The sequence below is a fragment of the Nuphar pumila genome, chromosome 6 (genome assembly GCF_984573655.1).
Source record: "Nuphar pumila chromosome 6, dmNupPumi1.hap1.1, whole genome shotgun sequence".
Lineage (NCBI taxonomy): Eukaryota > Viridiplantae > Streptophyta > Magnoliopsida > Nymphaeales > Nymphaeaceae > Nuphar > Nuphar pumila.
The window spans coordinates 81,898,836-81,960,295 of record NC_143254.1 but is presented as its reverse complement, the minus strand read 5'-3'; the positions used below and the strand labels follow the sequence as shown (position 1 = coordinate 81,960,295).

At 39.8% G+C, this 61,460-nt stretch overlaps 1 protein-coding gene and 1 pseudogene across 2 annotated transcripts; both read right to left on the bottom strand.

The window, feature by feature from the left end:
* Positions 1 to 13,495: 13,495 nt before the first annotated feature.
* On the bottom strand, positions 13,496 to 14,434 carry LOC149834955 (F-box protein GID2 pseudogene; annotated as a pseudogene). The gene has a single exon (XR_016432804.1). The product of XR_016432804.1 is annotated as an F-box protein GID2 pseudogene (transcript).
* Positions 14,435 to 23,278: 8,844 nt separating this feature from the next.
* Positions 23,279 to 23,881, bottom strand: LOC149834954 (uncharacterized). The gene has a single exon (XM_090009491.1). The coding sequence runs from the start codon at positions 23,879 to 23,881 to the stop codon at positions 23,279 to 23,281; it is 603 nt and encodes a 200-aa protein (XP_089865617.1).
* Between the last annotated feature and the right edge of the window lie 37,579 nt (positions 23,882 to 61,460).

The window sequence follows — 61,460 nt, the reverse complement described above, 5'->3', positions numbered from 1 at the left end:
TTGATATACCTGGATTCCGCGAAGAACTGTGCAAAAAATTGACGGCCTTTCTAATTGCGGAGGAGAAACTAACGCAGCCGCCACGAGGATCTAAAAGGCAACGAACAGCGGTGCCCGCCACGCTAGAGTAATTTCACATTCGTCTATTTCAAGTAGATTTTAGAGACGGTACAACCAACTTGTGTGTAATCAATCCTATTTCGACGAAAATATTAGAAGTCGTTGTTGATCGCATGAATCGCAATCCTATTTCACGGTTTGCATTTAAAGTGTCTCGGCAAAAGAGCGATTTTTTATCAGCAAATGTATCTTACCACTTTTGACCTTTATCATGAGCGCATATCTTACAACAAACATGATTTATGCATGCTCTAAAAAAACATGTATATGTTCGCCCTAAAATAATAACACTCAACAGCGATAAGGAACGTTTGTTGTTCTGAAATCGCAATATTCTTCGCTGTCATTTAATGCAAATCGCAAGGAAAATATGCGATTTATACGGTCAGCATGCGCAAGTAATGAAATCTTTTAATTGGAAAAAGATGTGTGCTCAACCCGCATGATTGACAATCGCCAAATTAGATTGCGATGTATGCAATCAACCAAGGCTTCTAATGTTCGAAATGATAATGGTCAACATCGATAGGAAATGCTTGATGTTTACACATCGCTTTATTTCTCACACTCACAGAATGAAAATCTTAAAAGAGATTCGCGATGAATGTGGTCAACAAGAGCCATTAATGTCGCTTTCGTAATTAGAAATAGTACACAACGATAAGACATGTTTGTTGTTCAGAAATCATGGTCTAACATCATCTTGACTGCTACTACCATGAAATCTTATGTAATAATTTGATTTTTTTTGGACTGTGAAACAACGTTTCCTTTAATTATGAGTTTGCGGACATCTGAAATAAGTCTAGACGGCTACCTTAATTGCGATGGAGCCGGTTATACACTCGATTCAAGAACAAGTCATTTATGCAGGAATTGTTGGTTTGTCGGTTCCTTATTCACGAAGCAAAGTGAAAGACATCCTTAACCTGTATGATGTGTCATTCATATATAAATGAAACGTCCTATCACCCTCCGCCAGTTTTCGAATAAATAGGACAGTTTTAAAAAACACCGAGCAAATCTCAAATAAAATACACTCCGCATTAATGAAATTAAACAATGTCATTTCATACAGCTGTATACAAAAGTAATCAATGTGATTGGACATAGTAGTTCAAATCACGGTAGCACGTATCGTGTGGGTTTGATTTTAGAAATATTTTTTGGTCTTATATAAATCCACAACTTCATCCACCCTCGTCCCAACAAATCGCCTTAGGTGTAGATTATGGATTTACACCTCGACAATGGGTCGACCCGAGTCACCCTCCCAACTAATCCCTTCACAGAAAATGAGACATTGTTCAGACTGGTTCACCATTTGCGATTTTAATTCAATGACATTGAGCAATAGAACGATTTCTAAGCATCAAGCATCTCTTCTAGCTATACACTATTTTCGTTCATGATGGGGCATATATATTATGATTTTTATTCTCGTAAGTTCAACAATACAACGATTTCTGAGGAACAAACTTTTCTTATCGATAATTACTTCGTCATTTGTTAAGGGCGAACATTACGTGACTTTGTGGACCACATAAAGCGAAAATCTATTTCCGCAATTTTCGTTCACAGAGTGTGAGTTATACAAAGATTTCGGAACAGCGACAAAATATCTTTCGTTGTGCAGTATTTTTAATTACTGAAGAGCAACATTACTAGCATTGGTTCATCGCATACATCACAAAATTATTTTTCGTTATGATTTAATTTTTGTAGTTGAAGCAGTATAACGATTTACAAGCGAGTTTAGTAAAGTTAAAATTATATTTCAACCGAGACAGATTTACAAAATTTGTAGTCTTACAAAATTTGCCTACGGAAATTGGTGTAGACAGACTCCAAAATCTGTTAGAAATCTATTTACATCCTTTTAAACCTTTCTGGATCGTACCGTTCGTTTCCTTTGTAAGTAGTCTTGTTGACTGATTATTTATGTCTGCCGACTTTTTAAACTCAATCGAATTTCGGCATAGTTCGTCGCGTACTTCCGGTATATCTTCCTGCAACAAAATATGTAATGTGAAACCAATATATAAAAGGATTCCCCAATAACAGCGAATACAAAGCTCATACAGCGTCGAAACAAGGTTCTTCTCCATTGTATATTGCTTCAATATGCTTCATTACGAATATGCCACAATCGACCATATTAATTTGTAAAGGAGCATCATCAGCACAGAGCACCATCCACTCGGCAATGTCGACACCCAAAAGATCGTTTAGGAATCCCACCTGTGATAAATGGAGAATATAGTAAAATCCGGTCCACCGCAAATAGCTACGATTCACCTATGGACAGAAGCTTACCAAATGCATAACGTCACGTTCTACACCACTATGGCAGTCCAATGAGTTGTAGCACCATAGTTATTTTTTCCGTAAATTCATCTCGTATAAGGCCTAATGTTCGGGATTTTGCCAGAGTGTAGGAAGTAAAATCTGCGAATCGATACAATATTTTATAAATCCATAGACATATCATGATGGAGATGTTATGACTAAACCTAGAAGAAGAGGTTTGTTCACTTACCTTTTCAAAAGTCGAAAAGTCTATGCAGTGATCATCGGTATTCCAACAAGGTAGTGCATCTACGAATCCACTGGTGTATGGCTTTCGCCGGACATACGTTTGTTGCACAAAATAGTAAGGTTTAACCACTAAGAAACATGAGTAAGTCATAAAAGCAAATAAAACAATAGCAGAACAGACATACCATGAAATAAGGGGTGATGATGTGTACAGTATTGCTTGTTGCGTTGCTTTGAATATAATTGATGAAATCACACATTGTCTGGTTGCAAAAATTTACGAACTTCAAAACATACTAAACGATGACCTAGAAAATGATAGTGGTTACATACGTACAAAATTACTGATAGTGTTCCCGTCTGCAAATTCATCTTGCATCTGATTGATGTTCTCTTCGAACTCTTTAGGGCGTTGTCGCCCACCCTTGTCTGTGGATGTTGCACTGAGTGCACCACGAGCATAGTATTCAGAATTCGACATTGAAATTATTTTCTACAGTAAACAACACAAATTGAATATACGACATAAAAAGGCAAATGTTGCCTAAACCGGTCACGAGGTTCAAAAAATATATGCCTTAAGCGCTAGTGCTAGTCCTGTAGATGTGGTTGTCTTCTTCTTCGTCGACGCTGACTGTCTATCTGACGTTGTCTTCCTCGGTGCCATGCCTGGTCATATTGCTCCCATCATCCTCTTCTTCGGCGTCATGCCTGGATGAAGATATCGATGACCCCTTTGCAACGCAGCTACGGAATCGACAACGTCAGTCAAATATAAAGGAAACGTTGTTTCACATACCGCCCTTTTTCAAAAACCGCCTGCAAATTAATTGATTGTGTTTTAAATAAATAAAAAAATGTCGTTTCGACTGCATATTATAACAATAGTTGAGTGGGAGATTGACCCGACCCGACCAAACCCGGTGTCCAGGTATGTATAATCTTTGATGATTAATGTATTGATTATCATATATGGATACATCGATATATTCATGCCACATACTTTTCTTATCGGTTTTTTAACAACAAACGTTCATTATCGCTTTAGACTATTATCATTTAACACCGGCAAAATTGTTTCGTCTTGTTGTCCACATACATCGCAAATCGATGTTGACTTACACCGTTTATAAAGGGTGATTATTACAAGCCATTGGCGGTTGCATGAATCGCTAACCTATTACTCGGCCAAACATTAGTAACCTTTGTTAATTGCATATAATTGAAATTAACATGTACAACGATTGTTGACAATATATGTCGCATTCAAGGAGGTTGAGCTAATGGATCCATTTTTGGCTCCATTAATCGCGTATGAGTTTTGCGGTTTTTATTCATTGGCGACGAGGAAAATTGTGATTTCTAAACAACAGACGTTCTATTTCCTACATGGCCAGCCTATTGATGACCTATATCCCTTTCCAATTAGTGTACTCTAGAACATGTGAGGCATGTCAGTAGTACGACGATTGGATGAGAATGCCTTATGACCTCGGTTAATGCTTTGTCCACGTTGTTCAGCAATACAGTCATTTGCGATCAACAAAATCTTCTTACCGATGATTTCATTTACGAAAGCCGAATATTATAAGGCGTTGTTGACCTCATGAATTGCAATCCTATTTCGCGGTTTGCATTTAAGGTGTCCCTGCAAATGAGCGATTTCTGAGCAGGAACCATATCGTACCGCTTTTGGTCGGCAACCTATTGCGCGATTTGAATTTACTAATGACCATCAATAGCGATTTCTGAGCATTAAACTTTTCTTATCGCTGTTGACTGTTATCATTTACGACGTCAGAACTTGTTCAATTATTGTTCACGGCATACATCGCAAATCCTTTTTGTGATTTTCTAGCAAGACGAAAACAAATATAGCTTTTGCTGAACAGAAATTATCTATTATATCAATGTTGACCTTAATCATTTCCTAACGGTGATTATGGGACCTTGTTGACCGCATAAATCGCATGTGTTCTGCGATTTTCATTCAAAAATGACGAGTTATATTGTGATTTGTAGACAATATTACTCGTGCCAATCAGACATCTATTACGATTTTCATTGTGATTTTCATTTAAAAATGACAAGTTATATTGCGATTCTCATTCAATCAAGGAGGTCAGGCAATGTCATGATTTCTGAACAACAGACATCTATTTTCGATTACAGTTTATTTATTTACGAGATTCATAGACGAAACATGTTTGTTAGATGTAATAAAAAAGAATTAAACAATAAAAGAATGTTATGTTATGACAATTACTTATAGAATTACAACAAATAACTATCGTGATAAAAAAGAATAGCTCGGGTTTATTCTGTGGTACTTGATGAATAAGATGCAATATGATAGAGAACTTGTCTCTTTCTTTTTCTTGGTGGACTGTCTATCCTCGGTGTCCTCTTGGTTGCGTCCATCTGATTAAAAAAACTGGTCATCATATCTACCACTGAGTTCAATTGTCTTCCCATATTGCTTACATCCATCCTTAAATTCTTATTCTCTTTTTTCATCAGTTCGAACCTTACGGCGGAGACGATGTTATCTTTTGTAACAAGTGTTCGCTCTTCATCGCGATTTGTTACTGAGGGAATCGTTGTTGTAATCGGAGGGGGACGACGGACGGGTTGTAGATGCTGGGATGCAACAAGAAAGGGGGCAGTTGGAAGGCCTGGGTTCTCAATTTTCTCAATCGCTAGATTTCGCCGCATAGGTTCCCAATACCTTTGGAAATAGAAGGGATCAAATTGTCATCCTTTATAATCATACGATACGGCACGGACACCACCTGTGTTCCAAATTAATAATTCATCCCTGTAGCGTTCACGCCAATTCACGTTCATGCCCCTACCACTATTCATCTTCCTTCTTACTTCTAAAGGCTTATTTAGGATAGACTCCCCCAAGCCACATTGTAGGAGAACTCGACTGCCATGCTGCAACTCGGATTCATAATTGCAAAACAACCACAAATCGCTGTCAGACAATCTAGCAGCCTCTGCAACAACGTCTTGGTCATCGTCCTCCCCATCTCCATACGATCTCCACAAAACCTGTACATTGGTAATTTTTTTAAATAACGAGTGACAAATGTATTACAATTTACTTAAGAATGATATGACGACAACGATATATACTAAGGAAGACAAAATCCTGCAGCGATGATTACTTAAGAATGCTAAACATTACAACGATTTATAATACTGAATGATAAATGCTGAACCGATTATAAATAATTTTAGAACATTTACCTCATTTAGTTTCAGCCCATCTAAAATGGACTTAGCATTATGAATTGTGACGTTTATTCTAGCTCAGCGACCAATCTTTGGAAAACCACAAATCGCAGGGCCACAATGTGGACGCAATGGGATAATATGTTCACACGCCCAAGCCTAACAAAAACAATATATTAGTAACACTACAACCTTCAATGAGCTTAGTCTACAATTACTAAGTATGTAATAACCAAATAGTTGAACAAATGGCCAAAATCCCCCAACTATTTTCGCACCCTTACTCGCACGGTAGAGTTGATTGTACAAGTGTACGAGCATAGCGGCACCCCATGTATAGTTGTTGACTTCGTCTAAGTCTTCCAGGTACTGCAGCCACATGTAACTTATTCTCGAACCAGAACAATAGGAAAATAAAGTAAGACCAAAAAAATAAAGAAGGAAGTCGCGCAACTCTTGGTCAGCTATTTCATATGCACAAGTAGCAGAGCGACCTTCTCATTTATTACGAAAAGATGAGACATTCATTGATGTGGAATTGATTTCACCAGAAATACATTGACTCCATTTGTCCATCGACATTCTTAGAAGGGTCGTGCATTTTTCCATTGCTATCGCACTTAAGGCCAGTGATCCTCGCTACATCTTCTAGAGTCATGGTGATCTCAAAAGAATCAAACTGGAATGTGTTTGTCTTATCATTCCACTTATTTACCATGTGGGTCATGGTCTTCCAGCAAGTTTCAAAATATTGCTAGTCCAAAAGGCCATCGAAGTGCATATTTCATAATTGGTCCTTCTGATATGCACTCAGCTGACCATACCACGACAGAACTACAGGCCACTGACACCGACCTCTGAGCTTTTCACCTGGTGCTCTACTTCTTCTCTGACCTTCCTGTAACACACAATAACATATTATTCCTACCAATTGTAAATTAGTATCATTTGTACTTATAAATAATATTCTACTAATCGCTATAAATAATATTGGTTGCACACACACTATCACAGTAATCGCTATACATATTAATACCTAACACAGTAATCGTTATACAAAAATCGCTAAACATATTATTAAATCTTCATAGACAGGATGAATTTATTTACCTTCGTCGCACTTTTCTTTTGTTCAACCAATCCCTCCAACCTAGGCCTTTTTCGGTTGGTCCATTGCCTCCCACTTCCTTTCCCTTTCCTTCTCTTCCTCCTCCACCTTCTCCTTCCTTTCTCTTTCCTTCTTTTTCTCATCCTCCTTCTCCTTCTGCCGCCTTTCTTTCTCTTCCTCATGTTGTTTCCTTCTTTCCTCCACTTCCTCCTCCTGCTTCTTCCTTTCTTTTTCCTTTTCTTCTTCCTCCTCCTTCTCCTTCTCATTCTCCTTCCTTTCTCTTTCCTTATTTTCCTCATCCTCCTTCTCCTTCCTTTGCCTTTGCTTCCCTTCCTCAAACTCCTTCTCCTTCATTTGCCTTTTCTTTTCTTCCTCAAACTCCTTCTCCCTCCTTCGCCTTTCCTTTTCTTTCTCATCTTGAAGCTTATTATGTTCCTTTTCTTTCTCAAACTCCTTCTCCCTCCTTCGCCTTTCCTTTTCTTCCTCATCTTGAAGCTTATTTCGTTCCTTCTCTTCTTCCTCCTTATTCAATTGCCTTCGCCTCTCCTCCGCCTCCTTCAATAGCTTTACCTTATTTCGCATTGCTATATGCTCCAACAATAGCTTTCGCGTTTCCATCTTAGCATCCTCCTTTAGATTGTTCAATTTCATTTCCCTCTCCTCCTCATTCTTTTTTTGCCTTTCCCTCTCCTCTGCCTTCTTCCTTTGCCTTTTCTTTTTATTCTTCTCCTTATTTCTTTGCTTTGCCTTCTCTTGGTCATCCTTCTTCTGCATCTTTAGTTCTTCAGCATTCTTTCTTTGGTCTGCAGCCTCGATATCTGACAGATAATCCTCCGCATAATATAATTCCAGCGCTTTTTCCCTGTCTTTATCATTCTCAATCTTAAGTATATTTTGGTACCTTTCAAAAAACTGAGATAGATGGGACTGACGGATCACTTCTCTAATACACAACCTATAGAACGATGAGGTATCTCTTCTCTAATGAGCTGCAGACATTGCTAACCTGCACAACACATTAAATGATCATCATGATTACAAATCGTCGGAAACTTATGTACAAATCGAGGTATCTTAATAAACACACATCGCTATTGCTTTGAATATATAAATCATCGTCGATTCAAACTTACAAATCGTTGTATAAATCGCAACCTTCAGATTGCATAACGAAACCTTACACGAAACTCACCGAAATGATAGGATTTTCGGTATTCCAATTGTAGTAAGAAACAGTCAACGTATACGCAACAGATGGTGGCAACGATGTTGCGACTGCATGTAACACGGAAACGGATGCTTTGGCGGTAGCAGCGCAAAGGGAAGGATGCTTCGACGGCAACAGAAGAAGGCAACGGATGATCCGACGACAACAGATGATCTGGCGACAACAAATGAAGGCAAAGTATGCTCCGGTAGACTTTTCTGCTTAGAGCGAAAATGGATTGTTTTTGAACTATTTAAATTCTACAACATAAAGCTTGCTTGCTACATATGCAAACTTTGCTGAAAATTTTGGTGCGATCACGATGCAGGGCAGTTTTGTCCTTTTCACGAACCGCCATTTTCGTTTTCTAGATGGAGGGCATTTAGGTCCGTTCGAGGAAGAGTAAGATAATGCCGGTAAAGGGTAATTAAGTCTTTGCGATGACACCAAATTACGATGTTATGTGATGCAGGCAAACATGGGGATACTAGCCGGTCTGCATCTTATACGTGACGCTCATTGAGACCCCCCAAACATGAGATGTAGCTACCGGCCCTGTTTGGTGGGGTAACATATAACTTGCTCCGATCCCGAGGTGGATGGATGAACTAACCCGTTGGACCTACAAACCTTGTAGACCGCGAGGCGAGCGTGGATTGTTGTCCCGCTTGCATACCTGTGACCAATGCGGCCTCGTGGTGACACCAGCTCCACCAGCTACTGCCATGCCACCCAACGCAGTCAGGTACCCACCCAAGTGGCTTGTAGTTTCGGAATGGCCACATGTTGGCATCGTCGAAACTCTTCGGCTAGGCGACATTGTAGAGCGCTTCTGTAGTAATGCCTCCAACTGCCAGTTGCCTGTGGCGGCCGGTCTGAAATGTCGCTGGCAACACGCATCTCGATGTCGGTGATGACCTGTACCCAGATGGAAGCGTTTTGTGTTGGTCCACGACCTTCGACGACCAGCTATAGACAACCACAACCCACTGCCAGTTTCGATGTAAGGTGGATCCGGATGGGGTTGACCCCCTCCCACCTAAAACAAAAACAATGACAACCACCCGACGCCGGTCTGTTTGGGCGATGGGGGATTTCGGCGAGTGCCGCAAACACGCCGGCACACACACACACGTAACTGAATGCATGGAGTGGGCCCATAATCCAATATAGGTGTTCTTCAAAACAAAATCAGAATGTGAAAATAATAATACATATAGGAAGAAAATGATGTACGAGTGCTTGGTGTTCTCCTCAACCTATCGACGCTCACAACGAGCCCAGGCCATCAAGTCAATGGTGAGCAGAACCCTAAACCCAAATGAGAAAGAAGAAAACACCCATTGATTGTTCTCACCTCTACTTAAGGCTTCTAAGAGGGGCTTGTAGTGGGAAGATACCACTACTAGTGGTTTGTATAAATCTCAAGAGTCATGCTCTACCTCACGTTAAACCAGGTCCTATCAGGTTAAATCCGATTCATACTCCAACAGATACTACTAAGATTGGAGTTAGAATATGACAATAATTTATGATGCTCCTTAACAAGCTCAAGACCAACCGTAGTGGTGCTTGCAAGCTCAAAGCAAAGCGGTGTCAATTGTCCTACTACAGTAGGAGATTAAGCTAATCCAACTGAAGTTTGCATGTACTAGGCTGTGTCTCAAAGGGTAAGAGAAAGTTAACAGTGAAACTATTCATATTTGAGATGTGTTTTTTTTTGCTAGTCCAAGGGAACCCATGTCCAAATCGCCAATTAACTACACGCATTGTCCGACTTTTGATTGGTAAAACCTTTGAAGTCTTCTTTTACCCCATAAGGGATCTTGCAGCAAAGGACACCACTCATAAATTCCACCAATGATAGGTAACAAATCATGGTCTTCCCTAATCAGAAAGCAGAGCTCTCGTGGACCCCTTCGAGATGGGTTAATATTTGGTGTTATCGAAGGTACTAAGTTATATAAATTATATGAAACTATTGAGTTGAAAATCATAAGTTTTAGATTTCTTTTGTAGATTAAATCCTGTGAATGTGATTTACAAAGTGAAAAATGAGATTTGAATCATATGATTGAAATACATAAGCAAGTTTTTTAAGGGCTTCAAAAATTAATGGTCTACAAATTTCATGACTCTAAAAATTAGATTTTTTGGATTGAAATAATACGTTCCATGATTTGATCTTTAGCAAACAAACCATCTTGAACATATCTATGTAGTCAAACTGAGTAAACAATGCTTCAACATATAATTTTCAGCTCAATAGTTTCATATAGCACCAAATATTAAACCCTTTAAAATCCCTGTTACTACATTTGGGACTTGATAACAAGGAGTGTTGTAGCTAACAAGGGCTTCACCCATAGGACAAGGGTGCTTTTTCAACATCACCAAATTGACGAGAAGTCACGAGTTCTAAACCCATATGAGGTATCCATCTCCTTTGTAGGGATGGCAGTGGATCAGGGTGGAGGAAGGGGACAAGATCTCTACTCTCGCTCTGCCTCAAAATTCTGCCCTCCTTCTTCGCCTTCATCCCTACACGGTTTTTGATTTTAACCTCCATCTCCGCCTCCATCCTCGGTCCAAACAAGGCATGGCAGAGCATGGCCCCATTTCTTCGTGGTCCACTGTCATCCCTAAAGGTAACAGAATTGGATGGGGCGGGAAAAAGCTTAAGTCAATTCCCGCTTTCATCTCCGCAAGGGTTTTGATTTTAACCTTCATCTCCACCATATTTCATGTCCTCTGTCCTCAGTCTAAATGGGACGAGGCAGGGTGGAGCTCCATTTTCCCCTCCACTGCCATTCATTTTTCTTTTTCTTTTTCTTTTCCGTAAGGTCAAAGCTGGGTCTACTTTTCTGTGGAAACCTCAAGGGTTTTACCACCAGGAATCCAGATGGGACTTTTTCTTTTAGCCTGACCCAAAAATAAATAAAACAAAAGTGTTGCAGGAATAATATTGAGAATTTACAACATAATAATAACACCATTGGGTAAGACTGGCTGCTTGATTTTGGTCTCTTAAATTCACTTTCATGATCACGTCTAATAAATGAGCCTTTCTAATTTGAATGTTGGATCAAACACGCCTTTTGTGATATCAACATCGGTTTACTATTTCAGAAAAAGAAGCCTCTTTGTTCTTTTCGATATGACAAATTCTCGTGAATAATTTGACAAGCCATCCCGACAGAACATGTTGGCAAATGACAACCCATTATCCAATGTGATTTTGCAAATTTTTTTATTAGGTTATATTCTTGTTTGGCAGGGTAAACTCCGCACCTGATAATTATTTGAAAATTCTGTCAAGTGTGGAACAACCGAAAGGTTGTGTTAGTTACTAAACAAATGCTCATGAAAACAGTACTAGTAACATGCTTTACTTTCTAATAAAGCTTTCACATGATTAGATCTGACTCTCTCCTTTTCATAAAGTTATGTCAATGATTTCAGAACCCATCATTTCACATTTTTTATTAAGTATATTAAACAAATCACAAGAGGCTAAAAATAGCATTATATGGCCTCTGTCAACTTTGAAATAAGGCCAATACAAACAATTAGAAGAATATTTGTACTATCCTATTGCAGAATTATGCTAGTGATCTCTCAGAAACAAAGAGTTCACTTTATTTAAAAACCTATCTTGACATCCAAACTGATTTGTCACACCTCAAGTATTTGAACAAACAAGCAAACGTTACATGGGCTAGGTCCCCGTTGGAGGTCACTGCAATGGGATACGACAAGAAGGCAGCCCTTGATATGAAATTTTGTCATATTATGATTTTCTCCACCTCCACATATAAAGAATATTTTCATATGAAATCCCTAGTGTGAAAAACTTCCTCTTCTTTGAAACATTTGAAAAAGCTGACACTTTTTCTTTTCTACCCACAATTTCCTCATCTTCTTCTCATTTCCAAACCCATCCTAAAATATTCCTAGATCAAAAAGCACATACAATTAGGGATGGCAGTGGGGCGGGGCGGGTCTCCACCCCCGCCCCGCCTCAAAATTGTATCCTCCACCCCCGCCCCACCTCCGCGGCGGGGATGGATTTTATCCTCCACCCCCGCCTTCATCCCCGTTTCAGATCCTCCATCCCCGGTTCAAACGGGGATGGGGCGGGGACGGGGCGGGGCGGCGAAAAGTGCACGTCCATCCCCGCCTCCACCCCTGGACGGGGATGGATTTTAACCTTCGTCCCCGCCTCCATCCCCAGTCCAAACGGGGCGGGGCCCCGCTTTCCCCCAGTCCACTGCCATCCCTACATACAATAATAGTGACAAAAGTTTAAAAAAATGGCAAAATATCAGCAGCCAAAAACTCATGAGAAATTGATTTTTTTTTAATCATGCATTTTTTAGCAAATTGTTGGCAATAAAAAACAAATAAAAATATAAAATTAATTTTTATAAGGAAATAAAAATAAAAATATTTAAAAATAAAAACCACAGTTTTTTCATGATAAATAGCCGATAAAAACATAAATATCGTGTTTAAAATGTGATATTTATGTTTTTGACAAAAAAAACACAAAAAAATAAAAATATCACTAGAAATTACCGTTTTTAACTTTCAGATAATTTTCCAGGGCAAGATTTGTCACTATGCATGCCATCATGCCTGCCACAAACTACTGTTAGGACACAGTAATAAACAAAAGTGAGCCATGTAGACTTGAAGTAGAAGCCAGCTGGCCTGTAAATGAAAATTTGTTGGGAATTTATTCTCAAGAATAGGGCCAACCTATTCTAATGAGCTGATGGCCTGCCTGATCAGGCAGCTGTGCCAATTATGTGATTTAGAAGGGCCATTTCTAATTGGGGATGGGAATCCAGGATTTCCAAGAACATGGGCATGGACCATATTTTGGGATTAGCTTGACCAATATGGTTTGCATGTGAGTATGACAAGAGAACAAAATAGTAGGCAAAGCCCAAAGGGGAGAGGGGTGATGGTGTCCAAATGGCTCACATACTCCAAGGGGATTCGAACACCAATACCATCAAAACGGCCAACAAGAAAAGAAATGTAAGAAAGTAAAAAAGGGGGGTGGGCACAACGAGCCAAATCACTTTTTTGGCACACATGCAAACAAGACGAACAGTGTGAGTGGGAAAGAAATGGGAAAATGGAGAGAGTGGGGCCCTTCCCCAAGGTGTTAATAGTAACTCTATCTTTACTTCTGTCAGTTTCCCTTTGAACCGAATGATGCATCCCGATCTGCCCGGCCTCTCTCTCTCTCTCTCTCTACCAATAAGAAACTTCCACAAAGAGATGCATCAACATAAATGCAGAAGCACATCCATTGTTACAAACATATGCAACATCTCATCATGACAACCAAAAAAAACAAACAACGCCCATCATCACAACAAATAGCAAAAGAAGCATCCAAAGCAATCAACAAACTCCAACACCCAACAAACCAGAAGAAGCAAAATCAGACACTTCCTTTCACTCTCTCCGACTCTTTTATGTCTTAACAAACACATAAACAGACGGTATTAATACACAGTATATACCGATCACCATTTATGCGTTGGGGGGTAAGGGGTCAGGTTGAATCCTCGAGAAATTGACGCTTCGGGGTCTGCAGAACGACGCCAGAGGGGAGATGAGGACGATGTGGGGCGTTCAGATTCATCTTCTCGTAGTAACGGATGGAGAGGAGCGACAAGGAGAGGTGGACCTCGTCCTTTCCCAAACGACCCGAGGTGGGGATGAGTCTGTTGAGAGAGGGAGGCCGAGAAGATGATGATGATGTTGGTAGAGAGTTGGAATAATAAGAAAAAGAGCAAGAAGAAGAGGAGGATGGTGGTGGTGGGTTGAGAAGGGGCCAGAGGTAGAGGGAGTGGAGGCGGCGGAAGCCGCCGAGGGCGAGGACGACGGAGCGGAGCTGAAGGGTGGAGCCGCAGCCGGTGTTGGCCCAGTGGCGGGTGCAGATGATCTCCCAGAGGCGCTCGTCCTGCGCCGTCCGGTGCCACTGCTGGCTGACGCACGCAGCCCTCCCCAGCGACCTCCCGTCCATGCGCTTGAACACCTCGAACAGCAGATCATCGTCCAGCCTGAACTCCTCCATCTCCTCCTCCTTCCTCTTCTTGTTTCCGCCTTCCACCACCGTCTCCAACGACCTCTTCATCTATAGAAAGAGACTTGACACTTTCTCTCTCTCTCTCATCTATATCAACTTTCACAATGCATTCTTGTTTGCTACCTTTTTCACCCCTTTTTCATGAGGGGGGGGGGAGGTTGCGGTTAATTACTTAAAGGGTAAAAGGATTTTACCAAAATTTCCTTGGTATTGAGGGGTTCTTACCAGGGTGGATGGGAACAGAGACGTGACGTGATGATGACGACGATGAATTAATGACGTGGTTTTTCTTGTTTGGGAATATTGGTTAATCTTTTATTGAAAGGAAGAGACGTGATTGTCTCTATGTTTGCACTTTTGGGAGGAAAGACGATTAGGTCCATGGTTTTATCAATAGGACCACAGAGTCCTTTTAAGAAAGTCCACTTTGGACCTTAGTATCATATGTGTGAAAATGAGAGGGTGGTGTATGTTCGCCTATGATGATTCACTGAATCCCACGTATATGTTCGGGGGTCTAAATGAGCACCACGTATACAAGCACATGGGGCTCGTATTCTTGTGTATGTTGACATCACTTAGCATTGGAGTGTGGTGCGGTTGCAAAGACTTAATTTCCCTTGTTATTCTTCTCATAAAGCGATGGTTTGAGAAAATAACAAAAATGCCCTTCATTAAAAAAAAAATAGTTCAAAAAAAGGATAAACATGTCCTCCATCCAGAAAGCCAAGGATGATGTTGACTCTTCAAAGTCTATCCAGCGAAACGAACCTTAATCGTTTGAGAAAATGACAAAAATGCCCTTCATTCAAAAAAGAAAAAACAATAGTTCAAAACAAGGACAAACATGTCCTTCATCCAGAAAGTCAAGGATGATGTTGACTCTTCAAAGTCTACCCAGCGAAACGAACCTTAATCGTTTCGCCGATGGTAATCCGGCGAAACGATGGTGAGCCGACGATCCGATGGTGAGTCGGCGATCCGATGGTCATCCGATGAAACAAACCTGAGCCATCAAAAATGTCTGTTTGAACTTTTCATCGTCATCTTCTTCTTCTTTCTTCTCCGTAAAACACTGTAAAATCCTCTCTCTCTCTAGAGAAGAAATCAAGGGAGGTAAAGAGTTCCCCCTGGAGAAGGCCATGAACATCAACTCTCTCACTCTCTCTCCATTCTCTCTCTACTTCTGTGCCTGATTTAGAGTTTTTGCCCTTACAGAAGGGGGGTCCGGGGGCTCCCCCCGGCGCGGATCCCGTTGTGCGGTCAGCGGGCGGGGGTCCAGGGGGGGCCGCCCCTGACAGGGGGGGCTCGGGGGGCATCGCCCTCCGGACCAAATTTTTTTGGGGCCTTCCAACAACGATTTGTAGTATTATCGGGCTTTCCTACAACAATTTGTAGTATTTTCGGGTCTCCAACGAAACACTATAGTGATTTGCGAAAGACACTACAAATCGCAAATCGCTATAGCGATTTGTAGTGTCTTTCGTAAATCACTATAGCGATTTATAGTGTCTTCCGCAAATCGCTATAGCGATTTGTAGTGTCTTTCGCAAATCGCTATAGTGATTTGTAGATTCTTCCGCAAATCGCTATAGCGATTTGTAGTGTCTTCCGCAAATCATTATAGAGATTTGTAGTGTTATTCAGTAAGCAAATCGTTGTAAATCGCTACCCGAATTAGGACCAACTTGTCAGGGCCATATCTCCCTAACCGGAGATTATATTCCAAATTCGTAAAAAGCGGTGTCTTCGTTATTAAGTCTAGTTTATTTCTGTAAATTTTCAGCGATTTCTATTGTCATTTCATTCCTCATTTTAACTAAAAACCATACCCCTATTATTTTATGTTATTTGAGTTGCACAACACCATTCTCGCTTGACATCCACATCTTGATTTTGACATGCTCCTTGTTGGATTTTCCATTGATTTCTTCCAATCTTGCTTGGAACAAAAATATGTCTTTCTCACCACGATACCCTATGCATTTTTTGACCACGACACCCGGGAACCGTGTTGGCGGGAGCCCCCGGACCCCCCTCCTGTAAGGGCAAAAACTCTAAATCAGGCTCCACAACGAATCAAGTTGAACGATGTTACCCACACTGGGAGGAGCCCCCAAACCCTCCTCCTATAAGGGCAAAAACTCTAAATCAAGCTCCACAATGAATCAAGTTGAACGATGCTATCCACGCTGGGAGGAGCCCCCAAACCCTCCTCCTATAACGGCAAAAACTCTGAATCGGACAACACAACTCATCAAGTTGAATGATGCTACCCACACTGGGAGGAGCCCTCAGACCCCCCTTTCTGTAAGGGTAAAAACTCTGAATCAGACTCCACAACTCTTCAAGTTGAATGATGCTACCCACATTGGGAGGAGCCCCCAGACCCCACTCCTATAAGGGTAAAAACTCTGAATCAGGATCTACAACTCATTTTATTGAATGATGCTACCCACGCTGGGAGGAGCCCCCAAACCCTCCTCCTGTAAGGGTAAAAACTCTGAATCAGGCTCCACAACAGACAATGTGCAGGTCAGTCGGTGCTTGATGGAGCAATGTAGGATCTTCTGCTGGATGTGCACAGAAGCAAAAAGAGAAGAGAGAGAGAGAGGGTTGATGTTCATGGCCTCCTCCAGGGGAGATTTCTTTCTCGGATAATCCTGCAGTGCAGAGACTGGGTCTTAAATAATCATCTTCGGGGCACTTAAGTCTTTACAACCACTTCTTTTCAAGAATCGTCATTTTTTTTTGCACCAATGGAATAGAGGGTACTTAAGTCTTTGCAATCGCATCAAACTCCAATGTTAATTAATGCTGACAAACATGGAGATACGAGACACACATGCTTACATACGTGGTGCTCTTTGGGACCCCCGAACATGAGATGTAGCTAACTCCCCTGTTCAGGGGGTGGACATATAACCTGCTTTGTGTGAAAATACTAGGTTTTGCTTAAAATCAGGTAGGGGTGTCAGCGGTTTATCCGGACTAAACCCTGTATGGTGACAACTAAGAATACACGATTAATGAGCTAGAAATCATGTTATAGGTTGTATTTACTCAATCTAACTATATAGATGTGTAAGGATAAAGTCTTGGAACATGTTTTTCTGTTGTAAAAATGTTATATCGTGGGCCATTGATTTTTTTATTCTTTTGAACTACTAAACAAGTTTCCTACTAAACAAACCATGTGCATCCCATCCTATAACACGATTTAAAAACTAAAATACAATTTTTTTTTAAGAAAAATACTAAATTTTACTCATTAGCTCCTTACCTTCATTAGTAACCAATATTTACTATATATATATATATATATATATATATATATATATATATAGGAAAATAAAAACTTATCCATTAGAAAACCTACCAAACCTATCTACTGAAAAACATTTTATCAGTTTTTCAATATTTTTTACAATTCTGACCTTACATATGTGATCTATGTGCTTATTTTTATAGGAATCAGTTTTTGGAGTATTTGATTCCGATGCAGATAAATTTTTGTAAGGTTTAAAAAGATTGACCTATAATTTTCATAAATTTTTGAAGCTCCAAATACTATTTTTTCATAAAAAAATGTATGAACAAAGTGTCAATTTCTAGTAAATCAATCACATCAGAATTTTGAAAAAATATCAAAAATCTGACAAAATATTTTTTAGTGAGTAGGTTTGGTAGGTTTTTTAGTGGGTAGGTCTTTATTTCCCTGTATATAGTCACTATAATCTGAGAACTAGAAATATGCGCAGTTTCAACACTTTTTTTGCCAAATTCAACCTTGAATGTACTCGGTATAGTGATGTTGCTAGTAATCAACCATTGGATCGTGGAGCAAGAGAGAGAGATAGAGTTTGGACCCACGAGTCACTGAAACTGATGCAAATGACTTCGAAGTTCTTCTCGCGTGCCCTCGTAATAAAGGTCAAGCGATGAGTCGAGGGGTTCTTCCGCGACGCTCAAGGTGTGGCCCACGCTCCCTTCCTCTCTCTCTCTCTCTCTCTCTCCCTTTGTGTGTGTGTGTGTGTGGACGCTTACGTCTCTTTTGTCGCTATCTCTAACGACAGATCTCCCCACCTTGTGTAATGGCCTGACCTCCAAAACCCCCAACCCCCAAGCAGGACCCCTTCCCCACACCACCAACACATTGCCATTTTTCTTAGGCTGATCCAACGATGAAACCATGTGCTCATCATCATGCCATCGTCAACGGTTCAGATTTACCCCCATGTAAAGACTTAACCGGTATCCAATCAATAGGTCCAACACGGCATTCTGGATTTGGTGTTTGAGGCCAATACAGGCCCGCAGTTTTGCTGACTTGGTTCGGGGTTATTGGCTCATACTAATTAGTTTGGGTTGGATCTTAAGCCTGAAGGGTTCCAGCCTGTCTGCGTGTGGTCAGTTTGGGCTTTGAAGCACAATGAAAGATCCTACTACCCTCAAAAGCGAACATAATGAACCCTGCCTGGTTTAATGTTACACCAGTGCTTCTCTCCCTCCGTGACAGCGACAGTAGTCGGATCAGGAGGTTCACCTGAAGAGAGACCCATCGTCGCTTTCACTTCACTTGGAAGAGAAACCATGCATGTTACACCATTGAAAATGCATATTTTATACTAGAAGTTTTGTTGCCACAAAGGTGTTTGGCATAGCGGGATGAGACCTAAAGTCGCTAGCCAGATTGTCTAGGTCCAAATTTTATGGGTATCAAAGGGTAGTGATTCCTTGAGGGCAACAAGTAAGCTTGTGAGTTTTATGTTGATAGGACAGTGACGATACTAAAATTTTGTGATTAAAAATCTTCTTTTTTTTTCTTTAAAAAAAAACACATCAAATGTACCATCCTATGTTCATTTAATTAAACATTTGAAAAAAAAACAACTTGCAACAAAAATATGTCAGCAGTTTATTCAGGGTTCTAAACTCAATGGTGGCAACTAAACACAAGGGTTGCGCTCATTACGGTACTTAACCCAACACCTTATGACACGAGCTGACAACAGTCATGCACCACCTGTCTTTGTGTTCCCAAAGGCACCCCTCTCTTTCAAAAAGATTTGTGGCATATCAAGCCTTGGTAAGGTTGAATCAATAGTTGCTTTCTTACGACTCCTTGAACTTTGAGACCCATTTATAGATAATATGTGTGCTTAGGAGCTCTTGATGATTGAATAAACTAAGATCTTACCATGATTGCAATTTTAGAGAGACAAGAAAGCACAAGCCTATGGGGTCACTTCTGCAACTGGATTACTGTCACAGGCACAATTTTTCTTCCAACCCGTGTAGCCTAAATCTTTTCCGACACTCAGTGGGGAGGTTTAGCAGCCTTTTGTTAGCCAGCGTACCCAAGGTAATGGCCTCAAAGAAACCCTTTTTCCTTTTTATTGCTCACAGGAACTTTACACTTAGCCAATTACACAACTTAGACCTTTGTCTACGTTTTGCACCACTCTCTCTCCATGCAGAGTCCTACACAAGCCAAGCTATTTATAGTCGGCACCCTGCAGTTACATGGAATTTCTCCCTTTACATGGGTGGGTGTCGAACTCAACGCCCCCACCCCCACCATCCCCTGATGGTCGCCTCAATGTGCATCCTTAGCAACGTGGCCCAAGCTCGTGGCCACGTTGTATAACCGTTTCTGCTTGTTGTGCTGAAGTCCGCTTCTTCGGTCATGGGCCTGCCCACATCGGATTGTTGCAACCGTCATCCGCACGACTGCCTTGATGCCTCCCTCGTGGGCTACGTGGCCGCCCCCTCTCGGCCACGATGTTTTGTTGTTGCTTCCCACGCAACTGCCTCAATGCCTACCTCGTGGGATACGTGACTGCCCTCTCTCAGACACGATGTTCTGTTGTTGTTTCCTGCGCAACTGCATGCTTGAAGGGTCGTTCCAACCTCTCTCGCCTTTCACGCTGTCGAACCCTGGCTGCATACATAGGGGACCTTCCTGACTGCGTCCAGCCGACGTGACCCTAAGGGTTGCAGTCGACTATTAGGAGAAGGCCCTCCTATATAGGTGCTTTAGGCGTTGGCTCCTCAATCACAGGAGGAACCTTAATTTCCTGCCAAGTACCATAAGTTTTTGTGGCCATCTTCTCTTGGCCACGTGGCCGGCTGGCATGGCCATGACCGCCGCAAGATGGGGGTCTTACAGGCCTCCCACACCCACCGAGCTCGACGTCCCTGTCGAGACGGTTAAGTATGCATGTACTTCTTGTTCAAATTGCCATAGAGTCTCCTCCCGTTCCTAGCTATCCTCCGTGGCAGGCTGGTCCTTCCACCGCACAAGAAGTTCTCTGACTTGTGCCATTCTACCATGGCCCTTCATTCGATGCCCAAGAATCCTTTCAACCTTCCTGTCAAACTGGACGCTCACACTTGGGGGAGCTCATTGAGACTTGGACCGAGTAAGATCCTCTTCGTCTTCATGGAATGGCTTCAAGAAACTGACATGAAACACAGGATGGGACTTAATCCGAACCTGCAGTTCCAGCCGATATGCCATAGTCCCCACTTTTCTTAGTACCTTGAAGGGTCTGCCGTACCTCGGTACTAATCCTCTGTGCACCACTTTACTGAAAATCTTCTTCCATATTTGGGAAGTGAGCTTGAGCATCACTTGGTCCCTTTCAGCAAACTCTAGTGGCCGTTGATTCCTGACTGTGGCCTTTTTCATGCGTCGAAAAGCCTTGGCCAAGCAATCTCGAGCATCATCCAACGCCTCTTGCTTGTCACGTGCGACCTTAGCCGCAGTCGGGCATCGACCCTACGGAGACAGGCCGATGTTTGTTGGCATGAGAAGTTGTTGTCCCATCACTACTTCGAAGGGACTTCGGTCTGTGGTGTTGGTTCTTTGAAGGTTGTAACAAAACTGGGCTATCTCAAGCAGGCCGACCCAATTTTTCTGATTTGCGATCACATAGTGCCACAAGTACTCCTCGAGTACTGCATTGATCCTTTCCGTTTGGCCATCGCTCTGCGGGTGGTTGCTGGTTGAGAAGTTGAGCTTCGTGCCCAACAACTCAAACAAACAAGTCCAAAACTGACCTGTAAATCTCGCATCTCGGTCGCTCACTATATCCATAGGAAGCCCCCAGTACTTCACTATGCCACCGAAGAACAATCGTGTTGTTTGCTCAATTGTGCACACCTTCGGTGCCGGGAGAAAGGTACCATACTTAGAGAATTGGTCGATGATCACAAGGATCGAGGTCATGTTGTCCACCTTCGGCAGGCCCGTTATGAAGTCCATTGAAAGACTTTGCCACGGCCGATCTGGAATCAAGAGTGGCTGCAACAACCCTTCTGGTCTTAGGCTCTCTGTTTTATCTTGTTGGCACACAAGACATGTCCTCACGTAAAGGTCAACATCCTCCTTCATTCGTGGCCAGTAAAACTGACGGGACAACAATGCCATGGTTCTGCCTTGGCCGGGATGGCCAGCCCACGTACTATCGTGAGTCTCTTGCAACAACTCCCTCCTTAAGTTGTCTGCATTTGGTACATAGACTTGGTCGCCTTTGGCATACAGGACACCACCCTGTAGCCAAAACCTCCGACAGATCCCTGTCTTTATTTGCTCGAGTAACCGTATGACAGTTGAATCCTTGGCTGAGGCATCCTCGATTCTTTTCAACAAGTTTTCAGTAACCCTTGTTAAGGTTGTTGCAACACGCTCATCAGCCTACGCACCTCTGCTCAAGGCATCGGCAGCCTGATTGGTCTGGTCGGCCTTGTGTACAATTTGGAATTTGAACTCCGCCAAAAAGTCTTGCCATCGTTCTTGTTTTGCACTTAGGCGTTTTTGGGTCAGGAAGTAGCTATTTGCTACATTGTCTGTCCGCACTATGAAGGGTCGCCTCAATAGGTAGTGGTGCCACAACCGAAGACAGTGGACCACTGCAGTCATCTCCTTCTCATGAGTCGAATACTGTCGTTCAGCATCCGTCAGTTTTCTGCTCTTGTAGGCTACCGGGTGACCTTCTTGAGACAAGACTTCGCCTAGCGCTCGGTCTGAAGCGTCTGTTTCTACCTCAAACAATTTGGCAAAGTTCTCAGGGAGTTCCTGCACTTTTATAGGGATATCACCCACTTCAACTTCGGGTGTTGAAGTCACCAATGAAGCAAGGTAGGTCGGAGCCCCTTGCCTTAGTCCATCTCGCAACTGTAAAGCTGACATCGTCTTGGCCGTTGGGGCCTCAGAGACCAAAGATATTAGACACGGTTGTGCCTCATCCATTATCATCATCGAGCGCAAGTGAGGTAGCATGACAGCTTTGGCTCGACTAAGAAAATTCATTCCAAGCATCACGTCGAAGTCATCAAGTGTGCAGACAATGAAGTTGCACACTCCTCGCCAAACTCCAACTTTCGTAAGAACGTCCAAGGCTTCACCGCTTATGGCTGACGGTGTAGCATTGATGGCCTTTACTTGGCAAGTGTTTGGGCTAAGCTGTAACCCAAACCGATCCACCATTCATGTGGACACAAAGTTATGCAACGCTCCGGTGTCTAGCAGAGCATACGCTGGAACTTGATTCAGTCACACAATTGCGTACATCAGTCCGGCACTCAAAGGTGCTTCTCTCACGGACTAACATAGTGTACCCACAATCCGAAGTGGGTTAAGGTGTGTTAGGGTCTTATCCGTGGGAGACTTTCGCTGCTCCACGGACTCTTGTACCACGGCAGCATTCATCTCCCTCTGTTGTGGACCATCTCGAGCGCGATGAGGTCCTTGGCAGATAAAGCACCCAGAAAAACTAGCTTTGGATGTGGTATTCTTAGCATCATCCTTCTTCTTGAATGCCTTCCCTTTGGCAGGTTTGTTCTACTTCTGTGGTCGGTTCTTAGATGCCTCAATGCCAGAGTTGGCACGATAGTCCAACAACCGATCAGCTACAACCAAGGTTGTAGGCAAGTCCTTCACCTCCTGCCTTCAGAGCTCAGTTTGATCCCACAGCTGCAGTCCACTCATGAAGTAAAACAGTTTGTCTTCGTCAGCCATGGTTTTCACGTCAAGCATTAGAGAGCTAAAGGCCTTGACGTAATCCCTCACCGATCTGGTTTGCCTCAACCGGTGTAAGCCCTCTCGTGCAATCCACGCGACATTGGATGGCAAGAAGCGTTGCTTGAGCTCGTCCCTCATTGAGTCCCAAGTGGAGATGGGCACCTTGCCTGCAGTAGCATCTTCTTCAAGCTTTGTCTTCCACCAGAGTTTTGTGTCACCATGTAAATACATGTTGGCAACTGTGACTTGGTCATCTACTTTGGTATGGGCAGCCTTGAAGTACTGCTCCATATCCCACAAGTAGTTTTCCAAATCCTTCGAACTCCTCGTGCCATGGAAAGCCTTTGGCTCAGAGACTTTGATCTTTGCGGCATCTGAACTTTGAGTGATGCAAATCGCCCGACGAAGGATAACAATCTCTTGGTGTAGCCCTTCTCTGTTATGGGCTATCTCCCAACGGAGACTGCTCAACTCCTCATCGAGGTGAGCAGACAATTCCGTCATCCGACGGTCGCCAAGGGGTCCATCCATTCCCCCATTTATGTTGTGAGATTGGCCATTTGGGTCGACAATGAACCGACTGTCTCCTCCAGTCGCCCGAGCCTTTCTCGAAGTTCTGCGGTGGCCATGGTTGCTCCTCAACCAACTTGCGCTCTGATACCAAACTGTCACGAGCATAATTTTTCTTCCAACCCGTGTGGCCTAAATCCTCTCTAACACTCAACGTGGAGGTTTAGCAGCCTTTCGTTAGCAAGTGTACCCAAGGTAATGGCCCCAAAGGAACCCTTTTTCCTTTTTATTGCTCACAGGAACTTTACACTTAGCCGATTACACAACTTAGACTTCCATCTACGTTTTGCACCACTCTCTCCCCCTGCAGAGACCTACACAAGCCGAGCTATTTATAGTCGGCACCCTGCAGTTACATGGAATTTCTCCCTTTACATGGGTGGGTGTCGAACTCAGTGCCCCCAGCCCACCATCCCTTGATGGTCGCCTCAATGAGCATCCTTAGCAACGTGGCCCAAGCTCGTGGCCACTTGTATAACCGTTCCCGCTTGTTGTGCCGAAGTCTGCTTCTCCGGTCATGGGCCTGCCCACATCGGATTGTTGCAACCGTCCTCCGCATGACTGCTTTGATGCCTCCCTTGTGGGCTACATGGTCGCCCCCTCTCGGCCATGATGTTTTGTTGTTGCTTCCCACGCAACTGCCTCAATGCCTACCTCGTGGGATACGTGGCCACCCTCTCTCAACCACGATGTTCTGTCGTTGCTTCCCGCGCAATTGCATGTTTGAAGGGTCGTTCCAACCGCTCCCGCCTTTCACGCTGTCAAACCCTGGCTGCGTGCATAGGGGACCTTTCTGACTGCGTCCAACCGACGTGACTCTGAGGGTTGTGGTCGACTGTCAAGAGAAGGCCCTCCTATATAGGTGCTTTAGGTGTTGGCTCCTCAATCACAGGAGGAACCTTAATTTCCTGCCAACTACCATAAGTTTTTGTGGCCATCTTCTCTGGGCCACGCGTCTGGCTGGCATGGCCATGACCGCCGCAAGATGGGGGTCTTACAATTACCATCCTTGAAAATCGTCTTTACATTGTATGGTTCGATGGCTTGACTTTGTTTCATTATTGAGCTCGAGAAAGGGAGATTGCACTATGTATGAAGATAGTGACGAGTGGATCATGTTCACCTAAACAACAAACAGTGAGTTTGGGTTTGGATCATGTCGGTTAAAAAATGCAAGTCCAAACCCAACCTGATGATTTTAAAATATATTTAAACATATATTTTTACTTTAAAAAAACTCATATTAGCTAAGTCAGGTTTGATATTTAGTAAAAATCATGGTTGACCTAGTGATCAACCCTACAATCAATTTTTAAAATCAATGGTTGTTAAAAAAAATCTTTAGTTTATAACAACTTGAAGACTTTCTTGTTTGATGATCACATACTTTCGAGGATGAAAGTGATACTTTAATTACGCAACTAATTTGAACCACAAGGCGCTTTCTTGAAGGCCCACTCTTTGGGCTTCAAGTTGCACGGTGCATATTCAAGGGTGACGGTCCATCTGGGAGATAAATGGTTTATGATATGGGGCTTAGTTGAAATGGTTGGTAGTCATTAGGGGTGTCAACAGGCCTAGTTCACACAGACCCGACCTGAACAAAACTCTATAGGGTCCAGCTATAGTGATAAATAAGAAGGCCCGATTATGACTCGAGTGAAGGTCCGATTAATACATGGACTCAGGTATAGTTTGTGAAATTTTATACCTGACCTGAGTTCCCATTAAGACCCATAGTTTTTCATATGGTTTTTTACCAGGTTTGGTTCATAAAATTCTTATCAGGTCTGGTATGGTATTTCTTATAGTGAATCTGATTAGACTAGAGTTCAAACATGATACCATACCATAAGCGAAAATCTGATCTAAGTTTGGTTCCACCTGGGTCAGAACCAAACCTAACCCATTGACAGCCCTAGTTTGTCATGTCATTTTGCTGCCAACCCCGAGCGGTTTGTTGCTTTCTTCTCATAAAATTCGAAGAACTGGAGTTTTATCTTTATAAACGTCAAGTCAAATTGCATGCATGTCCGTTTCAAATTCACCATGTGCTTGTTGTTGTCGTCATGCTTTAAAAAAATATTAGAAAATAGTAAAATGATCACATATACCCTTAAAACATGGTTGAGGGCATCATTGTACAAAATATTTGTTGAGAAACTATGTTTTGATGATACATAATATGATATGTTGTCATACATGATAAATATATGATAAATATGATATGCCTTCATGAATATGTTATATTATGACTGAATATGATATGTCATGTATTTAACGAGTATTTGATGCAAGGTTATTTCACCTAAGAAGAATGGAGACAACCTGATCAAGTACAACTATTTGTTGCAATCATACTACATTGAAGAAAAAGCTTGATGAGCCATACATTCATAAAGATTATCCAAGAAGATCGGTTACTTCAAGATGAAGACTTTTTTCTTCTTTAGAGTCATATGTAACAGAACCTTCAGAAGCATGCATATTTCATATCACATTATATGCTTTAAATATCATACAAGTCATCTATTTACAAAAAGTAAAGCTTTCATAAAAGGATACGATATTTCAAAAACACCTTTTTGAAACAAATCATTGTACTTTCTTACAAGCATTTATGAAAAAGACATTTTGACAAGATATAATAGCTCATGATTTCAAAAGCATTAATTGTACCTTCTAACAAGCATTTATGAAAAAGACAACTTGAAAAGATATAAAAGCTAATGATTTTAAATATGAAAGAAAAAGACAAAATGAATTAACTCATAATACACAATCGTTTATCTTGAATTGATGATTTGAGAAAACAAATATTGTTTTATATACAAAACTACTTATTGTTTAAACAAGACAATTAAGTTTGGAAAAGACTTTTATTTAATACACACTCAAGAATGTCGACTTATACTTAAAGCCATCATTCTTTCTGTAAACATTAAATGTCACCTCAAAAAGCATTTAGGAAATGACCATTTATTTATTTAATAATAAAATCCACACTCAAGAATGTCGACTTATATTTAAAGCCATCATTCTTTCTGTAAACATTAAATGTCATCTCAAAAAGCATTTGAGAAATGACCATTTATAAATAAAGTACTTAACAAGCATTTATTGTACTTACATACATTTAACCAAAGAAGTGACGATTTGTAAGAATACTATTAATATACTACAAATCATTAAATTGAGTAAAGACAAAATTGCACTTCAACGTTCAATGTACTACAAAGCATTTATTTTGAGAAAAGACTTATGACAAATTAAATATCATTTTTAATTACAACAACATATAGTGTACCTCAAATAGTTAATTTATGAATGACGACTTTTTGAAAAAGCAATATAGTACACATATCATTTCACACAAAGTTGTTTTTGAGATGACCTCACACCTCATATCTCAAAAGGACAATTATTTAAAAAAGCAACGATTATTTTCTTAAGACTATATATATACAAACAAAATAGTATTTCATAAGACACATGTGAGCTTTCAAAGAGAAAAACTCCTATTTGATATTCTAAAAAAGTGCTTAGAAAAAGAAAGAGAAAAAGACAAGAAAAGTTCTTTGACAAAAGAATCAACTGTGTGTGAAAAGAAAAGAACATTTTATTCCTCTCAAAGATTATTCTATCCATTTTTCAAAGAGAGAACATTCTGAGAATCTTCATACGTGCATTCATATCATTCTGAAGGTTCTTTAGGAAAGTGTTGTAACTTTCTGTTATCTACTGTATCCCTTCTCTGTTGAGAGAAGTAGACCTCTGTGAAAGAGGGTGTTTTCCTTCTCTGTTGAGAGAAGTAGACCTCTGTGAAAGAGGGTGTTTCTCTTCTCTGTTGAGAGAAGTAGACCTCTGTGAAAGAGGGTGTTTTTCCTTCTCTGTTGAGAGAAGTAGACCTCTGTGAAATAGGGTGTTTTCCTTCTCTGTTGAGAGAAGTAGACCTCTGAGGAAGAGAGTGTTGTACTATTTATCCCGTAACACAGATTTTATAGTGAAAGGCTCAAGTGTTTTACTTGGGGACTAGATGTAGGTCACTAACTCGGTCGAACCAGTATAAATCTTGTGTTTATTGTGTTGTGCCTTATTGTCTTTAATTTTATTTTATCGATCTAAATCATATTTCACTATTCACCCCCCCCCCCCCCTAGTGGAATTTCAATATTGACACAGTTACATCTTTTTTCAATAACATATCATGTTACTTATAAATTTATTTTAGACCTTTTTATTTAAGGAAAAATGCCTCCATCATGTGAGAGAAATTTATATAGGAATGGCAGTAGACATTGGAAAACGGTGCCTCACCTAATTTGAACCGGAGATGGAGGACATGAAACAAGGACGAAGGCCACTACAAGAAAAATGTTAATTAACGATGAAAGTTTGCGACAGAAATAATTAGTCACAAATTTACGACAGATTAGTTAGAGAAAACTATCTGTCACTAAAATTCGGATTATTTGCAGAATTAGCGACGAAAAAACTTTCATCGCTAATCTGTCGCTAATTAACGACAGGAAAAAAATTTGTCTCAAGATCCATCGCAACTTATAGACGGATCAGCGACAAAAAAATTTTGTCGCTACTCTGTCGCCAAGTAGCAACGAAATTATTCTGTCTCTAATTTCTCCCGTAAAACCCTAATGTGAGCCCCTTTCTTTCCATTTCTGTTTCATCCCTCGCCCATCGCCCGCCGCCTGTCGACCTCCCCCTTCGACTCAGTCCCCCTCTTATCACTGCTCCCCTCTCTCTCGCTCTCATCATTTTTCTGACCGACGAGCCCCGTTCGGCAACCCCCTTCTGACCTCACCCCTTTGGGGTTTCCTGAAATGGCTCCCCCTCCCCCTAGAGCTTTCAAGTAGTCGCAAAATGGGACCCAGATTGCGACCTCCTCTCTCGTTCCTTCTCCTGTTCTCTTTCTCGTTGCTCTCCCTCTGCGATTTTTTATGAGCCGACGACCCCAGCCTGCTCTCCCCGCACCGACCCTGCCCGCGACGATCGTCAGTGCCTCCCGCAGGTAACCCTCCCCTTTCCCCCTTGTTGTTTTCCCTTGAAATCAGGGTCGTTGGAGGTCCGACAGAGGGCCGCCAACCTCTGTCAAAGCCTCCCCCTTCCCCCTATGGTTGTCGGAGGGCCAACAGAGGCCTGGCAGCCTCTGTCGGGTCGTTCCCACCCCTCTGTAGTCGGCAGGGGCAGGCAGAGGCCCCGATCGCCTCTGCCAGACCCTCCCCTTGCCATTAATCTCTTTGGCAGGACAGGGCGCTCCGCCTCTGTCCTCTTGTTTTCTTCAACAGGACAAGGGGCTTCGCCCTTGTCCTTTCGAATGCCGACAGGGGGCTTCACCCCTTGTCCTCTTGACTTCTTTAGTAGTGGGGCTCTGCCCCTCCTGTCCTCGTTATGATCGATAGAGGGAGAATCCCCCTGCCCTTTTGTTTTCCCTAGCAGGGGGTGGCTCTACCCCCCTGTCCTCGATAATTTTGATAGGGGGTGAAGCCCTGTGCCCCTTGTCTATTTTCCTGACAGGGGGCGGAACCCCCTGCTCTGCTATTTTGCCTCAGCAGGGGGTGAGACCCCCTGCCTCATGATTGATTCCCGGTAGGAGGCTCAACCCTGCCTCCTGATGCTTCCCTTCGGGGGGTCCCACCCTCTGCCTCCTGTGAATGTTTCGGTAGGGGGTTTCGCTCCCTACCTTGACCTTATTGTTGGCAGGGGCAGCGCCCATGCCTGTCTGGCTTTCAGCAGAGGGCTGCATCTCTCTGTCCAAGCTCGTTTTCAATAGGGGTGTCACCTCCCTTGTCATCGGGTAATAAACTCCATTTTAACACAGTGTCTCCTGCAGATTCCACAACGGATCTCGCTTGTGCCCCGCGACCCGAGCCCCGCATCGCCTACACACGTAAGCGCTCACAGTGACGCAACCTCTCGAGTTAGGGTCTAGTTGCATGAGGACTTTTGATGAATTAAATAAAAAAAATATAGATAAATTACTTGTTTTCACATTTTCTTTATAGTAACTTTTGCATGCACATTTTCTTAATTGTCATTATTTTTCTTAGTGCGGTTCTTCTGGTTGTAGTCATAATTTATGGACTCAATTAGGCTTGATATCATGTATAAAGTATGGAATTCATCTGGATATGTTACTTACAACTAAATTTACCTGAATCTGTTACTCGAGAAAAAAATATAAAGGCAAAAGCAATGCAAATCGAGTAAACACCCATGGTGAGTAAGTGATGCAAGCACATCATAGGTTATTTAATTTCCTAGATCATGCTGAGCATAATTTTAATGTATGAAAATAGAAGTATTCTTATTTTTGGAGTTTGGATTTCATGCTAGTCATGGTAATAGTTAGCGGGATATTGGAGTGTATTTGCTGCAGGTACATGTTTGATATTGTTTTGATATAAATGATTTGAATGTATTCAAATGTTTGATATAATTGTATCCATGCTTGCATGAAGTTATTTTCAATTTGATTATGCCTTTCATGTGAAATTGTATCATGAAAATATGCTTCAAATAAATGTATTGTGTTATGAATGGGTTTGCACATGAAAATGAACTATAAGTTATCAATGCTTCAAATGAATGGTTTTTCACATGAAAATATTAAGTTATCAATGCATGCATCATAGTTCTTGTGACAACATATATATATGTATATATGTGTGATATATATATATATATATATCAAATCATTATATCTACCACAAATGCATGATAAATTAGATATTTTTTTTATCATATCATTCTTATGATTCTCTTTTAACTGGTTAGGATAATATCCATAACATCATAGGACATTGATATGATATGAATGATTTGAATATATTGACATTTTGATGTAATTGTATTGATGCTTGCATGAAGTTATTTTTGATTTGATTATGTATCCATGAAATTGCATATCATGTAACTTATCCAAATAACAATTTTATTTGTTAGAATATGGTTCGTAGAGGTAACAGTGGTCGAGCACCTAGTGGTCGAGGACCAAGTGGAGGTCGTGGGACATCATTAGGTAGATGTCTTTGTGTTATATTTAAATATGGACATTCATTATATTTTTTCTTATATGTTGATATAAAAATTGTTACTTGTTAATCGTCTTTATAGGATTTCAGCTCAGTGATAGTCAGTCTCAGCCTTCGTCTTCACGTAATGCTTCGATAAGTATATCATTTAAATAATTATATACTTGATTAGTTTAAATGTTCATTATATGAATTTCTAACTAATTGCTTTGTAGGTGATGTTTCACCTACACATGACCCACCTACACCAGCTACTCATACACATCACGAGACAACACTGGATGTTGGGTTTTCTCAGTCTGACACATGACGACTCATTCAAATAGTGTATATCGATAGTCGGCCTTAAGTATTTCATTGTCACTTAGTGTATATCGACAGACAATTGTTAATGTGTATCAATTCATGTACAACACGAGGTTCAAGCCACAAAAAGTAATACGAGAAATTAAGAAGTCACTACTTCAGCATCTTCTAGGACCGGTTGCTAAATGAAAAGAGTACCCGAAGGAGGTGTTGGATATATTATTGTCCTCATTCATGGTATGCAATCATTTATCATAACTAATGTGTTTCATATTAATTTTTTTGCTATAATCATGTGTGCTAACTTTTTGAAAGTATTTATAGACTTCGTATTGCTTCGCGATTGCGAACGAGGAGAAGGACGCGAGGGTAGTGTGGCAAATGGTGGTTGTCAATCGATTTACCGACATGCTACACAATATAAAGACTGCAGCAATAAAAGCAACTGGTGGGATAGATGATCCACTGCAGTGGAAGGGCCATGACCCTTCTACTTTCAGGAGAGATTCTTGAGAGGGAATGTGTGACAAGTGGGCGAGCAATGAATTTCGAAACCGCTCAGCAAAGGCTGCACAAAACTGAGCGAAGATACTCGATGCCCATCTTCACACAGGTGGATCTAAGACTTTTGCGAGTCGCTAGAAGAAAAAAGTAACTCATCAATATATATTGTCAAATTTATAAGTATTGTTGTATACTTTTTAATTGATTTTTTTATCATTTAACCTCGCAGAAAGTAGAAAAAAGTGGCATTGTTCCTTACAAAGATGTGTTTGTTGAAATACATAAACGTAAGAGCACAGGAGAGTTTGTGTCAGAAAAGGTAAGAGCGACAACAATATGTATTTATTGTATTAATAAACATTGTAATAGACAAGTTACCATGAACATTGTAATTCTTAATTATTAATTTATACTATAATCATTACTTTGTAGGAGTCCTACGAGCCGCAGATGGTAGAGCGATATGACGATGACTCCACTCAGCATCCGCCTTTTGATCCTGCAGCATGGGTGACTGCAACCGATGAACTCAAAAAGGGTTATGTGTTTGGGTTTGGGAGTAACATGAATACCACACCAGTTGTTGCCTTCTGCAGTCAGGGCTCTCAGAGTTCTCCCACCAGCATCAACTCCCACTGTCTGATTGACCATGCTATGTCTTGGGATGGTGTCTGTCAGCGTCTTGATGACAAAATGTGTGACTTTTTACATGAAAACATTCTCAACCTTGTCCATAATGAGTTGTATAACTTTTTTTGGGACAGAGGAACTTCGTTTGCATTCAACATGAGCTTTGGTGCCCATCAGGTATAAAGATTCATGTAATTTGTTTCATGTCGCTAGATTTCAAGCTAGTATATGCATGATTGAATCACTATAAAATTTTTTGACATCTTTAGAACACATATATGCATGATTGAATCACTATACAATTTTTATGACACTCTTATAACACATATACGCATAATTGAATCACTATGAAAGTTTTTTTACAACCTTACAAAACATATAAGCATGATTTAATCGCTATAAAAATTTGTGACTGCCTTATAACACATATATGCATGATTGAATCAATATAAAAGTTTTTGATTGCCTTAAAACACATATATGAATGATTGAAACACTATAAAAAAAATTTGACAACCTTAGAACACATATAAGCATGATTTCATCACTATGAAAGTTTTTTTATAACCTTAGAACACATATGTGCATGATTGTGATACATAACACATTTATTTGACAGCCTTATAAACCATATATGCATGCGTAAATCACTGTGACATTTTTTTACAACCTTAGAACACATATCTGCATGATTGAATCACTATGAATTATTTTTTTTAGTATTAGAATACATATCTGAATTCTGTTAATGTCCTTCACTTTATTGTTAGTCTATGTGTCATTCAACGATTTACTTTGATTGCATTAGATTATGCACTTTGCATATAATTTATTTCATTATATTTTGTTTATCAATACTAACATTTTGGTTTTCTTGTAGGATTCTGGAGATGATTGGCGTAGAGGAGATGATGGAGGCATGGATGGAGGGGCAGATCGAGAAAATGAAGAGGATGATGCCCCGAATCTTGGCAAGGATTAACTTCATATGTTTAATTTATTTCACATACTTGTAACTAATTAGAACTTGACACTGGGTTGTTAAATTTGTTGCACTGGGTTGTTAAATTTGTTTCACTTATAACTTGTATTAAATTTGTTTCACCTGCTTTGTATATGTATTTTTTATGTGTATTTTGTTTTTTATACACAGGTTATATAAATTGTATAACGAGAATTTTTTCTCGATATTCATATATTTTTTTTTAAAATAAAATTTGCGACGGATTAGCGACGAATATTATCCGTCGCTAATATCCATTGCTAATTTAAATCAGCCTATGTTTTGCGATGAAATTTAATCCATCGCTAATCTCTCGCTAAATTGGCAACGAACATTAGCACAGATACTCATTCATCGTTCAATTTTAGCGATGAATTACATTCTATCACAAAACCAAATCAGTCCTTATTTAACGATGAATTAACGACAAATTAGTTTTGTCGCTATTTAATGACCAGGATTATGTGACAAACCTTTTTCATCGCTAATTCATCGCTGAACACGTTAGCGATGGATTAGCGACGGAAAGGCTCTGTCGCTAATTCACAATTTTCTTGTAGTGGGCAGGGATGAAGGTTAAAATCAAAACTCGTGCGGATAGACTTATGCTTTCTCCCATCCTGTCCTTGATCCCCATTAGTAAAATAACTAAAATACTTTTAAGAATGGCAGTGGACCGAAGAGAAATGGGCTTCATCCCGCCTTACCCCCATTTGTATGGGAGATGGAGGACATGAAACATGGATGGAGGTTTAAATCAAAACCCATGCACGGATGGACACTATAAGAAAAATGCGACATAGCAACCGATATTAGCAACATATTTTTTTCGTAGCAACTTTGCGTCAGATTAGCGAGGGAATTTAGTATGTCGCTAAGATTTGCAATATGGACAGATGTAGTGACGGAAGGTTTTCGTCGCTCAATCCATCGCTAGTTAGTGACGGTACATTTTTGTCGCAAGAAACCTGACGATTGACGATGGATTGGGCGACGAAAGATTTTTGTCGCTACCTAGCGACGACGTCAGCGACGGAAATATTCCGTCGCTAACGGCTGCTGTAAATTTATGATGGCTTGGCGACAGAATTATTCCGTCGCCAAAGCCATCGCAATTTTTTGCGTAAATCCCTAACTAAAGCCCTTTTCCCTCTTTTCTTGTTTCCTCTCTTCCGCCCTCCCAACACCGCCCTCTGCCGCTTGATTCCTTCCTCCACCGCTCGGACTGTCGCCCCACCGCCCGACGCTTTCCTCCGCCGACTGGCGCATTCTCCGGCCTGTCGCCTCTCGTTTCGCCCAGCCTGACGCCTTCCTCCGCCGGCCCTTCTCACTCTCGACCCGTCGCCCCTCGTTTCGCTCGGCCCAGCGCCCCACCGACCGACGCTCGTCGCACCCCACCCACCGCAGGTAAATTTTTGTTTTCCAGTAGGGGGGTCGCCCCCCGCTTGCCCCTTCTATTTTGTTTTCGGCAGGGGAGTCGCCCGTCGCACCCCGCCCACCGTAGGTAAAAAAAAAATCCCTAACAGGGGGTCGCCCCCTACCACGTTCTATTTTTTTCGGCAAGGGGTCATCCTCTGCCGCATTCATTTTATTTTTTCCGGCAGGGGGTCGCCCCCTGTCGCATTTGGTTTTTCCGGCAGGGGGGCAACCCCCTGCCCCGTTCTATTTTTTTTGGCAGGGGGTCACCCTCTGCTGCATTTTGTTTTTTCCGGCAGGGGGTCGACCCTCCTGCCTCATTTGTTTTTTTTTTCGGCAGGGGGGCGACCCTTGCCACGTTTTGTTTTTCCTGGCAGGGAGTGTGGACCCCATGCCTCGTTGCTTTATTTGGGCAGGGGTCGACCCCTCTGCCTCGTTGTTTTATTCGTGCAGGGGTCGACCCCCCTGACTCGTTGTTTTATTCAGGAAGGGGTCGACCCCCCTGCCTCGTTGTTTTATGCGGGCAAAGGGTCGCCCTCCTGCCACTTTTTTTTTCCGGCAGGGGGGCGACCCCCTGCCTCATTTTTTATTCGGGCAGAGGGTCACCTCCGTGCCTCATTTTTTTTTTCGACAGGGGGGTCACCCCCCTGCCTCGTTTTTTTATTCGAGCAGAGGGTCGCCCCCGTGCCTCTTTTTTTCTGCAGGGAGGTGATCCCTGCCCCGTGCTAAAATCAATATAGAGTTTTTTTTACTGCTTTATAACACATATGAGCATGATAGAATCACATATAAAGTTTTTTTGACTGCCTTAGAACACATATGAACATGGTATAATCACATATTCAGTTTTTTGACTGCCTTAGAACACATATGAGCATGATAGAATCACATATACAGCTTTTTGCCTGCCTTAGAGCACATATGAGCATGGTAGAATCACATATTCAGTTTTTTGACTACCTTAGAACACATATGAGCATGATAGAATCATATATACAACTTTTTGCCTGCCTTAGAGCACATATGAGCATGGTAGAATCACATATAGAATTTTTCTAACTACCTTAGAACACATATGAGCATGCTATAATCACATATTCAGTATTTTGACTGCCTTAGAACACATATAAGCATGATAGAATCACATATACAGCTTTTTGCCTGCCTTAGAGCACATATGAGCATGGTAGAATCACATATAGAGTTTTTTCAACTGCTTTAGAACACATATGAGCATGATACAATCACATATACAGTTCTTTTACTGCCTTAGAACACATATGAGCATGATAGAATCATATATAAATCTTTTTTGCCTGCCTTAGAGCACATATGAGCATGATATAATCACATATAAAGTTTTTTTGACTGCCTTAGAACACATATGAGCATGCTATAATCACATATTCAGTTTTTTTACTGCCTTAAAACACATATGAGCATGATAGAATCACATATACAGCTTTTTACCTACCTTAGAGCACATATGAGCATGGTAGAATCACATATAAAGTTTTTTTGACTGCTTTAGAACACATATGAGCATGATATAATCACATCTATAGTTTTTTTACTGCCTTAGAACACATATGAGCATGATAGAATCATATATAAAGTTTTTTGACTGCCTTAGAGCACATATGAGCATGATAGAATCACATATAAAGTTTTTTTGACTGCCTTAGAACACATATGAGCATGCTATAATCACATATCCAGTTTTTTGACTGCCTTAGCATGATAGAATCACATATACAACTTTTTGCCTGCCTTAGAGCACATATGAACATGGTAGAATCACATATAGAGTTTTTTTTACTGCTTTAGAACATATATGAGCATGATATAATCACATATACTATTTTTTATTGCCTTAGAACACATATGAGCATGATAGAATCACATATAAAGTGTTTTGTCTGCCTTAGAGCACATATGAGCATGATAGAATCACATATAAAGTTTTTTTGACTGCCTTAGAACACATATGAGCATGATATAATCACATATTCAGTTTTTTGACTGCCTTAGAACACATATGAGCATGATAGAATCACATATACAACTTTTTGCCTGCCTTAGAGCACATATAAGCATGGTAGAATCACATATAGAATTTTTCTGACTGCCTTAGAACACATATGAGCATGATATAATCACATATAGAGTTTTTTTACTGCCTTAGAATACATATCAGCATGATAGAATCACATATAAAGTATTTTGTTTACCGTAGAGCACATATGAGCATGATAGAATCACTTATAAAGTTTTTTGGACTGCCTTAGAACACATATGAGCATGATATAATCACATATAGAGTTTTTTTACTGCGTTAGAACACATATCATTCATGATATAATCACATATAGTGTAAAATTTATTTCAATATATTTTGTTTATCAATACCGACCTTTCTTTTCTTGTGTAGGTTGCTGGCGATAATCAGCCTAGTGGAGCTGAAGGGACAGATCAAGACAATGAACAAGAAGACGCACAAAATCTTGGCGATGATTAGATTAATGTGTTGAATTTGTTGTACTTTCTTTTTGTTTCGAAAATGTAAATGTTGAATTATAAATAATTAAAACTTGCGAAATTTAAAGTGGAACGATTAATTGTTTTAGTTTCCTTTTATATGTATTTTTATGTGTATTTTGTTTTTTATTCACAGGAAATATAAATTGTACAGGAAATATAAATTGTAGCACGAGAAATTTTTTCTTGATATTTAATTTTCAAATATTTTTTAAAATTTTTTTTCCTTGTTTGTGACGGATTAGCGACAGATATATTCGTCGCTATTTATTATTACCGTTGACGGTAGTGACGGTTGTAAATTCGTCGCCAAACCAAAGTCGTCGTTTAGTAACGATGGCCTTGCGACAGAAGTTGTCATTCGTTATTCTGTCGCAACTTAGCGACAGAACTGGTGACAGATAGAGTATGTCGCTACTTAGCGACGAAACGGGCGACGAATATATGTCATCGCTTATTAGCATCAAAAAAATCGTGATGGAAGATATCTGTCGCTACTCTGACACTAACACTACAACAAAACACATTGTTAGCGACGGACGGTAGCGACGGAATATTTCCGTCGCTAGTTAGCGACGGATTAACGAGCAAAAAACATCCGTCACTATAATCCATGAAGCATACGAAACCAGCGACGGAATATAGTTTGTCGCCCAGTCTGTCGCTATTTAGGGACGGATTTTGCGACATACTATTTTGTCGTTACGGCCGCACGATTTACCAATGACTCTTGCGACAAACTTTAGTCTGTCGCTAAGTAGCGACGGACTTGACGACGGTGTATCATTCGTCGCTGGTTTCGTAAATTTGATTTACGTGGGCTTAGCGACGGATTAAACCCGTCGCTAAGTTTCGAATAACCCTAATCCCAGACAGTTTTTCCTTTTCTTCTTTCGCTACTCCTGTCGTTCGTCGCTCCCACCGTCCGCAGGCCCCGCCGCCCTGAGAAAGGTAAAGGACCCCCCCCCCCCCCCCCCCCGCGCGTTTTCCGGCAGGGGACCCCTACCCCCTGCCGGAACAGCAACGGGTTAATCCCCTGCCTTTCTGGCTGGAGGTTGACCCGGGCAGGGGGTCGACCCCGACTGGGGGTTAACTCCCTACCTTTCCGGCAGGGGGTTTAACCACCTGCCATAACAGGCAGGGGGTTTAACCACATGCCATAACAGGCAGGGGGTTAAGCCTTTCCTGCTCAGGTAGGGGGGCGACTCCCTGCTGTTCCGGCAGGGGGTCGACCCCCTACCCGAACAGGGGGTCAGTTAACTCCCTATGTTCCGTAAGGGGGTTAACCCCCTATGTTCCGTAAGGGGGTCGACCCCCTGCCGGAACAGCAGGGGAGTCGACCCCTTGCCAGAACAACTTTTTTTTTTCGTGGTGACTTCATTTTAAAACAGTGTTTTTTGTGCAGATTTTTCAACGGAACCAGCTTGTGCTCAGCCACCTGTGATAAGTAAGTGTCAAAAACAATGCAAATCGGGTAAATACCCGTGGTGAGTAAGTGATGCAAGTGTATCACATGTTATTTAATTTATTAGATGTAACACTTTATTGTTCACACACTCACTTAGTTGTTGATATTTAGGGTTGCTTCATTGGAGTTCGGAGATCATGCTGAGCATGATTTTAATGTATGAATATTGAAGTGTTCTTATTTTTGGAGTACGGAGTCCATGCTAGGCATGGTAGTTGTTAGTGAGATATTGAAGTGTGTTTGTTGCAGGTACATGTTTGCCATTTGTTTGATATGAATGATTACGATGTATTGCAATGTTTGATGTAATTGTATCCATGCTTGCATGTAATTACTTTCAATTTGATTATGACTTCCATGTGAAATTGTATAATGAAAGCATGTTTCAAATGATTGTATCGTGTCATTAATAGTTTGCACATAAAAATATTAAGTTATTAATGCATGCATCAAAATTCTTGTTATTATATGACATCATATATTGCATGATAAATTTGATATGTTCTTCATCGTAGCATTTTGATTATTCTCTTTTAATTCGTTAGGCTATTATTCGTAACATCATAAGAAAATGACTGCAAATCGTGAATGGATGTATCGTAGGATAGTGGACAATGAGTTATAGCATGAATATATGGATGGTGTTGATAGTTTTATTGAATTTGCAACGGCAAGTGTCAGTACAGTGGATCCCACAGGTCAGATTAGGTGTCCCTGCAAGATTTTTAAGAATAATCGATTTGTAAAACCTCATAGCGTTAGACATCACCTATACAGGAAGAGTTTTGTGAGTGATTATCAGAACTAGACATTTCATGGAGAAGAATTTAGAAACGATTTTGATGCACGGGTGAATGTGGTGCACGATAATCCATATACGAATTTGATATTTGATGTTGCAGGAACAGAACTGGGTTCTGCTATGAGTTCTAGTGATGTAAGAACTGTCGTAGATGAAGAATCACCAAACGATGCAGCTAGTAGATTTTATGATTTACTTAGAGATGCTGATGAGCCACTTTGGAATAGTTGTGAGAGTCACACTATCCTGTCTACAGTTCTTCAACTAATGAATTTGAAGTCCGAGTATAATTTAAGTCAATCATGTTTTGATCGTTTGTGCATGATTGTGAAGAGTATGTTGCCCAAAGATGAGAAATTGCCACAAAATTTCTATCGTGCAAAAGTTATGGTAAATGCTCTAGGTATGGGTTATAAAAAGATTGATGCTTATCCAAATCACTGCATGTTGTATTTCAAGGAGCAGGAAAACAATATATCATGCCCGTCATGTGGGCATCCTCGGTTCAAGCCAAAGACAAGAGGCAATGGTAGCACGAGATCAAATGAAGTTTCATACAAGTCACTTCGCTACTTTCCTATCACTCCTAGATTGCAGCGATTGTATATGTCTTCAAGGACAGTTAAACACATGAGATGGCATGCAAATAAAGTTCGACACGATGAAAACAAGATCACATATCCTGTTGACGCTGAAGCTTGGAAGCACTTTGATCGTAATCATCAGAACTTCGCAATGAAAGTGCGAAATGTTAGACTTGATCTATGTACAGATGAATTTAATTCATTTGGGGGTAGATCAACTCCATACTCATGCTGGCCAGTATTTGTAACTTCATACAACCTTTCACCAAGCTTGTGTATGAAACGTCCAAATCTTTTCTTGTCTCTGTTGATCCCTGGTCCGACCTCACCTGGCCAAAATCTTGATGTATATCTAAGGCCTTTGATTGATGAACTAAAAGTATTGTGGGATGACGGTGTTCCCACGTATGATGCCCACAAAAAACAAAATTTCAACATGAAGGTCGATGTTCTATGGACAATCAGTGACTTCCCTGCATATGGTATGTTATCTGGTTGGAGCACACATAAGAGGTTGGCTTGTTCGTACTGCATGGAGGATTCCAAAGCTTTTAGATTGAGGCATGAAAGAAAGCCTTGCTGGTTTGAGTGCCATCGTTGATTTCTACCCAGCGACCATCCATTCTGACGACAAAAGAATGCTTTTAAAGTGGGCACAACTGAAATGGAAGGTCCATCCTCAAGATTGTCTGGCATAGAGATTCTAAGAAGATTGCGATATTTTCCATATGTATTAACAGATGCATGATGTCCTACACCCTTCCGTGGATTTGGGAAGGATCACAATTGGACGAAGAAATCTATTTTTTGAGAACTACCGTATTGGTCGACCCTATTGATACGACATAATTTGGATGTGATGCATGTGGAGAAAAATGTGTTTGATAATGTGTTCAATACAGTAATGAATGTTAAAGGAAAAACGAAGGATAATCCGAAAGCCCGTATGGATTTAAAATTAATATGTAAAAGACCAGAATTGAAACTCAAAGAGTATAATGGCAAAGTACTGGAACCAAAGGCAAAGTATGTGCTCGGACCTGATCAAATAAAGCATGTATGTCAATGGTTGAGACAACTGAGATTTTCAGATGGATATGTCTCTAACATTGCTTGGGCTGTGAAGATTAACGATGGACGGTTATATGGGTTGAAGAGCCATGATTGTCATATCTTTAGGCAACGATTGATACCCTAGCATTTCATGATATGTTAGACAAACCTATATGGGGGGTATTGTCTGAGTTGAGCGAATTTTTCAGAACATTGTGCGCATCGGAGGTCGTAGTATCAGATGTAAAGAATCTCGAGGACTCTGTCATCACCACTGTTTGTCTGCTAGAAAAGATATTTCTGCCAGCATTTTTCGATGTTATGGAACATTTGATCATACATCTGCCATATGAACTAAGGGTTGGTGGCCCTGTGCAATATCGATGGATGTACCCATTTGAAAGGTATATTGTTTTTTATATTTGTCTCTTTAATGACAGATATTTAAAATTTGAAATGTATATTCTTGTCAGATGCATGTTCGACCTAAAAAAAAGGTTCGTAATAAAGCAAGAGTAGAAGGCTCTATTTGTGAGGCGTACACTTTAGAAGAGATTTCAAATTTCTCATCTATGTACTTTGAACCTCATATTCCAACACGTTACACATGTCCGCCCCGTAACGATGATGGAGAACAAATAACTGTAGCTGACAAGCTGTCGATATTTCAACCACTTGGGCATGTATTTGGTAGTTGTCGATCAAGGCTATTGACAGATCGAGAGCAAGACGAAGCACACATCTATATTCTTTTTAATTGATCAGCGATCGACCCATACATCGAGTAAGTATATGTAGATGCAACATAATTATAAATCCTTTTATGTTCTATATGTGGATACATGGCTCGGTAATATAAGTATTTGTGGTTTGCAGACGATTTGATCTGGAGTTGTAAAGAGAAGTTTCACATCTCACTGATGCAAAAGTACAAAAAGAACGTGAAACTAAGTTTGTGAAGTGGTTGAAACAGTTGGTAAAGAAGCTAACATAAATGTTGTACTTATAAACAACACTAAGTTACTTAATTGATCGTGATCACAATCATTGTTTATGTCTATGCGTAGGTCTGCCATGGTGATGTTAAAGATCAAGGAATATGTGATTTAGAAAATGGTCCGACCAAAGTTATGCAATGCTACAACGGGTACATCGTAAATGGTTATCGATTCCATACAAAAGATTACGGTATAAAAAAATCAACGATAAATAGTGGCGTGTGTGTCAAGGGTAGCAGCTACGGTGAAAATGAACATGATTACTACGGTGTTATAAAGAAAATAATGGAGTTGACTTACTTAGGCATAAATAATAGGGTAACTTTATTCAAGTGTCATTGGTTTAATCCAACTACAACAAGACTCGACAAAGCTTCAGGCATTGTGGAGGTGAATCATAAATCCAGGTTTGGAACATATGAACCATTCATATTAGCCTCACAAGCTCAACAAGTTTATTATACTTCATATCCGAGTATAAAAAAGTCAAATAGAAATGAATGATGGGCAGTTTGCAAGGTGAAGTCCAAACTATACCCCGAGTATGATCAGTTACAGGAAGATGAGTTAGCTGAAGACAACGATTACTATCAATCAGATGATGTCTATGACTTCGCTTATGGTCACGATGTTGCGCATGATATGCATGTCATATCTCCATTGGCCGATGAAACATTTATAGAGGAATGTGATCCAAATGATGTACCAAGTGGATGGGCAAACAATGAAGAAGAAGAAGAAGAAAGTCAAACTAGTGACGAGGAAGAATTCTCAAGCTAGTGAGCAAAATCTTGTACTACAAACCTCTATTTAAATGCATTGCAGTACTTGATGTGAATGATTTGAATTATTTGAATATATTGTAATACTTGATGCGAATGAATGAGTTGTATTGCAATAGTTGGTGTGAATGATTAAAATTTTTATTTGAATGTATTGTAATACTTGATACGAATGATTCGAATGCATTGCAATACTTGATGTGAATGATTTGAATTATTTGAATGTATTGTAATACTTGATGTGAATGCATGAGTTGTATTGCAACACTTGATGTGAATGATTAAAAATTTTATTTGAATGTATTGTAATACTTGATACGAATTATTTGAATGCATTGTAATACTTGATGTGAATGATTTGAATTATTTGAATATATTGTAATACTTGATACGAATGATTCGAATGCATTACAATACTTGATGTGAATGATTTGAATTATTTGAATGTATTGTAATACTTGATGTGAATGCATGAGTTGTATTGCAACACTTGATGTGAATGCTTAAAATTTTATTTGAATGTATTGTAATACTTGATACGAATTATTTGAATGCATTGTAATACTTGATGTGAATGATTTGAATGATTTGAATGATTTGAATTATTTGAATATATTGTAATACTTGATACGAATGATTCGAATGCATTGCAATACTTGATGTGAATGATTTGAATGTATTGTAATACTTGAAACAAATGATTCGAATGCATTGCAATACTTGATGTGAATGATTTAAATTATTTGAATGCATTGTAATTTATGCAACGAATGTTTTGAATTATTGCAATACTTGATGTGAATGATTTGAATTATTTGAATGCATTGTAATACTTGATGCGAATGATTTGAATGCATTGCAATGCTTGATGTGAATGACTTGAATGCATTGCAGTACCTGATATGAATTATTTGAATTATTGTAATACTTGATGCGAATGACTTGAATGTATTGTAATACTTGATGTGAATTATTTGAATGTATTGTATGATATATGTTATTTGTTAGAATATGGTTCGTGGAGGTTACAGTGGTCGCTCATCCAGTAGTAGTCAGGCCCAACCTTCATCTTCACAGGCTCCTGTGATAGGTATATTGATTAACTAATTGGATGCTTGATTAGTTCAAATGCGCATTCTGAGAACTTCTAACGTATTTTTTTACAGATGATGTTTCGCCTATACACGACCCACCTACACCAGTTGATCACACAAGTCAGGAGCCAACACAGGAAGCAGGGTCTTCTCAGTCTGGCACAAGAAGACTCATTCGAATAGTGTATATCGATAATCGACTGTAAGTATTTCGTTTTCAATTATTGCATATCTTATAAATATTTTATATTGATATTTACTGTGTAACAATTCATGTGCAACACGAGGTTTGAGCCACAAGAAGTAGTATGGGAGATTAGGAATTCACTTCTTCAACATCTACCAGGACCGGTTGCTCAATGGAAAGAGTACCCAAAGAAGGTGTTAGACAGATTGTGGTCCTCGATCACGGTATACAGTTGTTCCTCATAGTTAATGTGTTTCATATTTATTTTTTTTAAGTAATGTCTACTAACTTTCTGAAAATATTTGTAGGCTTCGAATCGCATCGCAACTACGGTGGAAGAAAATGATGCAAGGAAGGTATGGCAGAAGGTGGCTGCCAATCGATTTGCAGACATGTTGCACACTATGAAGACTGCAACAAAAAAACATCTGGCGTAGTAGATGATCCACTACAGTGGAAGGGCCATGTCCCTATTACTATCAGGAGAGATTACTGGAATGAAATGTGCGATAAGTGGGCGGAAGATGCATTTAGAAATCGCTTTGCGAAGGCTACACAAAATCGAGCGAAAATGCCCGAAGCTCATCTACATACAGGTGGATCTAAGACATTTGGGAGCCACCTGAAGAAAATGGTAACTCATCAATATATAATATTAATTTTATAAGTATTGTTGCAAACTTGTGTACTAAATCTTTTGTCCTTTAACTTCGCAGGAAGCAGAAAAAGGAGGCATTGTACCATATAAGGATGTGTTTGTTGAAACACATAAACGGAAGACCACGGGAGTCTTCGTATCAGAGAAGGCAAGAACGACAACGGTATGTATTTATTCTATTAATAATCATTGCAGTATGCAAGTTATCATAATGTTATCATTAATTATTAATGCATATTTTAAACATTATTTTGTAGGAGGCATATGAGCAACAGATGGTAGAGCGATATGGCGATGACGCTACTCAGCATCCATCATTTGATCCTGCAGCATGGGTGACTACAGCAGGTGAACCCAAAAAAGGTTGTGTGTTCGGGTTTGGGAGTAATCTAAACACTTCACCAGTTATTGCTTCTTCCAGTTACGGCTCACAGGCTACTTCGCCGACATAAGCTCCAAGCAGCAGCCTATTCTTTCCGGTGATGATGTACGTCAGATCATTAAGGACACAATGAATGACTACTTCCATGACACCGTCGCCCCCTTTCTCCGAGATGAGATCACCAGTATTGTGCTGAATAGAGGATCTTCGATTGCAGGTCCCTCATAGGTATAATCACATATTCAGTTTTTTGACTGCCTTAGCACACATATAAGCATGATAGAATCACATATATAACTTTTTGCCTACCTTAGAGCACATATGAGCATGATAGAATCATATATAGAGTTTTTTTATTGCCTTAGAGCACATATGAGTATGCTATAATCACATATAGAGTTTTTTTATTGCCTTAGAACACATATGAGCATGCTATAATCACATATAAAGTTTTTTGCATGCCTTAGAGCACATATGAGCATGCTATAATCACATATTCAGTTTTTTGACTGCCTAAGAACATATATGAGCATGATAGAATCACATATAAAGTTTTTTTGACTGTCTTAGATCACATATGAGCATGCTATAATCACATATTCAGTTTTTTGACTGCCTAAGAACACATATGACCATGTTATAATCACATATTCAGTTTTTTGACTACCTTAAAACACATATGAGCATGCCAAAATCACATATAGAGTTTTTTTATTGCCTTAGAACATATATCATTTATGATAGAATCACATATAAATTTTTTTGTTTTGCCTGCCTTAGAGCACATATGAGCATGCTATAATCATATATTCAATTTTTTGACTGCCTTAGCACACATACGAGCATGATCGAATCACATATATAGCTTTTTGTCTGCCTTAAAGCACATCTGAGCATGGTAGAATCACATATAGAGTTTTTCTAGATGCCTTAGAACACATATGAACATGCTATAATCACATATTCAATTTTTTTACTGCCTTAGCACACATATGAGCATGATAGAATCACATATATAACTTTTTGCCTGCCTTAGAGCACATATGAGCATGATAGAATCACATATAGAGTTTTTTTATTGCCTTAGAACACACATGAGCACATGATAGAATCACATATAGTGTGTAATTTATTTCATTATATTTTGTTTATCAATACTGACTATTCTTTTCTTGTGTAGGCTGCTAGCGATAATCAGCGTAGCGGAGCTGAAGGGACAGATAAAGGCAATGAACAAGAAGACGCACAAAATCTTGGCGATGATTAGAGAACTGTGTTGAAGAAGTTCTATTTGTTTATGTTTCCTAATTGTAATTGTTGAATTGTAAATAATTAAACTTGTTAATTTTAAGGTGAAACGATTAATTGTTGTAGATTCCTTTTATATGAAAATTTTTAGTGTAGTTTGTTTTTTATTTACAGGAAATATAAATTGTACAGGAAATATAAATTGTACCATTCTCGGTATTTAATTTTCAAATAATTTTTTTTTATTTTTTTTCGGTTTTGCGACGGATTAGCGACGGAAACATCCGTCGGTATGTATATAAATCTTGCGACGGACGTAAATCCGTCGCCAAGCCGAGGTCGCCGTTTAGTACTGTCAGATTGACGACGGAATAAAGCACTCGTTAGTTCATCGCAATTAGCGACGGACCTGGCGACGGATTTATTCTGTCGCCAGTTAGCGTCGAAAAATTCGCGACGTAAGCATACCGTTGCCTCGTCGTCGCTACGCCTATTAACGACGGATTAGCGACAGAATGTGGTCGTCGCTAATCTACTGATTTGTTGTGGTGTAATCCGTCGCTAATGTGGTTAGCGACGGATTAGCGGCAGATTAACGACGGATTTAGGTTGTCGCTAATCCACTGGTTTGTTGTAGTGGGAGGATAAAATTTTGAGACGGGGCAGGGGTGGAGACCTTGTCTCCCGCTCCAGTGATTGTATGGAGAGAGAGAGAGAGAGAGAGAATTTAAAAAGTTTTTTATAGGTAGATATTGAATTATAAAAAATAGAGAGAGATATGAATATACTAATAATTAATAAAAATCAGTTAAATTATAGATAATTTTTAAGTTAAAAGAATGCGTGTATAATTGTATTCAAGTGTCCCTTACGTGCATTGTTAGGAACAAGCCGTTCTCTACTTGGCGACAAACTCTTGTTAGGTTGTCAAAAAAGATCAGATCAGGTCCAAAACCAAAATATATGGTTCGTCATGTTGTGAGTTTGTTCATGAGAATTAGACTGTGACTTTCAAATTCGGACTGAACTTGGTTAATCCATTTTTTTATGCTGAACGATGGATCGGATATATATGAAAACTGAATAACATCGGGCGAGCTCGGTGTGGGACGCGACCAGCGCACCCACATGTAGTTTTTAAGTGTAAACAACATTAAAAAAAAAGCATGCGTGTTGATCGAGTGTGCGATCAATGGCGCACATTCGTCCTAAAATCATCAGACACTTTATGTGTCTGATGATACACCCTACTCTCCTATTCAGATTCAGTTTATGGGTTACATGAGTCCTGACTGAATACGACGGATATCCGAGTCCGATTGTATCCGTTTTTTTCTGATTCAAAATATATTCTCAAATATCCTTCGAAAAATACATTTGGGAGAGGTTTGATATGTCAAAAGTATTGAAACGATTTGATCGCAACAAGAAGTTAGTACCAAGTGCTCACGTGCTTCAGCCCATAACACAGTGGCAAATATCAATATTATTGAGAATATCGTCATTTTGTCACCTATATTAAATGGTCAAGATATTACAAAAAATTTGAAAATATAATGTTGCCAATTGTTGCAATATTTATGTTTTTCTCATAGAAAGACTTCAAAAAATAGGTTTTTATATTTTCTAAATTTTTATCTTTACAACTCTTTACCTATAAATTTCTTAATTTTTGATTTCTTTATTTTTACCATTGCTCATAAGGGGCTGATATTTGGTACTAATGAAGGTATGAAACTATTGTATAAAAATCATCCTACCCTTTTTTTAAATCCCGTCACTTGCATGTGATATGCAAGGTTTGTTAGTGGAAAATGAGATTTGAATCACATGAGTGTGACATGTAAGTATGCTTTTTCAATGGCTTCAAAAATCAACTGCATACAACTTGTCAAAAATTTATGATCCAAAACATCAAAATTTTACATTAGAAAAAAAAAAAACCAAGATTCAGGGTTTAATCTTTACCAAACAAAGCATCCTGGACTCATCTCCGTGATCAGATTGAGTTGATTTACAGTTCAATGGCTCCGTACATTCGTTAGTACCGAATTTAAACCCACGCACGAGAGACATTAAATTGAATAGTTCCAAAAAAGTGGCAGCAGTCTTTATCACCTTATTGCCATTTTAAAGTCTTGTCACTGTGGGGCCCATTCAAGATATTATAAGCAGGGTGCTCATGTGATCCCTTCTCGGCCACCAATAGGAGGGGTTGTGGTACAGAGACAGAGATAGAGGATGGACGTTGTACGATGGGCACGGGGCTCACCACATTCATTGTTCCTGCGGGTTTCTTGGAGCCGTCGATGCAGACTCGTGGGGTCTGACGTGTCCATAGATCCAATCGTTAGAGCGACCGTTTTGCTTTTTAGACCTCCGTGAGATGGGATTCTGACCTAGAAAGGTGAGGTATCCAATGACTGAACGGCAGGTCGTGGGGCAGGTGGCCCAGTCTGAATCACAATAAGCTGATAATTGTAGAGTATCGCTTGACTGCATGAAAATCCCTTTTGCTGGTGAGGACTTTAAACATCGAAGGACTTTGAAGGTGGTGTCTTGATGTGTTGTCAGTAGGGCTTGCATGAATTGGCTTACCGGTTGGACTGTATAGACATTATTTGGTCATGTCACAGGCTATACAGCGATATAGAGTCGGATCTGGTAATGGATCTTCATTATCGGGTGTAAGTCGACATTTCTGATCCATAAGAAATTCTATAAGCATTGTCCCAAGGAGATCAACATCAGACAGAATATCCAGGATATATTTTCGTTGACTGAGAAAAATTTCAGGAGTGTGTGTTACTTTGATGCCAAGGAAATACTTAAGTTCACCTAAGTCCTTAAGGTGAAACCGTGTATGGAGAAAAATCTTGATTTGTATACTCATCAAATCATTATTACCGACAATAATAATACCGTCAACATAGATGAGAATAAGAATGAAATTATTAGATGTTTGCTTCGTAAATAAAGTGTAGTCAACTCGAGATTGAATGAACTGAGTATCCTTAAGAGTAGAGGTAAGCTTCATAAACCAATTTCACAAGGATTTCTTTAATCCATAAATGGATTTATGAAGTAGACATACTTGATTTTCTCCTTTAACTCGAAAACCAAGAGCGGAAGTCGCATGTAGACCTCGTCATGTAAATCACTGTGTAAGAATGCATTACTTACATCAAGCTGATAGAGGAACCAACCTTTTATAGTTGCCAAGGAAAGTAAGCACGGAACAGTGGTTAGTTTTGCTACTGGCGAAAATGTGTCATGGTAGTCAAACCCTTCAATTTATGTGTACGCTTTTACCACAAGTCGCGCTTTGTAGCGCTCAATGGATCCATTTGCTCGGTGTTTGACCTTGTACACCCAACAACAACCAATGAGGTGTTTGTCAGAAGGTAATGTAGCAATGTACCGGGTGTGATTATCTTCCAAAGCACATATTTCATTTGACATATCCTCGCACCAATGCGGATGTTTAACTGCCTCGCCAAAATGTCTAGGTTCTTCATCGGAAAGAAGAGACGAAAGGAAAGCAACATGGGATAGAGAATGAAAATGTTGAAAAACGTTAATGAGATATCGACACTTGGAAGAAGCGGGTCTCGGAGTTGGTGATAGACTATGTGATTCTGATGTGAGGGCCGAGCAGACATAATCTTTAAGGTAAGACGGTATAGATCGAACTCGTTGAGATCACTGCATGGGTTGTAAATCAGTTGTATCCGGATCATGGGATGGAGATGGATTGTATGTTGGATTGGGAGTTGGGTCATGAGGTATAGTGGCCGGATCCGGATCACCAGTTTCAAGTAATGGGAGAGACATAATAATGGGCATGTCATCTTTTTCAACATGCCCTTAGAGAGAAAAGAGTTTTTCATAAAAAATGGCATCGCTACTAATGAATAATTGTTTTGTCTCAAGATTAAAAAGTTGATATCTTTTTTGGTCAACTAGATATCCAACAAATATGTAGCGCCTGGTGCGAGAGAAAAATTTGGTTTGGTGTGTATTGATATTTTTTACAAAACATAGACATCCAAACACCCGTAAATGATGGTACTGAGGTTTATTTTCAAAAAGTAATTTGTAGGGTGTTTTATTGTTAAAAAACAGAGAGGAAAGGCGATTGATCAAGTAAGCAAAGGTGAGAATGCATTCACCTTAAAAGGATGTCGGAAGATGAGATTGAAAACGTAAAGCTCTGGCCACTTCTAAGAGGTGTCGATGCTTACGTTCAATCTGCCTGTTTTGTTGGGGCATTCTGACACATGATTTTTAATGATCTATGCCATTTTGATGATTTTTTTTTTTGAAAATAACGAGAAGTAAATTTAGTGACATGGTCACTAAGGATGCATTTGAATGAAGATTGAAAGAAATTGGGAACTAAAGCATAAAAGCGTTGAAAACAATAAAAAGTTTCAGATTTGTATCTTATTAAAAAAATCCAAGTACAACGAGAAAAGTCGTCGACAATGGTAAGAAAAAAATGAGCACCTGAATAAGATGGCGTATTGTAGGGACCTCAAATATCACAATGGACAAGATTAAAGGGATGTGTCATCGACTTGAACTAGTTGGAAATGAAAGTCGTGTTTGCTTAACATGATGACAAACATCACAAACATGTTTGGAATAAAAAACAAAATCCAAGACAAATTTATTCAATAAAGAACTATGGTCACGTGATAGATGACCCAATCGCATATGCCAAAGAATGCCTTTATTTGGTGTAGAAACTGCCAAAGTATGATGAGTGTTGGGAAGGATGAGATGATAAAGACCATCACATAGTCTACTCGCTCCAATCACCGTCATCTTCAAAGGGTACTTTAAAAGACAAAAAGAGAAGAAGAAAGTAGCTATGCAGGGAATAGAAGATGCTAGCTTAGGAATAGATAAAAGATTATAGTGAAAATTAAGTACATATAAAACATCTATGATATTAAGATCAGAATAAAGGTTGACATTTCCCATATGAGTGACAAAAAAAATTCACCATTAGGGACACTAATCAGACGTGGTTTAAATAAAATAGTGATATTAAAAAGAATTTTATTATGAGGTGTCATGTGATGTGAAGCTCATGTGTCAATGATCCAAGAAAAAAATGAATGAAAGGATGAATTACTTGCCAAGTTGGCGGAGGCTAGTTTGGCATCAACATTAAGTCAATAAGCAATTTGTCCAAGTTGATCTTCTGTAAGCTATGAAAGTATATTTGAATTCAGGCGGATTGGGAGGTGGCACAGGCTCTTGTTGAGAGGTTGCATTAACTGGTCCATGATCTGCACTTTTAATGTTGGAGTTTGCTTTTGGATGGTGTAGCGGGTACCCATAAAGAGAATAGCAGCGACTCTTAAAGTGGCCTAATAGCCCACAATAATCACACTTTGGCCATGGCTTATTATTTTTTGTGAGAAAATGATTAATCGTTGGACATGATGGATGATATTTAGCTGAAAGTGCTAGATTATCATTAGCGCCACTACTAAGTGGCATGAGAAGTCGTTGGGTTTCTTCTTAAAGAATCATGAAGTAGACTTTGTTAATATTTAGAAGAGGTTTGATAGTCAAAATGTGGCTTCAATCCCATAAAAAATTGGTACACTTTTTCTCGCTCAAGACAAGTATTGAAGTCTTTAAATGCACCACACGTGCATGTTGAAAGAGAGGAGTACGAACCGAGTTCATCCCAGAGTGTTTTGAGGGTGATAAAATAAGCAGTAAGTGAACTCTGCTCTTGGCGGTGGTCGAAAATAACTTTCTTCAATTGGTAAATCTGAGCAGTGTTTCCTTGAGAGAAACGTTCATCTAAATTCACCCAAACATCTCAAGTTGTGTCCGCATAAATGGTACTATTGACGATGTCTTTAGAGAGAGCATTGAGAAGCCAAGACAAGACCATATTATTGCATGGGCAATAGGATGAAAAATTGATTGATGAATTTATTGACTTTGGGAGAGAGCCATCAACAAATACAAACTTATGTTTGACACTCAGAGCCATCCTCATCTCACATTTTCAGGTCGAGTAATTATCGCTTGTAAGTACAAAAGAAACAAGCACAGTTTCAGGGTTGTCAAAATGATGCAGCAAATATGGTGACATAGCATCAGCTTGAGCTTGAGCTTGAGCTTGATCAACCATAGTAAAAAAAAATCAAGATCGTCTTTATGTCTCTGAATGGTACTAGGTCCACTACAAGAAAATACGTTGTTAGCGACGAACGTTAGCGACGGAAAGATTCCGTCGCAAGTTAGCAACGGATTGGCGAGTGACAAATATTCAGTGCTATAATTACTGAATCTTATGAAAATAGCGACGGAAGATAGTCCGTCGCTAATTAGCGACAGATGTTGCGACAGACTGTTTTGTCGGTACGATCGCACCATTTACCGACGACGTTAGCGACGGAACCTAGTCCGTCGCTAAATAGCGACGGATGTGGCGACAGAATATAATCCGTCGCTATTTTCGCGAATTTGATTTTACGTTGGCTTAGCGACGGAATGAATCCGTCGCTAAGCCGTCGCTAACTTTCGAATAACCCTAATTCCAGGCAGCTTTTCCTTTTCTTCTTTCGCTGCTCCTGCTGTTCGCCGCTCCCGCCGTTCGCCGGTCCCGCTCCCGCCGTTCGCCGGTCCCACCGTCCGCCGGTCCCACCGTTCGCCGCCCGGAGAAAGGTAACGCCCTCCCGTTTCCGGCAGAGGGTTAACCCCCGCGTTTTCCGGAAGGGGGTTAACCCCCTGCGTTTCTTGCAGAGGGCTAACCCCCTGCGTTTTTCGGCAGGGGACCCTTGCCCCTGCCTTTCCGGTAGGGGGTCGACCCGGGCAGGGGGTCGACCCCGGGCAGGGGGTCGACCCCGGCAGGGGGTTAACCACCTGCCATAACAGGCCGGGGGTCGACCCGCTGCCCGAACAGGGGGTCAGTTAACTCCCTACGTTCCGTAAGGGGGTTAACCCCCTATGTTCCGTAAGGAGGTCGACCCCCTGCCTGAACAGCAGGGGAGTCGACCCCTTGCCAGAACAGTTTTTTTTTCGTGGTGACTTCATTTTAAAACAGTGTTTTTTTGTGCAGATTTTTCAACGGAACTCGCTTGTGCCCCGCCACCCGTGGTAAGTAAGTGACAAAAACAATGCAAATCGGGTAAATACCCATGGTGAGTAAGTGATGCAAGCGCATCACATGTTATTTAATTTATTGAATGTAACACTTTATTGTTCACACACTCACTTAGTTGTTGATATCTAGGACTGCTTTGTTGGAGTTCGGAGATCATGCTGAGCATGATTTTAATGTATGAATATGGAAGTGTTCTTATTTTTGGAGTACGGAGTCTATGCTAGGCATGGTAGTAGTTAGTGGGATATTGAAGTGTGTTTGCTGCAGGTACATGTTTGAGATTTGTTTGATATGAATTATTTCAATGTATTGCAATGTTTGATGTGATTGTATCCATGCTTACATGTAGTTACTTTCAATTTGATTATGTCTATCATGTGAAATTGTATACTGAAAGCATGCTTCAAATGAATGTATCGTGTCATGAATAGTTTGCACATGAAAATATTAAGTTATCAATGCATGTATCATAATTCTTGTGATTGTATGACATCATATATTGCATGATAAATTTGATATTTTTTTCATCATAGCATTCTGATGGTTCTCTTTTGACTGGTTAGGATACTATTCGCAACATCATACGACAAAATGACTGCAAACCGTGAATGGATGTACCGTAGGATAGTGGACAATGAGTTATCGCATGAATATATGGATGGTGTTGACAGTTTTATTGAATTTGCAACGGCAAGTGTCAGTACAGTAGATCCCACAGGTCGAATTAGGTGTCCCTGCAAGATTTGTAAGAATAATCGATTTGTAGAACCTCATGGCGTTAGACATCACCTATACAGGAAGGGTTTTGTGAGTGATTATCAGAACTGGACGTTTCATGCAGAAGAATTTAGAAACGATTTTGATGCACGGGTGAATGTGGTGAACGATAATCCATATACGAATTTGATATTTGATGCCGCAGGAACAGAACTGGGTTCTGCTATGAGTTCTAGTGATGTAAGAACTGCCATAGATGAAGAATCACCAAACGATGCAGCTAGTAGATTTTATGATTTACTTAGAGATGCTGATGAGCCACTTTGGAACGGTTGTGAGAATCACACTATCTTGTCTGCAGTTCTTCAACTAATGAATTTGAAGTCTGAGTATAATTTGAGTCAATCATGTTTTGACCGTTTGTGCATGATTGTGAAGAGTATGTTGCCTAAAGATGAGAAATTGCCACAAAATTTCTATCGTGCGAAAGTTATGGTCAACGCTCTAGGTATGGGTTACAAAAAGATTGATGTTTGTCCAAATCACTGCATGTTGTATTTCAAGGAGCAGGAAAATGACATATCATGCCCGTCATGTAGGCATCCTCGGTTCAAGCCAAAGACAAGAGGCAATGGTAGCACGAGATCAAAGGAAGTTTCATACAAGTCGCACCGCTACTTTCCTATCACTCCTAGATTGCAGCGATTGTATATGTCTTCAAGGACAGCTAAACACATGAGATAGCATGCAAATAAAGTTCGACACGATGAAAACAAGATCACGCATCCTGTTGACGCTGAAGCTTGGAAGCACTTTGATCGTACTCATCTGAACTTCGCAATGGAAGTGCGAAATGTTAGACTCGATCTATGTACAGATGGATTTAATCCATTTGGGGGTAGATCAACTCCATACTCATGCTGGCCAGTATTTGTTACTCCATACAACCTTCCACCAAGCTTGTGTATGAAACGTCCAAATCTTTTCTTATCTTTGTTGATCCCTGGTCCGACCTCACCTGGCCAAAATCTTGATGTATATCTAAGGCCATTGATTGATGAATTAAAAGTACTGTGGGATGACGGTGTTACCACGTATGATGCCCACAAAAAACAAAATTTCAACATGAAGGCCGCTGTTCTATGAACAATCAGTGACTTCCCTGCATATGGTATGTTATCTGGTTGGAGCACACGTGGGAGGTTGGCTTGTCCGTACTGCATGGAGGATTCAAAAGCTTTTAGATTGAGGCATGGAAATAAGCCTTGCTGGTTTGAGTGCCATCGTCGATTCCTACCCAGCGATCATCTGTTCTGATGTCAAAAGAATGCATTTAAAGCAGGCACAACTGAAACGGAAGGTCCATCCTCAAGATTGTTCGGCATAGAGATTCTAAGAAGATTGCGATACTTTCCAGATGTATTAACAGATGCCCGCAGTCCTACACCCTTCCGTGGATTTGGGAAGGATCACAATTGGACGAAAAAATCTATTTTTTGGGAACTACCGTATTGGCCGACCCTATTGATACGACATAATTTGGATGTGATGCATGTAGAGAAAAATGTGTTTGATAATGTGTTCAATACAGTAATGAATATTAAAGAAAAAACGAAGGATAATCCGAAGGCCCGTATGGATTTAAAATTAATATGTAAAAGACCAGAATTGGAACTCAAAGAGTATAATGGCAAAGTACTGAAACCAAAGGCGAAGTACGTGCTCGGACCTGATCAAATAAAACATGTATGTCAATGGTTGAGACAACTGAGATTTCCAGATGGATATGTCTCTAATGTCTCTAACATTGCTCGGGCTGTGAAGATTGACGATGGACAGTTATATGGGTTGAAGAGCCATGATTGTCATATCTTTATGCAACGATTGATACCCCTAGCATTCCATGATATGTTAGACAAACCTATATGAGGGGTATTGTATGAGTTGAGCGGATTTTTCAGAACATTGTGCGCATCGGAGGTCGTTGTATTAGATGTAAAGAATCTCGAGGACTCTGTCATCACCACTGTTTGTCTGTTAGAAAAGATATTTCCGCCAGCATTTTTCGATGTTATGGAACATTTGATCATACATCTGCCATATGAACTAAGGGTTGGTGGCCCTGTGCAATATCGATGGATGTACCCATTTGAAAGGTATATGTTTTTTTATATTTGTCTCTTTAATGACAGATATTTAAAATTTGAAATGTATATTCTTGTCAGATGCATGTTCGACCTAAAAAAAAAGGTTCGTAATAAAGCAAGAGTAGAAGGCTCTATTTGTGAGGCGTACACTTTAGAAGAGATTTCAAATTTCTCATCTATGTACTTCGAACCTCATATTCCAACACGTTACACATGCTCGCCCCGTAACGATGATGGAGAACAAGTAACTGTAGCTGACAAACTGTCGATATTTCAACCACTTGGGCATGCATTTGGTAGTTGCCGATCAAGGCTATTGATAGATCGAGAGCAAGATGCAGCACACATCTATATTCTTTTTAATTGCTCAGCGATCGACCCATACATCGAGTAAGTATATGTATATGCAACTCAATTATAAATCCTTTTATGTTCTATATGTGAATACATGGCTCGGTAATATAAGTATTTGTGGTTTGCAGACGATTTGATCTCGAGTTGCAAAGCGAAGTTTCACATCTCACTGATGTAAAAGTACAAAAAGAACATGAAACTAAGTTTGTGGAGTGATTGAAACAGTTGGTAAAGAAGCTAACATAAATTTTGTACTTATAAACAACACTAGTTACTTAATTGATCGTGATCACAATAATTGTTTATGTCTGTGCGTAGGTTCGCCATGGTGATGTTAAAGATCAAGGAATATGTGATTTAGAAAATGGTCCGTCCAAAGTTGTGCAATGCTACAACAGGTATATCGTAAATGGTTATCGATTCCATACAAAAGACTACGGTATAAACAAATCAATGATAAATAGTGGCGTGTGTGTCAAGGGTAGCAGCTACGGTGAAAATGAACATGATTACTACGGTATTATAGAGGAAATAATGGAGTTGACTTACTTAGGCATGAATAACAGGGTTACGATATTCAAGTGTCATTGGTTTGATCCAACTGTAACAAGACTCGACAAAGCTTCAGGCATTGTGGAGGTGAATCATAAATCCAGGTTTGGAACATATGAACCATTCATATTAGCCTCGCAAGCTCAACAAGTTTATTATACTTCATATCCGAGTATAAAAAGGTCGGATAGAAATGAATGATGGGCAGTTTGCAAGGTGAAATCCAAACTATACCCCGAGTATGATCAGTTACAGGAAGATGAGTTAGCTGAAGACAGTGATTACTATCAATCAGATGATGTCTATGACTTCGCTTATGGTCACGATGTTGCGCATGATATGCATGTCATATCTCCATTGGCCGATGAAACATTCATAGAGGAATGTGATCCAAATGATGTACCAAGTGGATGGGCAAACAATGAAGAAGAAGAAGAAAATCAAACTATTGACGAGGAAGAATTCTCAAGCTAGTGAGCAAAATCTTATACTACAAACCTCTATTTAAATGCATTGTAATGCTTGATGTGAGTTGTATTGCAATACTTGGTGTGAATGATTAAAAATTTTATTTGAATGTATATTAATACTTGATACGAATGATTCGAATGCATTGTAATACTTGATGTGAATGATTTCAATTATCTGAATGTATTATAATTTATGCAATTAACGAATCATTTGAATTAGTGCAATACTTGATGTGAATGATTTGAATTATTCGAATGCATTGCAATGCTTGATGTGAATGACTTGAATGCATTGTAATACTTGATGTGAATTATTTGAATGTATTGTATGACATATGTTATTTGTTAGAATATGGTTCATGGAGGTTATAGTGGTCGCTCATCCAGTAGTAGTCAGGCTTAGCCTTCATCTTCACGGGCTCCTGTGATAGGTATATCATATAACTAATTGAATGCTTGATTAGTTCAAATGCGCATTCTGAGAATTTCTAATGTATTTTTTTACAGATGATGTTGCGCCTGTACACGACCCACCTACACCAGTTGATCGCACAAGTCAACAGCCAACACAGGAAACAGGGTCTTCTCAGGCTGGCACAAGAAGACTCATTCGAATAGTGTATATCGATAATCGACCGTAAGTATTTTGTTTTTAATTATTATATTTCTTTTAAATATTTTATATTGATATTTACTGTGTAACAATTCATGTGCAGCACGAGGTTTGAGCCACAAAAAGTAGTACGGGAGATTAGGAATTCACTTCTTCAACATCTACCAGGACCAGTTGCTCAATGGAAAGAGTACCCAAAGGAGGTGTTAGACAGATTGTGGTCCTCATTCATGATATACAGTTGTTCCTCATAGTTAATGTGTTTCATATTTAATTTATTTAAGCAATGTCTACTAACTTTCTGAAAATATTTGTAGGCTTCGAATCGCTTCGCAACTACGGTGGAAGAAAATGATGCAAGGAAGGTGTGGCAAAGGTGGCTGCCAATCGATTTGCAGACATGCTGCACACTATGAAGACTGTAGCAAAAAAAGCATCTGGCGTAGTAGATGATTCATTACTGTGGAAGGGCCATGGTCCTATTACTATCAGGAGAGATTACTGGGATGAAATGTGCGATAAGTGGGCGGGAGATGCATTTAGAAATCGCTCTGCGAAGGCTGCACAAAATCGATCGAAGATGCCCGGCCCATCTACACATAGGTGGATCTAAGACATTTGGGAGCCACCTAAAGAAAATGGTAACTCATCAATATATAATATTAATTTTATAAGTATTGTTGCAAACTTGTGTACTAAATCTTTTGTCATTTAACTTCGCAGGAAGCAAAAAAAGGAAGCAGTGTACCATATAAGGATGTATTTGTAGAAACACATAAACGGAAGACCACGGGAGTCTTCGTATCAGAGAAGGCGAGAACGACAACGGTATGTATTAATTCTATTAATAATCATTGCAATATATATGCAAGTTATCATAATGTTATCATTAATTATTAATGAATACTTTAAACATTATTTTGTAGGAGGCATATGAGCAACAGATGGTAGAGCGATACGGCGATGACGCTACTCAGCATCCATCATTTGATCCTACAGCATGGGTGACTGCAGCAGGTGAACCCAAAAAAGGTCGCGTGTTCGGGTTTGGGAGTAATATGAACACTTCACCAGTTATTGGTTCTTCCAGTTACGGCTCACCGACTTCTTGCGCCGACATAAGCTCCAAGCAGCCGACTATTCTTTCCGATGATGATGTACGCGAGATCATTAATGAATCACTGAATAACTACTTCCAATACACCGTCACTCCCTTTTTCCGAAATGCGATCAAGGCCGCTGTTCAGGATAGGGGATCTTCGATTCCAGGTCCCTCTCAGGTATAATCACATATTCAGTTTTTTGTCTGCCTTAGAACACATATGAGCATAATCGAATCACATATTCAGTTTTTTGACTGCCTAAGAACACATATGAGCATGTTATAATCACATATTCAGTTTTTTGACTGCCTTAGAGCACATATGAGCATGCTATAATAACATATAGAGTTTTTTTATTACATTAGAGCACATATGAGCATGCTATAATCACATATAAAGTTTTTTTGCCTGCCTAAGAACACATATGAGCATGATAGAATCACATATAAAGTTTTTTTGACTGCATTAGAACACATATGAGCATGCTATAATCACATATTCAGTTTTTTGACTGTCTAAGAACACATATGAGCATATTATAATCACATATTCAGTTTTTTGACTGCCTTAGCACACATATGAGCATGCTATAATAACATATAGAGTTTTTTTACTGCCTTAGAACACATATGAACATGCTATATATCATTTATGATAGAATCACATATAAAATGTTTTGCTTTGCCTGCCTTAGAGCACATATGAGCATGCTATATTCACATATTCAATTTTTTGACTGCCTTAGCACACATACGAGCATGATCGAATCACATATATAGTTTTTTGCCTGCCTTAAAGCACATCTGAGCATGGTAGAATCACATATAGAGTTTTTCTAGATGCCTTAGAACACATATGAACATGCTATAATCACATATTCAATTTTTTGACTGCCTTAGCACACATATGAGCATGATAGAATCACACACACACACACACATATATATATATATATATATATATAAAACTTTTTGTCTGCCTTAGAGCACATATGAGCATGATAGAATCACATATAAAGTTTTTTTGACTGCATTAGAACACATATGAGCATGCTCGAATCACATATTTAGTTTTTTGCCTGCCTAAGAACACATATGAGCATGTTATAATCACATATTCAGTTTTTTGACTGCCTTAGAGCACATATGAGCATGCTATAATAACATATAGAGTTTTTTTATTGCATTAGAGCACATATGAGCATGCTATAATCACATATAAAGTTTTTTTGCCTGCCTAAGAACACATATGAGCATGATAGAATCACATATAAAGTTTTTTTGACTGCATTAGAACACATATGAGCATGCTATAATCACATATTCAGTTTTTTGACTGCCTAAGAACACATATGAGCATATTATAATCACATATTCAGTTTTTTGATTGCCTTAGCACAGATATGAGCATGCTATAATAACATATAGAGTTTTTTTACTGCCTTAGAACACATATGAACATGCTATATATCATTTATGATAGAATCACATATAAAAATTTTTGCTTTGCCTGCCTTAGAGCACATATGAGCATGCTATATTCACATATTCAATTTTTTTACTGCCTTAGCACACATACGAGCATGATTGAATCACATATATAGTTTTTTGCCTGCCTTAAAGCACATCTAAGCATGGTAGAATCACATATAGAGTTTTTCTAGATGCCTTAGAACACATATGAACATGCTATAATCACATATTAAATTTTTTGACTGCCTTAGCATACATATGAGCATGAT

Excerpts from the sequence above, each read along its gene's own strand:
- LOC149834954 (XM_090009491.1), bottom strand. The coding sequence starts at position 23,881 with ATGGATGGACCCCTTGGCGACCGTCGGATGACGGAATTGTCTGCTCAC.